Source organism: Culicoides brevitarsis, chromosome 1 (genome assembly GCF_036172545.1).
Source record: "Culicoides brevitarsis isolate CSIRO-B50_1 chromosome 1, AGI_CSIRO_Cbre_v1, whole genome shotgun sequence".
Lineage (NCBI taxonomy): Eukaryota > Metazoa > Arthropoda > Insecta > Diptera > Ceratopogonidae > Culicoides > Culicoides brevitarsis.
Window position 1 is genome coordinate 25,834,266 of NC_087085.1, and position 72,089 is coordinate 25,906,354.

At 29.9% G+C, this 72,089-nt stretch overlaps 1 protein-coding gene across 1 annotated transcript; it reads right to left on the reverse strand.

The window, feature by feature from the left end:
• Window positions 1-2,816: 2,816 nt before the first annotated feature.
• On the reverse strand, window positions 2,817-24,342 carry LOC134837514 (protein eva-1-like). The gene is made up of 11 exons (XM_063852896.1): window positions 24,036-24,342; window positions 15,728-15,847; window positions 13,513-13,646; window positions 10,654-10,792; window positions 7,397-7,546; window positions 7,093-7,220; window positions 6,994-7,009; window positions 6,424-6,678; window positions 5,117-5,391; window positions 4,575-4,860; window positions 2,817-3,157 (listed from the first exon to the last, which is right to left on the reverse strand). Exons 1-11 carry the CDS (start codon window positions 24,340-24,342, stop codon window positions 2,817-2,819), a joined length of 2,151 nt encoding a protein of 716 aa, XP_063708966.1.
• Window positions 24,343-72,089: the final 47,747 nt, after the last annotated feature.

Genomic DNA, 72,089 nt, shown 5'->3' on the forward strand with positions numbered 1-72,089 from the left:
TTGTGAGCATATTTTATCCCTACAGTATCCTAACTATTTTATTTATTCAATTCAATTCAAATATTCATTCATTTTTTTCCATTCCATTTCGTTACATACAAAAAATTGTTCTACTTTTGTACAACTTTTTTTTTTGCTTCTTCCGATTTCCATTTAGGTATACTATATATCATTACTTTATTCATGTATTTTTTTCTCGCAAATTTCTTTGTTTGGACTGTTTGTGAGACTGATTTCATTATTATTTCATTTTATGTACAAAAAACATATTCCTTACGTTTTTTTTTATATTTTTTCAATCAAGATGCTAATCGCGTTTAATGTCATCAGTCTTTTACACAACGACAAAAACGAATAAATATACATATAAATTAGATGAGTTTTTGTTCCTTTATATCCGCGTGTTTGTCGTCGATATGTGTGTGTGTGTGTGTTTGTGTAATATGATGAGAAAAATTGAGAAAAATCAATTGAATGTGAAAATGATTCGGTAAAATGTAATAAAATATATCTATAAAATACGTGTGCGTGTTTTTAATATACATGAGCGGAGTACATGCATATATTGATGGGTGGAGGAACACGACACATATAAATTAATCTTCAAAAAGATTCTGTATCTCTGTGTCTCGAGTGAGCTCAAACAAAAAGCAGGCAGTAAAAGATATCTATTAAATGTGTTTTTCATTAAAATGAGATCTCTTGGCAACTCAATGAAAAGAATTCTTTTCCTTTTTTTTCGTATGTTTTAACATACTTTTCATGAAAGCTCCCGTTTTAATTAGATTGAACGATGATTAGAGAGTTTTTCTGCTGTATGCTTTGAACAAAGTCAATGAATAAAACCAATTAGTGGAATTTTTGTGTGAAAAGTGATGGGAACTGTTTATCGATGATAATTTGATTTTAATTCAAGAAGAGGAAACTTATCATTGCTACTCATTTGCTTGATGAAATTGTATCTTCTGTTCACGTCAATTTACAGTTTGATGTTACCTTTTAACATTTACATGTTATAGAGCTTGCAGGCTTTGCAATTAAGCTGATATACATTTCAATGTAAATTTAGGTTCCCAGTTTAAGACCAAAATTTAAGACCTAAAAGTTTAAAACATTTTTTTTTAAATTTTTATTCGTTTTAAAAAACCAAAAAAAAAATATTTTTAAAATTTCTCAATAAAAACTTTCAAAACATTTTAAAAAGGGAAAAATCAGGTTTTTAATAAAAAGCAATTTCGCTCCACTGGGTTGTTGATATTACATCAATAACAGTAATTCAAGGTAATTTTGCAAATAAATTAACAAAACTCCGAGCCTTTTTCGGAGAAATTCAAAAATTTATGCATGAAAAGTTTATTAAATTCCCCAAGTCCGGCCACACAGCATGAGAGAAAATTGAATTAACTGGAGATCAGTCAAAAATTTGTGTCAAAATTTATGACAACCGACACGCATGATAGAACGGGACTCGGAAACGAATCTTTCTAATTGGAAACAAAGTTTGTGTATTGCTAAAAACTTAATCCAATAACTAAAAACTTTTGCTAGAATGAGAGATTGATGAAAAGAAAATAATACTTGGTCACGTTCGTTTTGCCTTATTTAGTTGTTGTTTTTGTTGTTGTTGTGAAAGTTGTTGCATTTACGTACTAAAAAGTGAGAATGATTTACTGGAAAAGAAGAAGGTAACATTTCTGTGCAAAACTTTTTCTTATACTTCAAAACAACCCTCTGGTTAATAAACGTCTCCATCAGTTAAGGAAATTTTGTGTTTTACGTTTCTGCGAAATTTACAAAGTTTGGACGTTCTCTTACCGGAAGAGAGATGAGGACAAAATGCAAAAGTTTAATTCATCATTCGTTACAAAACTTTCTGCATAGACAACAATTTTACAATTATAAAATTTTAACAGGAACATTTGTTGCTCTTTTTTATTTTACTTTTTCAACGTAGGTAATAAAATATGATAAAAAATAACAGAATAACGAACAGTAAACTCTTTTGAAATTGTAATTGAGCGAGTTTTTATTCAATTTATTCCTTGTTTAACGATAAATATTTGTTCATTCCAACGTTTAATTTACAAATTTTACAATTTAATAAAAACCACATCGATCGATTTTGATATTTCATCAAAAATATGAGATTTGCTAATATTTTTGTGTTAATTAACCTAAAAAAATAAATTTAAAATCCTGAAATGATTTTCTGAGATTTTTAACAGTTTTAGTGGTTTAACCCTAAGTCCACTAAAAATGTTGAAAATCTCAGAAACTCATTCTAGGATTTTTAATTTAATTTTTTTGGCACAAAAATTTAAAAAAAAATCATGCCACATTTTTTTGATGAAATGCTGAAATCGAACGATGTGAAACCGATTGTCACTAGTACAAAAATTGTGAAAAACCTTCCTTTTTATCTTAATATTAATTTTTATTTTATAATACAAAATATCAATATTTTAGTTTCTTGCTCACCAAAAATTCCGTTATCACTTTAAAAACATTGTAGTTTTCACATCAAGTTCCGTGTGGGATTAAAGTTTGTCTGTGTAATTGCAAAACATTTCAATAAAACCTGTTTTTATGTGATGCTGTTTGCGATTATATGGCTTGGCTCGGTGATCTATTTTCCAATTGACAGTCACGTCGTGCCGTCGCCGTTACACACAAAACAATAAAATAACAATTTATTTATCGATTCCTATTATTCTTACATTGGTACAATATTTATATGTTTACACAGAGACCGAATGTATGTCGAAGTATTATTATTATTATTATTTGGTTGAATTACACGACGATGGTGATTGTGGTCATCCGTAAAAATATTGCATCTGTTGTCGATCACTACTGCTATTACTATTATTACTGAATATTTTTTGTTGTTGTTGTTGTTGTGGATTTTCATTGGGATGACCTTCGGTCATGTTTGATGTCGTGACAGATGTCGCGCTATTTGATGTAATTGGTTTGTCAATTGAGGACGTGGGTAACGTTGTTGTTGCCGTTGCTGCCGGGATACTTGTTGGCGGCATGGCAGATAGCTCCGAGGCGGGACGCATCATGTGGTGTGACTGGAGCGTGCCTGAATTTATGTAAAAATGCGGCGGCAATGGACCCACTAGATGATGCGGAAGTGTCGATACACCAATATCTATTAAAATTGTTGAACGAATACGTGAATAAATTGTTTTTGTCGTGACATGTCGAGCGAGCAGAGACTCCATTACTCCAATTACTCGACAATTTTTCGAGTGTTTTAAATATTCGAGTACTCGATCTCGAGAGTTGCATAAAAACGTTTCTCATTATTATCTCAAATATTGATATTTTGGTAAGTAGTATTGACCTTTTGAAATAATAAAATAAAAATCTAAAAAATATTAGGTACTTCATAAAGGAATGATACAAATTGGGAAAGTAAAAAATCAAATCACCAAATAAAAATTATTAGCCTTAATTACATTTACCCATAAAATAAAATGATATTTAGGTAATTAATAAATAAAGTAATAATTAATACTCAATTCATAAATAATATTATTTTAATAATCGATAATGCGACTAACATTAATTACATATTTGATTTTTCGTCGCGTCATCATTTTCGGGAGGGGAGATAAAAATATATATTTTAAAATTTTGTTTGTTATTTTTTTAATTTTTTTTTATTTTTTCCAATTTTTTTTATCTTTGGTCACGTTATTTTTTGTGATAATTAAAAAAATACTCAGTTTATTTTTTTTTTTTCAAAATTTTGATTGTAAAATTTCAATTTTGATTCAATTATGAAAAATTACCCGAGTATCGAGTCCTGAAAAATAATCGAGCAATCGGATTTTGCCTACATTAGTTTGGAGTCTCTTGCTGATCGACATAATAATGGGCCGGAAAGAGAGGGAGAAAGCAAGTGTAACAATGATATTGTAATTTGTTTTGTTAATTTGTGGTATTCAAACGTCGTTCGCGGAATCATTTGTGGCAATGTTCAAATTGAAATTAAATTAGCGAAAAAATAAACCGTAATTGTTTGAGCACATTTAGGAAGTAATGAGCTTTTAATAACACGAATATTCTGATTTTCCCCTCTTTCGTGTGGTTGGTACTTAAATTTTGTCAACACATTAAAAAAAAAAGTAGAATTGAAATGTCCCGCGACTTTCGAGTTGCACGCGTTGAAATACCAGGCGACCACCCGCTGCTCTTTTCTGGTTGCCATAAGTACAAACAAGTTTGTTAATTAGAATTTAATCGAAAATTTTCATCTTTGTCGCTGGTAGAAAACGAGATTGAAGATTAACATTTTTCGTGCAAGGAAAATTTGATCAATCATATAGATAGGCGCCACGTTTCCCCAATTTGTGAGAAGGCTGCAGGTAAAATGTATCGGACGCGCGCAATCAGACGCTCAATCACTTATTTGGCATGTCGCTGTCCTAATAAATTATTCGAATGTGTCAAGTGGTTGGTCATTCAATCAATTAAGTTAAGATTAGCAGTTGGATTTTGGCGTGTCATTTGTGTTTTTTTTGCTGTTTCAAGATAAAACAAAAAAAAAGTTGTTTACTTACTTGGAATTGCAGCAGCACTCCCGACAATTGGATGTTTTTGCTGCTGCTGCTGCGATGGTGCTGACAATATACTCGATGGTGCTTGCGAGTAATGTGGATTAGCAATTATTTTTCCCGTTGATGCAGACACAAAATAATACGGAGTCTGTGACACATTTGATTGATTATACAATGAGCTCGCAATGGGAGGCTGCTGCTGAAGTGCCGTTGTCGGTTGCTGGTGTGGCGGTGGTGGTGTCGAGCATGATGAAGCATTATACAGAACATAATCTTGATGATGAAATTGCTGGAATTTAATTAGAATTTATGATATCGCTCCGAGTGTGTGTGCCGGTAAAAAAAATATATATGAATGTGCATGCGAGAGACGGAGATAGAAAAAAAAACTTTTTCATCAACTAACGAGAATTGCTTAATGAAAATTTGTTGATGATGCGAAATGAACGTGTGAAAGCCACTTTGAGTGATGTGTATTAAACTTTTTTTTTCTGTGCGCTCTTAAAATAATATTTATTTCACACAAAATTTTAAAAAGCACCCACCTCATTTCGTACGATAGTTGGCATGTAGGATGTCTCCAGCTCTTGTGCGGGAAATTTTGTTTCGGCTTCCAAGCATGTCACGTCACCCGATACCCGGCTGCTAGACAGGGCGGTTTCACCTGTTGTCGATGCCGGAATTTTCCCACCGTTGCTGCCCTCGGAGTCGTCATTGTGGCGGCGATTGATGATGAATCGCGTTATGATGACAAGCAGGCACAACAAGATGCCCGTCGAGACAGACAAAATGAGGTACAGAAAGAAACGCTCTTGGTTCTCTGTGTGATTAATTACACCCAAAAAATATAAAGAAGAAAGGAATGAAAGATAAACAAGGTAAATTAATTGCTATTCAAGTTTTTTCTTCTACTTAATTAAGTTTTTTTTTTTAAATTTAAATTGAACGAAAATAGTGAAAAGAATTTTTTACTCATTAATTTTTAGTTTGCTTGTTTCCTCGTTAGGAACGTAAAATGCTTAAGGGTCTTATTAACTTGAATGAAAGAAAGTTTATATGTGAAAATTACACGTGAGGCCGCTACAAAGTTGTTTCGAAATTTTTGTTCTAATTTTTTATGAATGGCGCAAATAAAAATTTATTAATATTTTTTGATGTTTCGAAGTTGCCTTAAATTGATTTGAATTGTTAAAAAAATTAAAAAAAAAATAAAAATAACTTTTAAAAAATTTAAATGATCTTCAACGACAAATGGGCACATCAACGACAAAAGGGCACATCAACGACAAAAGGGCACATCTAATTATTTTTATAAAAAATTAATTTTAAACCTTAAAAAATAAATTGAATTAAAATAAAAATTAAATTAAATAATAAAAAAATTTTAAAAATCATAAAACTTTAAAAAATTTTTTTCAAAAATTTTAAAAAATAATTTCAGTAATTTAGTGATAAAAACTTTAGTGAAGAACATTTTTGTTCAATTCCTAATTTCGGTAGAAAAAATATCTCGAAATTGAAAATTTTTAAAAATTACTTGACATTTTTTTAAAAAGTTAAAATAATTGTAAATTTTCATGAATTATTATTTTTTTTATTTTGTTTTTTTGTGAAAAGGAACAAGGCAAAAATTCAGAAACACTTTGGAGTGGCCTAATTTGCTATATATAAAAGAAAAAAAAGAACATAAACTTTTTGTGTGTGAAACAATAAAGGAATTTAAGTTTATGAAGTTCCCATTAAAATTTTTAAAGTCTCTTTTAATTAGTTCTTGATTATAATTTTTGCTTTTCATAATTATTCAAATTTTTATGACATCCCAGTAAAGCTGTTTGCACATGTAAATACGTACCCTCAAGTGTCTCTTCGTTTGTTTTCTGTTTCGGTTGTTGTGCTATTAAAATGGCATTGGATGGCCGATGTGCCAATGTATCATTCACAGTTGCTGTTGCTGTATGGGACGGAGGAGCTTGTAATTTCGGTGCTTCATTGCCGACATACACTTGATCGTCATTGTAAAATTCATCCTGTTCATTTTCCACATCCGAATGCATTTGTTCATCTGCCTCGGAAACGTTAAATTGGTTTTGAAGCACTTTACGAGGAACTGAAAAATTACACAAAAATTCATGTTCGTTAGTCGTTTGCAGATATTGAGAAAAAAAAAGAGAGAGATAGAGAGAGATGGAAAAACATTTTAAAAAACACTTAATCTGCACTTAGGATTTTTAATAAATTATTTTCTTTCAACACAATATTTTACTAGACGTCATTGCGTTTGTGCGCAAAAGATTCTTCGTCTTTTTGTTCTAGCAAGGGAATGAGAAGACTAGCTATTAAGACAAGCAACGTTTTATTATTTACAGATTTTCGGCTTTTAGCTTGTTTGTAGATAATTTAAAATATAAAAATGTATTCTTACCACAAGTGTACACAACCTAGAGGGGGAAATGAGAATTCCGAGAAAGAAAATAAAATTGTTGATTACAAAATTCGTTGATGCCATGCGAATAGTACGTACCTTCAAATAGTTCAAAGAGCCCGGACTACATGGCTTTCCAAACAGTTGTGAGTCTGCCTTGATATTGCACTTGCGTTTCCCGTGACACTTATCCATAGCAACCTCTGTGCTGCGTGTTGCGAGACATGCTACGAAAAAAAAGAACGAAGAGATAAATAAAAAACTGTTTTTTTTTCTCTGCCTCGAAGCCGAAGAAACGCCAATAATTTCGATACTTTGTATGCGAAACAATCGCATATGGTACTACCGTCGTTACTTGTTCTGAGAAAAAAACCCGAGTATAATCTAAATATGACCTACTTACTTTCTTCTCTTATTCCGGCAGGGTTAGCACACTGCAGCGTCTCGTGCTCCGTACGCCCATAGCTGGCACTGTAGAGGGCAATTCGGGAGTATGGGTTGCATATTAATTGTACAACATCATTTTCACAAGCAACTTTTTTGCGGAATTCGTCTAAAAAAAAGATGAAGAAAAAACAGATTGTAAAGAATACCAGAAGCAAGAAGAAAAACCGTAGAGAGAAATTGCTTTTCATGTAAAATCTCTTGCAAAATATACAATAAAACAGAACACGCAAAACTAAAGTTTAGACAAAAGTGAATTATGTTGTTAACCTCTTTCGCTAAAAAGTTGAAAGTTGTGTAAAACAAGGCATTTTGATGTTTTTTCGGTGTATTCGTTTACAAAATTTGATATTCATGAAAATTAATCTAACTATTTTTCAAGTTTTATTAATTTTATTTTTGCATTTTCCCTAAAAACTTTTGATGCATTATAAATAAGTATTTTGTAATGCAAAAAGTGCACATAAATTACTCCTACAGAACAATGAAGTTTACCTGAAAAAAGATCGAGCGATAAGTAATTTCAACTACAAAATGTCCTTATTGTGTCTTTCAACTATTGCATAAAAGTTTTAGTTTGAATGACAAATTCCTGCCATTATGTAAAATATTGTAATAATAAAACATTTTTTTTTGCTGTTGTGGAAGTTCGAGGAAGTTGCTCTTTTATTACAGCAAAGAATTTCTCAAAGATAGTTAAAAACAAAAAAATCTTTTCAATTTTTTTTTCTTTGTAAAATTTCAAAAAATATTTATATAAACTTGTCTTTTGCAAAAATTCCACGATTTTTTCCGCGTGTCGATTTCGTTAACTGAGTGTTCATTTTGACCACGTGCTTAAAATTTAGTGACGTGACTCATCCATTACTTATATATTAAAATCTCTTTTGGATTTTTTTTATTGACAGGACACTTTTGAGATCGCGGTGGAAGCCGATTAATATCCTACTTTTAATTTTTCCACTTAATTCTTATTTTTTTGAACCACGTGGTTTTTCTTATTTTTTTTAGTTCAAAACTCCGTTTAAAAAAAATTCTGATTTATTTATTTTTCTAAGCGTGATCCGAGAATTACTCAAATTATTTTTTCTAAGATGTTTTAAAACCACGTGACTTAGAACATTATTTTCTTCAATAACAGATTAAAAGCTATTTTTTCTTTTGGAAGGCGAAAAAATGAAGTGCTACCTGAATAGTTAAATGAACTTAAACTTTAGAACATCATTTATTTTAAAAATTAAAAGCTTATTAAGTAATAGCCACTTTAAAATTCAATTAGTAACAATTTATAAAATTCTTGTTAAAAAAAAGTTATATCAAAACAAATTCGAAAAACATAATAATTTTAGCTAAAATAATTGAAAAACGTAGAACTGAAATAAATTTCCAAGTATCAATTAAAATATTATTTTGACGATTCCATTGAAATAATCAATTTCGTCGCAAAAAGTATAATCATTAATAACACGTGTAATAAAATATTTATAATGAATCATTAGTAAAAAATTGCGACTTTTTGATAAAAAAAAAATTGCATGTTTTTCGTTCTTATGTCCGTGTATTACCAAAAAATTATGAAACAACGTCATAAATTCAATAAAATATGGTTAAGCACTTCGTTTCATGGCAACTTTCGTGTATTTAAATTTTGATGGTAAGCTAGTAATTAATATTTTGCAAACCATAAAAAAGTGGATGACTTATAAAAAAACGTATTAAATATCCCTCGAGTATGCAGAATTAACTTTTAACATTCACATCTGTCTGAAAAAACTCATTAACTCGATGTTTGCTTAAGCATATGTAAGAATCACAAGCATAAAATGAAAACTTTTAATGATAACAAATTTTCATCGAAATGATCAACGAACGCAAATATTTACAATACGGGCATAAGTTACACACGCATAAAAGGCTATATATTTTAGTCTTTATATGATACTTTTTTTAAATTCTCACATGAGTTCATAAACAATAACAACAAAAAACGGAGCAACAACTTTTTATATGTTTGAAAAAAGGTAAATAACTTCCTATGGTGAATATAGTGGCGTTCTTGCAGATTTCCACATATTTTATGATATACTGATATTAACAAAAAAGGGCAAAAAAAGAAAGAGAGCTGGGACGTTATTTAACCACTTTATAATTTTAATTTATGTTCATGGGAATAATTTTTATCCTGTTTATAACATTTCTCACTGGCATAACGAGGTATGTTTGTGGTGTTGCTTTATGGATATTAACTCCTGTTAATGGTGTAAAACATGCCTCTGATTTTTTTATTTATTTTTTTTCATATTATTAATTAATTAGTTATTATGTGATGATTAAAAATTTTTCACAATCATTATTTTTTTAAACTTTAATATTTACATTGTTTGAAATTTAAACAAAAGTTTTTTTTATCAATTTGATTAAAAAACTGTTATCAATTTTTTTAAACAAAAACTAACAATAAAGCATAGAAAAAAACATATTTCAAGCTATAAAATTGATTTAACCCACTTTTATTGTAAACAAGATAAAAATAAAAAATCCTTTGATGATATTATGATGAATGGAAAATGTTTTCAGTAAATAATGTAGTGTGGTTGTGCAATAAAAAAAGGGTAGAATTTTATGATTATTATTGTATCTGGTGTGCTAATACATATCATTCTCTTGTTATATGTGAATGATGAAGGAAGAAAAAGCATGCCAGAGATATAAAAATAAAATATTTAAAACGACCAGGTATTCATATTTTATGTATGAGCAAACTTTATATATTTACATGACAACGAGTCTGAATCACAAAAAAAAGGTAGAAAAATCTGTTCAAGTCATAATTTAATAATGATTGCATTTTGTCGTTACTTCGCCTGTCGGTTCTTAAGTTGCGAAGAGAAAAAAAGGAAAAAAATGGATAAAAAAATGTAAATAAATTTTTCCTCTGGTTCGCTTATACTATATTTAGTACAGAAGAGAACCATTTTATAAAATAATTTCCTCCTACTGAGAGATTGGCACATTTTAGACTTGAGCACGTAAATTTGCTCATTACTCATGCCTTAATAATAATATAATATTTTTTTTCTGCGTATATGCTTATTAAATGACGACGACAACTTTTACTCGGAGCAAACCGTGACTGTCATGCATACAAATAATAATTAAAAGCAAGAACCCAAAAAAAAGTTATTAAATAATTTATAACGGCGCGCATATACTTACATGGACGACATTTGTACACGATTTCTATGTAGCGTTCCTTGCCTGGGCACGGATCTCCTCCGAATGTCCTTGGTGGTGCATTAAAACGGCAATGTTGCTTCTTTTGACACGACTCAACGACAGTTTGTAGCAACGAGTACTGCAAGTAAAAACAACAACGTCGACAACGATGAAAATTATGTTATTACGAAAACATGAAGTGTGTAATTACTAAAATACTTTTCGCTCTGTATTTCGAGGAAAACTATACTTTTATTATGTGATGTGCGGGAAGCAGATGGCTGTTTTAATTTTGTTTTTTCATAGAATTCGTGTATACCTTGTTAGTTAAGTAACTGTGCGCACAAATTATTTTCATGACAAAGACGAGCGGAAACGAAAGACGAGAGCTTTTTATTATTAAAATAAATATTTTGCTCAGAATTCCTTCTTCATTTAGTATTCATTCAAAGAGTAATCATAATTCAAAATCAAACATTAACAAAAGACTTCATCTTTTTACTTTTTTTATTGTTATTACTTTCAATTCATTCGAACTTTTATTATACAATTTCATGCTGCTTAATTTTTTTTTTCGTTATATTTTTTATCATCATTCGCCGTCCGCCCCTTTTTTTCTGTAGGAACAATGCCCGATTTTTTTTACTGACCATCATCCTCCTCATCATGATCAATAAAATACACACAAGCATCGGAAATCATTGGGCAATGAAAATAAAAGTAATGAAGAAAGAACAAGAAAGTTGACACAAAGGATAATAATGGGAAAGAAAAAAGTCGAACGAAGGAAGGAAAAGGAGGAAAAGAAAATTGTTGGTGAGTTCATTTATTTCTTACTATTTTTTTTTGTCTCTCTGTATAAAATAAATTTTTCTAAGATCGATAGGAGTTGTCAAAGAAAGGCGACATTTTTAGAGCTCGGGGCACGAAACAAATATTTGTTTACATTTTTTTTTGGGTCAAAGTCTTTAATTTCAATAACATACTTGACTGCTTCAGTCACAATAAATCTTGCCATGAGAGATAATCAAGTCAAACATGACAAGAAACAGCTCATGGAAATTCGTGCCTTTTGTACACTCAAGCATGTCAAAGTGGTTTACACATGTCTCCAGTGCCTGGGAGGTGCGGGAATAACCAAAATTGTTGAAAATTGGATTTGGTGAGTATCGTTGAAAAATTGAAATGAAGTTTTAAGAATTTTTTAAAAGTATCGAAAAATGAAAAATAATGAGTTTTGCTAAATTTAACATGGTATATTTTACTAATCTTAAGTGAATTTTTTTTTCAGATTTTTTAAAATTTTAAAGATTAATAAACTCAGATTTTTTCTCAAAAAGTCCTATAGCACCGAATTTCTAAATTCTGCTTATATGATGACAAGCGATTCAGGGAGCCCTCAAACCTAGTTAACGGATGGCCCACTTTTCGGAATTTACCGTTCCAGATATCAAATGCCTTATCACATTAGCAAACAGATGCTTCTACGGTTTTAAACGACAATTAAGTTCACATTAGCTAACAAAAGCCACAAAATGCACCATCTACAAAACTCTCATACGAAAAACCCTCTCATAATCATGAATCATGGTCGATGACAAAATCTGATAAGAAACTGCTACATGCCTTCGAGAGGAAAATTCTTCGTTCTTTGAATTATTGACATTTTTGAGCTTCCATGTCAAATTTTTTTTGAATATGTTTTTCATTCAAATTTTCTCAAAATCTTTTGTGACAAATTTGACTTTTCCCGCAGCTCTCTGTGAGTAACTCCATTTACGTGTCTACCTTCTGTAAGTTCTGACAAAGTGTTTGTTGCTTCTCGTCTCGCAAATAAACGCCCTCTTCACGCGATTATGGCTGCGCGAAAAATGTCACACAAAGTGCATAATAATGATAAGCATGAACGAGACAAAATGACATGGTCGATGTATCAAAAAAGACATTAGTATGGGCAAGCACACACACTCATTTCTCGGTGCTCTGCTTTATTTAGTGCTTTTTGATGATATATCATTAATCAAATGATGTGACATTTGATATTCTCTTTCCTCCCCTTTCGCTTCTCCAAGAAGAAGCTAATGTTTGTATACAAACATTTTTCTTCATTCATTTTTTTTTGTATTTCGGTGTCTCGCTCGTACAAGCAGGCTTTATTACGAGCAGATACACTTGAATGTCTGTCTCGTAAATGCTATCATTTAATAAAAGAGCGAGGAAAAATGTTGAACGAAAGCATTTTGCTTCTATGGTCCCAAAGAGACGTTTCCGGAAATCTGAAGAAGAACACGTGAGGGAAATCTTTCAATTTTGCTCGTTCGCTCGATAAATAATAAAGACACTTTATAAAAGATTGACGTCACACGCAAATATGTAGAATGCTTTCGTGCTTCGTGAGAGCAAAATTCAGTAGTTGGTAGACCTTGAAAAGTTTCAGTTTTAATAGATTGTGACGTTGTCTGAGATAAAGTCGACGACATACCACCAACCTAATTATTAGCGTTACTCCAAACGTGATAGCGGTTTCACCTGAGCTAGACAACATTTGACGAAGGCTAAACTTATTAAATTACAGCCAAAAAGTTTTCCTCATTGTTTGTGGTTTCTTCGTCGTCGTCGTCATCGCTTTTATCCGAATTTCATCTAATCTATCAAATAAAGCAAGAGCGTTGATAGAAGCGATCCCTAATTTCGTCGGGTATTTTGCTTTGGCAATGAAACTTTCAGGCATGTCATAACCATTAAATGTAATCTCATCCTGTTTACACTTTTATACAATATTAAATTAATTACAGTTTATCTCGTACGATAGATCAAAAAAAAAACAATGAATAAAAAAGGGAAAACTTTTCTTGTTACCTGGATTGCACGTGGCCAATTACAACTTTCCGGTGGTTTAATTTCAACTTCTGCATTGCTGTGAACCACGTTCGACAGAGTGCTGTCCGTTATGGATCCTGTTGTTGATGGACATTCGATTTCCTTTTGCTCATCTATATTGGGATACAGAAAAAAAGGGAACGATAACTTAATTTTACTTCAAAAAGGATCGTTTTTGTGGGTAATTTTCATCTTATCACATAAAAAAATTACTTCCGTTTCAATCGTAGATAAAGGATAAAGGTATCTAGAAATTTACTAGAGCCTTAAACGAACGTATTTGTTCGTCAACGTGTATTTGTCAATAACAGATTATAGGTTTCAAACTATTATCTATTCAATAGAGTTGGCAATTTTAAATTCATGTCTAGTTACAGATATTATATTGCTTTGATTGATAGTAAATTATCTAAATACATAGTATATTTAATTAACAGTTATTGATAAAGGCTTTGTATATTTACTTTTAGAGATAGAAATAATGATTCAAGTACTTATGTACAAGGATGATGTTTTACAACTAAAATAATGAAATTCAAGAAGCTCTCGTTAGCTTACTAAATATTGATAAATATAATTCTATAAATATCTATTTCTAATGAAGTTTATATAGCAACAAAACAATTTTCTTGGCATGAATATGAGTCTTGAAAAGTCTTCTTATATGCAGATATTAATCAATCCCTAGAAGGCAATAAAATTTAAAAGCTATCCTGTATGATGTAAAAACAATAAGTTAAAAGGTTTCCTGAGTTCATTAAAATTAAACTTGAGAAACTATCGATGAAGATCCAATTTCTTCTTATTTATTAATATAGTTTTACAATTCCTATTGAAAGTAGTTTTACTTTAATATTTTTATATTCAGATATCAAATCAAAATATGTTACTATTAAAATTTTAATTAGCTCATTATGATAGGACAACATCCATTTACGATGTAAGATAAACTAGGACATTTTTTGACCTCCACAAATTTAATATAACTTAGGTCGGATTTTAATGATGGCCCTCTTTTCGACGAAAAATTGCTTCCCCTGTCTTAAAGAAATATTTGTTTAAAAACAAATTCAAATTCAAATAGAAATTTTTGAAAAATTTTATAACTTTACTTTAAAATAAAAATAGATCAAAAAATCATGAAGCGCTTGAATATAAGGTGTTTTCTATTGTGAATTGAAGCAAAAAAAATTAGGGGAAGATGGGGTAATTTCAAACATGGGGCACCTTCAAACACCCCTATTATCTCTGTGTTCCGGTACATTTTCGTCGATCGGATCGGAAATTCCGTGACCCTTACCCTCCTCTAAATTCCGACCCCGTTAATGGATGGCACCTGGAAGCCTGTCTTTCTGTCTATACATTTATATACACTGTTTAAAATTGTTGTCGGACACCCAAAAAGGCAACGAGACAGACAAAATGGAAAACTTACACCTAGTAAATAGTATCCAGACAAAAATGAGGCATTACGGTAATACTACTAGGAATAATTAAGAGGAGCAAAGCACACGTATTGAAACTCAAACGACTTTTTAAAAAAAAATCAAATTTGAGTAATTTTTCTTTCAAAAATTTGAGAGCCTCATTTTTAAGATATGCAGGCTTTTGAAAAGATTACACTATCCCAATGGGTGTAAAATCTGAAATCTGCTAGTGATTCCCATTGGGTGTAAAATCTGAAATCTGCTAGTGATTTTCATTTTTAGTGTACCTATAATAATTATTTTAATTCTAATACAAACAAATACAGTGTAAATATACCTTATTTTACAATAATGTAAAAATTACATTGTTTTGTGCGGATACAAAATTAATTAACAATGTACAACGAAACGTATAATGAAGAGCCCCTTGGCCATTTATGGGAAATTAATTAATTATAATTATATTACATTATTAAAATTAGTGTTAATATGCGTCGATTGGTACAATCTCTCATTAACATCAACAAATATAAAACAAAGGAGAACATTTGATTACCCCGAGTATTTTTCGACAGCTTTTATCACAATGTAATTCCAAGAAAATGCCGTTTGAAGATGTCTATAATGTAATATTTAATCTTCTTTGCAAAACAAGACAAATAAACTGTCTTTTTTGTGGAAAATAATCCTTTATTTTAATTTTTCCTCGCTTGTAAGATTTATTTAGCAAACAGAAATTTGGTAAAAAAACAAAATCTTATACTTACCGATGTTATTGTACTGTGCAATGTCTATGGAGATGCTGGTACCTCGAGGACAATTCAGTGTAATGAATGCTCTTTCACAACCGGTTCGTCTAAATTGTCGCAATGTTTCCGACAATAATGCTGTAAAAACACACATACAAATAAAAAAAAAACACATTAAAGAGGATTAAAAATATTTTTCTCTTTCATATTTTAAAGCCTTTTAAATGGCATTAAATATTTAAATTATATCTCTGGACCGTTCAACGAGCAAAAATAATAGAAAATTATTTCGGTATGATTATTAAAAATTCAAAATGTAATGAAAATGTGCAAATATCGACTTAAAAAAAATATTCGAGTTAAATCAACAGTAAATAATTTTATGGAGATAATTAAAATACGAGCTGACGTCTGTTTGGGGTTTGCAAACTATTTCTAGGGGCACGAACACGGAAATAACAACCAGCGCAAATGTTATTAATTAAAATGCAAAACAATGAGAAATTTTAGACATGTCCGCTGTTGAGTTTCTAATAATTAAAATATTCGTTTTTCAGAATATCTCACTTGGCCATTAAAAGCGAATAGGGACTGATTTTCTGTCAGCTCATTGTTTGAAATTCAACTACTATATTTATGTCATTTTGCCACTCTTTTGAACTGGTATTTAATTTCAATGAACTTTTTGACATTTTAAGCCATAACGTCTATTTTATTAAATAAAATGGATGTCAATTACATTAGATAGCGTTGATTACTGGAAAATTCAGTTTGTAGTAATTTTCAACTATTTTACGTCAAATAGGTCAACCACTCGATGTCTAAAAACGGCGCCAATTAGTAATTCACAACGAAAAAGGTCGACATTTCTCGATTAAAATTCTGTTTTGTTTTTTGTCAATCTCTTATCATCTTGCCTCAATACAATTGTGCCAAAATTTTGAATCAAAGTATCGTGCTTCACTTTGAAAAATTCATGTATCGCAACCTAAAATATCTGCGACACACAATGAACATTTTTTAAAGGATCTACATTTTTTTTTTTTTTTTCAAATATTGAAATCTAAATTTTCTTTAAAAGTATGATAAAAAAATTTGCATGAGTTTTTCTGGAAAATATTAAATATTTTTTTATTATAAGAATTTTTAAATTCTTTAATTTTGGGAAAATAAATAAAAATCCAAAAAACAACATTTTGCTTTAAAAATAAACCTTTTAAAATTTACTTTAAAAATTTTGATTGAAGAATATTAACAAATAATTTGTTGTTTGTTTTTATCAACTTTTTTTTTTAAATAATTTTAATACAAATTTTAGTTTTTTTTTATAACTTTATAAAAATTGAAAAAAAGAAATTTTTGATAGCCGTAATTTTTAATTTTTCATGTCTCGCAGATATTTTGACTTTTGAGATATGCAATTTTTATAGAATACAAAATCACGAGAAACACAATATGAAAAAGGACAGCAACCACTACACTACTAGAGTCAAATTAAATTGAATTTCATTTTGGAAAAAGTGAACAAAAGAGTTGTATTTTTAAACAACAGACAAATTAATTAAATTCACAGGCAGCGCAGTACATCTTATGTTCGGATTGCATGATGTTTCCTTTAACTCTTACCAACTTTGTCTTACATAAGGCATGAAATGAAACGTGGCAGTGTGTGTGTGTAATTAAAAGAAAGAAAGTAAAGCGTCGGGAAATCTGGTTGTCGGAAAAAGGGGGTTTCGCTCTACCAAATTAATGTATGTGTCAAGCGAGAAAGAAAGACGGAATTTCGTTAAACAAACATAAAATACACACAAATATACATTCACTCACTTCGAGCGAGTAAGACAAAAATATGTCAGCTCTCAGCTAAAATAATTGAATAAAAATAAATGAGACTACTTAGTTTGCGGTAGAATGAAAATTAGGTGCCTTTTATTGTTATGACGTACAAGTGACTTGACTTGACGGCTGCGTTCGCAACAACATAGCCAAGAAAAAAAATGAGGAGGAATATTTTGTGAATTAATCAGTAAATGGAGTAAAATAAAAAGAGATTTCCATTTTTATTTGAAATTAAAGAAATGGAAACTAAATAATAATAATATTTAAATGGAACACGTGCGTTTTGTGGTCTTTTACCGTCAACCGATCGACAAACAGTCGAAATTTCTGTCAAAACTCATCATAAATGTGGCATGCAAAACATGAAAAATGTATTTTATATTATTTCAGTAAACATTGGGAGTGACGATCCCTCGATTTGATTGTGCTTCGTTGCTTTTATCTCTCGTGAGGTACACTACTTTTTGAAGAAAAACCCTTGTCAAATCAAATACACGTCATATACACACAGCACAAGCAGTTTTTATTTACCTTTGGGATCATCATAATATCAATATATTTAACTCTGGCAAGCAAAAAAAGGCGTTTCTCCGATAAAAGTAAAAAAGACTCTAGGAGGATTTGACGTCCTTTGTGTCGTTGCTCGTTTGGCAAACTTTTGTTCGTGTGTTATCGGTTTTTGAGAAAAGGACAAGCAACAAAAAAAAACAAGAGTGACAACAACGACAAAAAAAATTTAATATAAACAAAAATTTTTGGCTCTTGTAACCCGTTTTCTTATCGTTTCTTGTATCCATCCCTCTTCACACACTCAAACCAATTTCGAAACTGTATCAATATTTAAACTATAGTCAAAAAAAAAACTTTAAAGATATTTAAAGACTATTTCTCAAAAGAAAAACAATAAAAGAGGAGAATATTGATATGATCCTTTAGCTATTTCTACTGTTTATCTATTATTTATTTATTTGTGTGTGTGTCTTATATTTTCATTTGATTCGAAAGTTTTTTTTTGTTTTATTTTAGTTCATAGCACGCAGACGAAAAAAGCATCGAAAACACACCAAAAAACAAAACAAAACATCGGAATGAAATTGCGAACGATGAAAAAAGTTTTTCCGCTTCTGTCGCATACACACACAAAAATAATAGAAGAAGAGAAGTAAGCAAACAGACACACACACACTTTTAAAATGATATTTATCAATGTTTGTTTAACGACGATCATCATAAAATACTTTTCAGATTTTGCTGTATTGAAGTCATTTTTTTATTATCTTCAAAAGTTTGCAGCAAAAAATGATGAAGAAAACTTGAGGAAACAGACATATCATCGTTACATAAGCAAAGAAATGAATGTTTACGAAAGTACATTTTGATAACGATTATATGAGTCCTCTTGGAAAAAGTGTTTGTCCAAAAATAAAATAAAATTACGTTACATATTATTATTTTTTTTCAAGAAGAAAAAAATAGTAAATATGTTACGGTGTTCCATTGAGGAATTAAAAAAACTAAATTAATTAGATTTTTTTCTTCAGATTTTTCATTAATTATCAAGTTTTACAAGGTTCAAAGTAAATTTATGACATTCGATTTTTTTTAATTAGCTTATTTTTTATTTAGAGAGAATTTTTTTTTCACTTAAAGTCAAATATTTCGTAGGTAAGATTTTTCGTCGAAAAAAAATATATTAAATTATTTTTTTTAAGTTAAAAAAATTATCTGTATTTGATTTTTTTTTTAATAAATTATTTAAATATTTTTTATTTTATTGATTTATTTGAAACAAAATGATTTTTTTTTATTTTAACATTTACCTAATTGACCAAGAAAAAAATGTTATTTTTAGATGAACAAAAAAAAAAATTCCTTTAAAAAATAGGAAAATGTCAACTTAAAAAAACTTTTTTTGCTCCCCAATTTATTTTTATTTAAATTTAGGACATTATTATTAAGTTTCATGAACAAAAAAAATATCTTTAAAGAGACGATGAAATGACGATAATAATACCAATTAATGGTTTGGAACGAGATTTTGACAATTTTATTAACGTAATTCCGTGAAACAAGATGAAAGACTGTTTTTTACAATTTCCTGGAGGGATCTACATCTCAATTTTTTACATTTTTTTTCGTACTCATCTTTCCTCCGTTTCTCTATATCTTTTAAACGGATGACACAATTTGATGAATTGCACGTAGAAAATTGAAAAGATTTTTGATATTTTTTTTTGCGTGAGAGTATCGCTTTGCTTTTTGTTTGTCTTCAATGAAGCTTTGCATTCCTCCATGATGAATTGCTTCACGACGAGGCGCAAAAAAAAAAGTTTTCCAATATCTTCACTAACACAATCGTTTTCGCATAAACACTTGACATTTTATCGACTTTGTCATACCCGAGCGCACACTAGACACAACTCATCCGAGAAACAAAAAAAAAACTCGAAAAATAATCGAACAAAAAATTGGTATTCACTTGGCAAGAAGAACGATCTTCTTTTGTTTCATTTTTTTTTACAAGATTATAATCGAACCCTTTTTAATTTTGTTTCCTTTTTTTTTGAGAAGAGAAATTAAATTATCTCAAGTGTCGCGTGTGGACACGCCTGGTTGCTCGTTTTCTATGGGATTTCCGTTTCGAATAACAAATGTTCAAAAGTCACCTATTTCCCGGAAAAAAAAGTTGTTGTTACGCTTCCTAACACAATTTGTGTTACTATAGTCGTGGAAGTTGGAGGTGACTAAATTTTTGATTGAGTAAACAAAGTTTGTGATCGAAACGTGACAAAAATCAAATCAAGTTGCTGAATACATTAAAATGTTGTTTTATTAGTAAATTGAAAAACAATCTTTCGGGAAATATGCGTGTCACTCGAGAAAAGGTGCGTGTTGATGATGGGTGTTTACTATTAATAGGATTACATGCCAAAAAACGGAGGTATTTTAATCGTTTTTGGAATTTGGTGAAATCCCCTGGAAACGGTTGCCGAGACACAATTAATTAGCACCGCAAACTCGAGGCAAAAGTTTCAAAATGCCATAATCCGAATTTAAAATGAAAAATTCATCAACCGTTTAGGAATCCTTTTAATCCTATGCTATTGCTCTGTAGGATTGCTAGTTAGCGCGCTGAATACGAAAAAAAACGACAACGAAAACACCATCACTTGTTGTTTGTTTAATTACCCAATTATTTACATAATAAATCTCCGAGAGCTGCTGCTTCCTCGTTCTTCATGCTGTGTCGTTGTGGTCTGTCGACTTGTTTGTTTTTTCAGCTGTATCATAAATATGAACTTTTACTATAAATAGTTGGAGGTATTTATAACAAACACCATTATTTTTGTCTATTCTTTCATACGTCCCTTCCTCTGTGCCGACGAAAATTTATGTCACGAACGAAAGGAAAATAAACTCGACAATAATAAATTCCTTAATCCGCTCTGCTTTTTAATCCGAGAAATTTAATTATATATTTTTTAATATTTTTTTAATAAATAAATCTCTCAATTTTTCGGGGAATGTTTTATTGCGAGAAAAAGGACCAAAATGGTCGTCTGGCAGAACATGACATTAATTAAAAGTTGTAACCCAGAGAAAAAAATGATTTTTCTCTTGACAAAAGGATTACACATTTTTCGATTGCTTTTTTGTCAGTCATATGCAGCAACAACGGTCAATGTATGGAAAAACCCATTATTTTTCGTGATAATGTGTCACAACTCATCGTCATCTATCAGCCGTGCAAGACACGAAATTAAATTATCATCATTGTGACAGTTGCAAAGTAAACAGAGAATATGCGTACAGTTTTAAAATATTCACCCAAATTACACAAGTCGACGTGTTTGTGTGTGACAAAAGTGTAAATTTGCACACGATATTAATATTAATAAGAAGAGAAGAGTAATTTAATGTACACATGAAGCTTAACTAGATTTCTTGTTTGTTTCGCCAACGCATGGATATTATCCTAACAAGCCGCTACAGTCAGAATTCAAAAAAGGTGGACAAAGTTGAACATTTTTTTTGAGGGTTGAATTAAAAGTACTTATTTATACGATTTTAGAGAGGTCTTGAAGTATCTGAAAATGAACAAGCTCAAGTTAAACGTGAATAAGACAAAATGTAAAGTGATCGGAGTTGAAAGAGATGATAACGTATTGAATTTTGAAAACTGTGATATTGAAATCATGAAAGAGACAAATCGATGACAAATTGAATTTGAAAAAGAATGCAGAACATGTACAGAAAAAAATGTTTAATTGCTCGAATCATTGTAAGATGAATCTGATATCAACAACAACAACCAAGAACAATTTGAAGAAATAATTTTCATAGCTCGAAGATCAGTAAATCCTTATCCTGGTATAGTCAAAAATTAGAATCTGTGATCAAGGCTTTTAAAACTGTGAATAAAGTGTGATGAATGGTGTTTATATGACCCAAATGTGACAAGTTTCTGAGAAATTTTTATGAATTTCGGTATTCATCAGCTGGGACTCATCACATTTGGGTCATCTTAACACCATTCTTCGCAGTTTTTAAAAGCCTCGTTCACCGAATTTGAATTTCGACTGTACCGCTAGATGTAATAGATTTACTGATCTTCAACTATGTAGCCGATAGACGAAGACAACAATGTCCCATATGGTTTACAATTTATACATAACTTTACGCTGTTAATATTATCTGTCTTGTTTATATCTCGCACAGCAGCATTACAAAGGAGCTGTTGATGAAGGTTATGTTCCGCACAAATAGCTAACACCTCACACACAAACACACGTACAGACATATACGCAAAAATTCCATTAAATTCTAGTAGAAGATCCAGCTGGAATGCCTGAGTAGTTATTTCAAAAAGGTAATGTGATTACGTGCGTTCGTGTGCGAGACGAGAACGTTGCGGTGTTGATCTACGAAATCCGGTGGGGAAGAGGAAATACAAATGATAAGCTGTAGTGTTCAGTATATATGGGATGAGAATGAGATGAAAGATTTCCATAAAGATAGCTCGGGAAAAAAATATCTCAAACAAGTCGTATTTTTAGATGTAAAATAAATAAAATGAGGATATCTTTGATCATTCATAAAACGAATTACGTGTTAGTTGAGGTCGGATTTAAATTTAATATTTTTTTTGTGTGGTTGTTGTTGGTGGCGGTGAGAAAGATAAATAGAAATTGTTCGGATACATTTTTATCAAAGTAGGGAAAAATGCCGTAAATTTTAAGAGAAATACGATAAATTTTTATACACGTGAACGGCATGACGATCAACAGGAAATTTGAGATACCGAGAGTGGAGACCATCAATTATACGGAATGTCACCTTGAACAGTGATTTTCTCTACTTATCGAATTACGATGGAATTATTCAAATATTTTTTTTTAAATAAAAAAAACTTTAAACTTTATTTAAAAATAAAAATAACGCGTTTCGAAAAAAAATTTCATGAACAAAATTAATTAAGCTTTTTAACCGTTCACACATCACCTCATTAAAATGAAAAATAATTGGTCTTTAGTCTCCATTTACGAAAAATAAAAAGAGGTGCAAAATCGATTTAAAATTATGGCATGATTAAATACCATAAATTCCATTCATGTCGCCGTTTTAATCAAAAACGACATTTATGGGATAAAACTACTCGCCATTACACTTTTTGCGTTTTTTTTTAATATGCATCACATCACTTTTATACGAAAAAAAGGCTTTGCATTCCAGAATTTTTTTTTGTGTGCCGGAGATGGTGTTATTTTATGACATAACACTCCATTTTATACGTGACGCGTCGCTGTGTGTGTGGTTCCAGCCGAGCGTGTCGATGGCATGCATGCCTCGCAATGAATGGCACAAGAAAGGTGTGTGACAAAACTTAAATCGAGCGAAAAGCAATCAATATAAAATGTGTGGATGTTAGGTGTTAAAGCCGACGAGGATAAATGTAACACAAACAAGAAAGTAGCTGTAACTGCAGATGAAGGCAGGAAATTCACTTCAAAAGTGGGTCAGAGTTCCGTTTGTCTGCGTACGATGCAGATTAAATGCAAAAATATTTAAAATAAAAAAAAACGAGAGACTGCAAAGTGTCCAACCACAAAAACAGAAGAAAAACGAGAATTAAAACCATTCGTTAAAACCATTAGCTTGACCGCATTTTAATGTGTTTAGCTTGAATTTTTTTTCTAATTTTCCACTAGTCTATACGCTACTAAGGAGACTCTAATTTTCCACGAATTTTCATTTTTCACGCAAAAAACAACCATTTAAAATTTTCCGATGGTTATTTTTTTTAAGTATTGAATTCGTCTTTTGCTAATTCAATATTAAGGGATTGAATTAGCAAATGGCAAAATGACGCGACACCCAGACAGACAAAGTCCCGAGCACAAAACCAAATTTTAAAATAAATTATTTAGAAATGCAGTAAAAAAAAAGTTAAAATTACAAGAGAGTTATTATTAGAGATAACGTTTACCTAATGGATCGACTCGTATCTCAAAGTAGTCGTCTGCTGCCGCATGTACAGTAGTTGATGTGGAAATAATTGATAAAATCAATAGTAATGTAATTTTATTATTATTACAACTACCACTATTAGTGTTACTATTTGTACTAGGAGGATATTTGTTATTATTTGCTGATGATGCAGTATCGACAGCGGCGGCCAGCACTCCGGATTTCACTCTATTTTCATCATCGTCATGTGATGATGTACCCGTTATTCGATTATTGTTGGTGTAATAATAATGAAAACATTGATTCATCCACTTGGTTAAACTCATTTCACTCAATTCACTTTATTAGATTGCCTTTCACTGCTACTTTGTGCGATGCGGTTGAAATAGTTGCTTCACTTTACGACTACTATTATTATAATACTTGACTAAAATAAAATTTTTCAACTGATGAATGATGACTTTTATCATTTTTTTCATCTCATGATTTTTTTTTTATTTTTTCTACGACCCTGTTTTCGCTCGTAGCTCAACTAGTACGAGCATTTTTTCGCCATCCATGCAATTTATAACATCCATCTGAATTTTATATGCGCACGATATCATCAAGAGAGAAAAATTTCATCACAATTTAACATCGCATGAATGTTTGTTTAGCTCTAATAAAATTTATAACCATAAATTCACTATATAGTAGCGATCTATACATTGAAATGTTTGTCTAAAAAATTTGCCGATAATAAATTGTGTCGGTAGATATGCGAAGGAAAAAAAAATGAACGGAAACTGTAAATATTCCACTTCATTGAAAGCCAAATCAGGCTGCGGCATTCACTGGAATCTACTATCATAATATTTGTGTGTGAATATCATTAATATTATTATTTTATTACTGTGTCGTTCTATGTCGCCAATAAAAATATCATCCAAGAGACTAGTGAAAAAATGCACACGAAAAAAAATAAAAAAAGCTTAATGACATTAATTATGAATATTTTATTTGCAAATTTGAGTCAATATTATGGCGAAATTGCTGATTTATTGAAATAAATTGTGTTAGTTTTTTGTTGACAGAAAAACATTCGCCAAATTAAGAGATAAACTTTAATGTTTTTTTTTTCATACAAATGAGACAGAAATTTTAGAAAAACAATAATTTTATGGACTGCAACGGGCTAAAAAAAACATTTTTTTTGTAAAAAAATTCAATGAAAGCCAACCAGAAATTGATAATCCCTGAGGCAAAAAACAGTAAAATTTAATGACGTAATCCGATCAGAAAAAAAGAAAAATATTTATTTATTTTTTACAATGAAAAAAAAAAGATTATTTTTGCTGGAATGAACATAAAAGCGATACATTTTCAATAAAATGTACGGTAAAAGAGCATTAATGACAAATGTTTGTGAATGCTTTCGAAACTTTTCCACACCAAACAAAAACCTTTAGAATTTAATGTCGTCGCCTGCACTTTGCTGCTCTTAATTTATTTATTTATTTTCTTCTTCTTTGATTTAATTCAATGGGGGTGGCTTTTAAATTAAGTTATAAAATAAAAAGGAAAACACTTTAACTCAGACTGCTCCGTAGACAACAAGAAACTTGATGACATTTTGGGTAAAATGAATTAATGATAATTGGCTAATGGTTGAATGAGCGCAGTCGAGAAAAAAAATTGAATAAAAAACGTAATAAATGGCAAGTAATTAATTATCATTATGTTGAAAGGTTCCTTCTCAAAATAAAAAAAAAACTTAACATCAAAAAAAAAGTAGTACAACTTCCGTGGTGTTATAAAAAATGACAAATTAAAAAGAGGGCCTTAGAAAAACGACCCGCTTTTGATCGATGAGACAGCATAAATGTGATTTAAAGCGAACATTTAATAATAATAATAATAAGATTTCTCGTTTATTTCTTGCACAGCAACACCATCAAGGACGAACATGTATCTTTATGAAAAACATTTTATTGAAAATATGTTATTTTTTTATTAGAGGAACCAATAAATCACTCGCAACATAAAATGGGTTAGGCTCTGGTTTGGCAATTGGCAGAACATGAACACGACACAATTTCTATTTCCCGCAATTTATTTTCGAGTTGCGAACATTATTATTATTATTCGTCGAAATTTTCAGCAAAAATGTATTTTTTTTTTGTTTAAAATATTTAATGATTTTTTTTTTTATTTTAGGCTTTTAAAAAGCGAATGTCGTCATCAAATTTCATATTTATTCATCTTTTCAAGGAGAAACAGCAGATTAATTGATGTCAATCATCAAGCCATGCGTTTGACATTGATATCGCACATTTGTTGGCGACATGACATTTTGAGCTCTTTTCTAACATCATGTTACATTTTATTATTTATTATCATGTACAAACTTTTTAGACAAATATTTGAGCGTTTTTCCAACTTTTGTTCAATTTTATTAAATTTCATACATTTCTCCCCGGAGCGAGGACAATACATTTATTTTTAATAATAATATTTTTATTGATAAATGCACTTCACATTCACTTACGAGACAATATTTTCTTGTCTTGTATTTTTTTTTTATTTTTCTTTATTTATTGTATTATAACTTTTTTCTTGTTATCGTCTGCGTGAGTGTGTCTGAAAGACGAAATTCACTAAATAAATAATTCTCTGCTACAATATTTTTTTCTCTTCGTTTAATATCTCGCAAAACATATTTTTGCAATTGCTCCTTGTTTTCTTTCACTTATCTTGTTTGTTGTCTCGTATTATTTTATTTACTCTCCAACAACAAAATACTAATAATAATAGCAATATACGTCACATCCCATGTGTTTGAAGGAGCTTCGCATGTCGTCGTTTATTTTGAATTATTTATTGATGATGCAGCTCCTTTTCAAAAGACTTTTATAATTTATTTTGCTTTGCCTTTTAAAACTTGCGAAACCCTTTTTCTTTATTTCACATGCTTGTCATGCATTTAAAATATTCTTTTTGTGCTTTTTTTTCTTTGTGTGTTAGTGGAACACATGAAAATATCTCACTTTCTTCTCTCTATAACGGCATAATATAATCCATTTTGTCATTCCGAACGTGCAATTCATGCATTTGTACGGCGCGCAAGACAATGTAATTATGCAATTTTGCTAAACTCTTTCTTTTGCTCCTTTTTAAACTGCTTCACAGTAAGAGCTTTCTTTCCGAATTATGTCAAACACATTACACGCGCAACTATGAACTGATCCAGAATACATCTTGTTGTTCATCCTAAAGTTGTTGGTCCACAGAAAGGGAGGCAAATATGTTTGTGTTTAAGTTTTTTGGGCACACATTCTCTCGCATGCACTGCGAAGGGATGCTCGTACACAAATTGAGCATAAAATTGAGAGCGAAAGCCGAAGAAGAAGATGTACAAGAATATTATACAACTCAATTCGGATGTATCACAATGGAATAACATCATTTGCCACCCCAAGCAGTCGGTAGACGACGTTCTTTCGTGTGTTGGCGTTGTAATGAAGGGAGGAGAAATTGCGGGAACATTACTGTGTAAAGTAGGGGAATGGAAAATTTTTGAGTGGCTTTGCGATGTTTTATGTTTTGTTCGCATAAATTTAAATTTTGTAGCACGTTGATCGTTACAAGTGGAGACGACTTGTTGTTTATTACAGTTTTCATATCATTAAAATTTTGGTGTAAAAATTATACAGAAAATTACCGTGATGTAAATAATTTATATGGAAATCCGTTATGAAATTAAATTAATTTTAGATTTAAAAGAAAATATATTTTTTTTAATTTTTGAATAACTTTAGATATTTTGAGAATTTTTAAATCATTTTTAAAATAATATTTAATCAATTATAAATTATTTTGAATACCTAAATTAAATATTTTTGATTAAAAAATATAAAAATATTCATTAAATTTGATTAATTAAAAATATTAATTAAATTATAATTTCATTTAATTTTTTATTCAAAAAATTATATTACGGTACTTGTTGAACCAATATCGTTAAAAATTTACAGAGCTCCTGTAAAGCAATAATAATAAAATTTAAACCACAATTAAAAATTTTCAATAATATTACATATTCTTTTTTATTTCATACAACAAAGAGAATTGAATGCCAATGAACAGATTTTCAGTATTAAAAAAAAATTTAATCCATCGATCAATTAATTATTGAACAACACTTCATTATTTTTTCATGCATTAATTTTCAATGATTTCCAGTTAATTTGGTGTCATTTATCTGTATCTCAGGATTAAAGTAATTTCAACATATTTTTAATTAACTGAAAGTTTTTTTTATGGTTAATTTACAAAAAAAAAGTAGGTTACCAAGCAATAAATATTAAAAGTGAACTAAAAGCCGTGTCAAGTGTTTTATTTTCAAATAATTTGTTAGTTATTATCATTAGCATAAAAACAGAACGATCTTTATAAATAACTTGATGACCCTGCATAACCCACCGTATAAAATAATTAGTTGCGGTAACGATATATTTGGCCTGATGGCATCATAAAATAATAAATTCATAATTCTCGTAGCATAAATTAATGCTTTTCATAAATTCATTGCAAATTTTCTGCTTTGTTATGTCCGTTAGTGCCAACTGAGAGGCGTCCCATATTTATTTTGAACATATAATAATAAATATTTGTCTGACAAATGAAAATGTGATTTTTGACATGTTTCGTCTGTGTGCTTAGTGAGTGCTAAAAAACCTTATTATCACTCGACAATAGCACTAAAACTAAAAGCGGCGACGCGGAATGTCATGACACAGGCAGAAAAACCAAAAGAGAATTCCGATAATGAAAAGTTCTAACTTTTTTTTTGTTGTTTCGAAATAAATGGAATTTTTCATCAATAGCTCATCGGTGGCACAGCTGACAGAGGAAAAAATGTCATCAATGCACACAAATACAAAAAAAGAGACTAATATTGACCTTTTTCTGATGCGATTTTCTGGCAAAAGGGGGACACAAATAAGAGCAAATATTATTATGTGGGAATAATGCACATGTACAAACCATTAATTTTACTTCGATTTGCTATCATCATCATGCTTTTTAGCTTTGCATATTTTAATGAATGAATGCAAAAAAATTTTTTTAGTATGCTTTAGGCAATTTTAGTGCATGGTGCCAAGAATACAATCTCCAAGCAGTTGTCTGCATAATTCTTTTTTTTTTGAACTGCACAAGAGTGTATCAGAAAAATTTTGCATAATCTGTCACAATATAAAAGAGAGTATTTCAGTGCAGTGCCATCACTGCAAAAAATCCATGTTTCGCAAACTAAAATATTTTGTGAGACATAAAAATTTTCAAGATTAGGTTTTAACCAACAAAAAGATTGTAAAATGGAGCAACATTTTTAGAATGTTCATTAGGACGAATTTTCAGTTTGTGTATTGGGTCAAAATTTTAGAATATGCATTGGGGTGAAATATCCATGGCCCTTAGCATATTCTGAAATTGGCCCCAATTTTTTCTAATGCACATTTTAAATTTTTTGCCACAATATACAATATTTTTGTTGGTTCGTACCAAATTTTCATATCTCGCAGATATTTTGGCTTGCGAAAAATATTTTTTTGTAGTTCGGCAGGCAGGAAGTTCGTCCGCTGTATCTCATTCGACTTTTTTTGTTTTAATTTATTTTTCATTGTCTATAAACTTTATTTCTTTTCTTCTTTTATTTTTTCCATAAATACATAATTCAAAAAAATATATTCAGTGTTTTATTATTAATTCGTCTCTTGGTACGGAAAAATTCGAGAGGGACTCAGCTTTCAACGATAAAATCTCGAGGGCCATCAAAAAGTTGACAAAGTCGACCACCGTTTAAAGTTAAAATCGTCGCTCTTTAATTATATTCATTGCACAATGAGTCACTTCATCACTCTTTGGGTACTTTTTGCTTTTTTATTCCCTCTCGCTTTCGTCTTGTTATACGTATTCATTATAAAGTCAGTCTTGAGGAAAATTTCTCGTAATTTGTCTACAGATATCATCATCATCACCATCAAGATAATTATGATGTTTTCTTTTGCTGCCTTCCACCGTGTGCACCGTGGATGAATGAATGATGAAGCAACCTTCACTGTACATTTGTTCGTGCATTGTTTCACGAAAAGAAATAAAACGAGAAAAAAAAGAAGAATTGACACGACGAATGGTAAGACATACGAGCTACGACAACGACGTTATCCCTTTATCCTTTTACATTTCACCACATTTTGTGGTATTAGGTTTCTTTTGTTCCCATTTAGTGTCAAGAACTGAGCGACGTTTTGCCTTTGTTCACGACAAGCGACAAATAAACTCAAAAATAAACAACATTCTGTACACAAAATGTAGTTGGAGAGCAAAATGACTAACTTTGCCAAATTATTGTACAAGCACTTGCAATTATGTGTTTCAACTTTGGGTCCATAGCGTATATGGTGTAACAGAGCCAAGCCCAGACAAAACTCGAGAAAACCGACAAAACTAATTTGGTTAAATATTAAATTACAGAATTCGTCTTGACAGCACGAAGATATTGACTTTTCCTCTTTTTTTTTTACTTCGAAGTTGTTTTTTTCTCAGGCGTTGTTAAACTTTGTCTTTTGCTTGCCGACAAATTTTTTGGGATGTTAGTGAATGAAAGACAGGTAAGCTGTTTAAATAATCGATTTACGGTTATTTTTATATATCTTTGCCGTAAATAATGGACGAGGAAACTTTTATTTTCGAATCATGTAATAGAGTTAATTTTAGCATTGAATTAACTTTGCTTCGTTAAATCTGTTGGATTCTTGAAAAAAAAAATGCTAACTTGATGTTTTTTTTATCACATTTCGAAAAAAAAAATATTCTACCGGTGGGCCAGTTGGTAAAAAAATAAAATAAAATTGATAAAGAAATGAAAAAAATCCAAAAAATCAAAAAGTTCAAAAAATTTTTTTAATTCTTTAAAAAAATTAAAAAAAAAACCACGTGGTTAATTTTTTTAAAATATTTGATAAAAAACTTGAAATAAACCACGTGGTTAATTTTTTTTCATTCAGTAAAAATTTTAAAAATTCACCTGGCTTGGAAAATTTTAAAATTTAATTTAATTAAAATTAAAAACTTGTTTACGAAATGCGGTACAATCGTTGATCGTTCACTGAGCGACAACCTTTCATATAAATTTCTCATATGTCTTAAAGATTTCTCAATGGTTATTTCAAAAGTTCCTCAGAGAAATGAAACAATAATGGCTTTAGCTTCTATTAAGCTTCCGGCAATAAATTGCGCGTGATTAAATGGAACATCGTTAAAATTCAACCCAAAATAGATCAAAATTGGTGCTGCTCATGATGTTTATAAATATTTACATTCAGCTTAAGTCTATTTGATTTTTTTCTTGTATGCCAAAAATTTGTGTTGCTGTAAGAGTAAACAACATACATTTCGTAAATTAAAATTGCTTTGTGTGTGCGAGTATTGTTGCCTTTTGCTATAATACTTAATTTTATATTACTTGCACGTTTGCAGTTTACAACTTCTCTTGGGACTATTTTGGGATGAAATTTTGCTCCACTTTTATTTTTCTCTCGTTGCTCGTTGTACTTGAACTAGAAACGTAAATGTTTATCTTAATATGATTATGTTCTCTATTTTCCAGCAGCAAAATAAAAAAAAAATGTAACTTTTTAAATTGACTCGAGGGAGAAGCAAATGTCTAGAGGTCGTCGTGAGGCATCAACGTCGAAGGTTGATGAGATAAATAAATATAAAAGGATTTTCAACAGAAAACGGTTTACATTTCAAATGAAAGTAAAATAGTTTTATCTAAATTGAAGCTATTACGGATGATAGTGCACCAATTATTTCACCAATTGGCAATCCAATGTGTTGACTTTTCCAAAAAGCAATTATTGTCATTGTGAAAAATTCCGTCGAATTTAGGGTTACATACGTTTGACATTCGTTTTGTTTAGCGATCACGTTTAGTTAACACATGAACCGAAGTTTGCGAAACCATTCATGAATGAAAATTAATGGTGTCTGATTGATTTTCCGGGAAATTTATACAAAAGCGAAGTCGTGTGCTCACTGACAGGCGGATTTTAGATATGCACGTTGCGTATTTGGAGTAACAATTCGTGCGTAAAAATAACAATTATAACTGAATCAGTAGAGTGTATGATATGTATTTCAAATGGTCAATATATGTCGATTGTGAAAAGTAAATTGATCGATTGAAATTGAACCAATTCGTTAAAAAATAAAGGAACGTGAGGTAGCTCCGGCACGACCTTCAAAGAGATTGAAAACATTAATCATACAGCAAAAAATTTTATAAATGAATTGATGAAAATTTTGTTTCATATATTTCGTTAAATAGATCAAAATTTATCGACATTCTTTGCAAAATACAAAATTTCTGTTGAAAATGAGAGGAAGACAAAGTTTCTAACCTAAATAGTTTCATCGAATATACGCCATTATAAATATTTCTTGTGGCTATTTCTGGCACCAGTTTGCATTCCTTCCTCATTTTCTTATCTTCTTAGTACTTGTCAAGTATTTTAGTCCACAAAATCAATGAATAACATTAAAGGAATAACTCACAGAGATTTCAATGAGAATCACTCAAGTATGCGTTGTGGTTTATCATTTTGGTAATTTTTGAGATAATGAAGTCTCTTACAAGAACTCAGTGGGACGAAATTGCTTGATTTTAATTATGAGAACTCGAAAGACTCTCAAATACTAATCTTGACTATTCCCCTTGTTCGGGAGCTACACATCTAAATGTTTTGCTACACAAAAGAATGTTGTCCATTTTAAAGCCAAACTAAAGAAAATCTTGACTAACGACCAGGCGCGTAACGTCATAGGGTGCTGCGGGGGGCATTTTTTTCATTCGGTAAAATAAATAAAATTTTAAAATATTTCTTATGAAAATTAGAAAAGCTATGGCTGTTTTGTAATCTAAGTGCGTCCGTTTTTTCCTAATAATGATATCATTAAAATAATGCTTCTTAAAAGGGGAGCAAATCTTGAACATCAAAGAAATTGTTGTCCATTATATTTAAAATGCCATCATCGCCATGAAATATCATTATAAGCTGCAATGAACGGAATTGTTGTTGTATTATGATATCATTTCTGTTACGCTTTCAACGCATTAAATAAGTACAACAATAACATCAGTGTTCCTCCAACATACCCGAGTAATTATTAGACTGAGCTCCCTTTTATTTATAATTCTCTATGTGAAAGCATTCAATGGAGCCATGCGTGTGTCGGTCAAAGTGGAGTACTGCTGATGATGTCAGAGGCACAAAGCTTGTTGTACATGCCAAAATTTATTCATTGTTCTGCACTCCACTGTTAGCTATCATTATTATTATTTTAACATTTACTAAACGACTTTATTGGTTGTGTTAAAATACATCGACTGTACCCTCATTTGTTATACGAGATTATGTAGGAAACATTTTATTATTATTATTATGGTAAGAATTAAATTGTGATATATTGTGTCATCATAATGATCTCGAGCCACCCATATTATCAGAGTATCTGATGAATTGCATTCATTAAATTTCTAATGATGTCCAATTTTACATAAATTTGGCGAATAAAAAACCTCAATCAAAAAAATGACAAATTGAGGTAAAACTGTTAATTGATAAAAAACAAGCAAAAAAAAAATCCTGAAGGAATTTATTTTTATCAATTTCTTAGTTAATGATGACAAAGTAATTTATCAATTCAACAACAAACGCTTATTCACGTCACAAGTTCCCAATCAACTAACTTTATTATTTATTTATGCAGATTGAGTTAGTCCCACATACACAGGTATTCTCGACAATGACAATCGGCGACGCATCACCTGATAAACCAAGCAAGCGACTCCAACCCGCAACGCTGTATGGAAAACATTTTCTAAAATAAATTATTGCCATGGTTCACCATAATAAACTTAATTTTGTGTCTTTTTAAGATATTCCAGTCATTCATCTTCCTTTTTTTTGTTGGTGTGCGTGTGTGTGACATTCATCGTCGTCGTCGTCGTAATCAAACACACGAAAAAGCGCGGAAAAAGAAAAAAAAGCGAAGAAATAATAAAATAATATAAGGGAACGCCGCCATATGATGAACCATTATTATCATTATTATTATTCTAGCGGGAGAATAAAAGGAGGAAACGAAAATCAATAATCATCGTAATAAAATTAAAGCACCTTAATCTGTATTATTACATCCGCGAAGTTACTTTGCTCGATATATTGAAAAGCCATTACACACGAAAAAAAAAACATTTTATGGGCGATTTTTATTCACGACTGGTTCGGTGACGCGACAATTTTCTAAAGGGAAATCAAACGAATGAAAGAGAAAATTGCCGAAGAATGGATCTATTGTCCGCTTGTTGTACTCCGAAATGAAAATGTACAATAAATAATTGGAAGGAAACTCTAAAGTCTCGAATTCGTTGAATTGGAGGAATAAAAGAAAAGAAGAATTACGACAGAAAAGAAAAGTTTCTTGCGTATCAGCGTGACATGGTTATCGGGTTTCAATGAATAAGTTTTTTTTTTATTTTAAACTCAATTTTACATTGAAGAAGTCAAAAGGACATTTTTAATCGATGTTTAACAAAAAATTCTAAAATTTTTATTTTATTTTATGAAGGCGTTTAAATTTCTTTGGTAATTTCATTAAATTTATCATAAAAATATTTGGTGCATACAAAAAATTTTCAAAAAATCATAAATAAAAAATGACTAAACTTGATTTGATTCGTATATTAAAATTAAGATGAAAACAAATAAGGTCACGTGACCAACCTTTTTCACAAAGGTTCGATATTTTATATAATTTTAATTGAAATTAATTTGATAAAAATTGGTTATTATTTTTAACGTTAATAATATAAATTAAAAAAGTCAAAATAAAAAAAAATTACATTAAAAAAAAAAAAAAATCAAAGATGCAATTTCCTCCTCCAAAGTTCAATTTATAGTTTTTATTAATCTTTTATTTCATCCGGAAATTTCCTCGACGATTTGCTCCTAACAATGATATATTGAAGCAGTTAAGCGACACGAAAAAAGCAGTTGGAAAATTTGCACAGAATTTTGGAAAGCGATGGGCGATGTGTAAATTTCTTACAATTCGGTACGTTTCGAAATTGCTAAAGGAGATTCAATATTACAATTTTTGGACAAAGTTTTCAATGCCTTTGCGGAAAAGGTATCATCAAAGAATGTATATCTAATTTATCCGCTTCTGTTTATACACACAAAAAAGGCGTTGTCGCAATTTGAAATTTTTATTTCATTTTAATTCGAAAAGAATAAATTCCTTCGTAAGTTTTTTTATTCATTTAGTAAAATTTGAAGTAAAAACATTTTTTTTTGCAAAAATTTGTCAAATATTATAAAAAATAACTAAATAAAAAAAATAAAATAAAAAACACAAATTAAAAAAAGATAAATTAATTGAATTTTGAAAGATTCTTAAACTTCAGCTTTATTCAAGTTTGAAATTAAGTCTTGTTAAATCTTGTTTTTTTGTCGTAACTTAAAAGTTTTCGGTATTTGAAAAAGAAATTAATATTTTTTTTTCAAATAATTTATCATATCTTAAAAATAAATTGTCATGCTGCGAAAAACATTTTTGGAACATTGCGCGTTACATGTATGATTTTTTTTTAGCAAAAACCAAAAAAAAACTGATGAGTATTGATTTCTCAAAAAAATATTAAAAATGCTCACAAAGTAATTTATCACAAAGAAACCAAACTTTTATTAATCTTTGACTCAAACTCAATCAAACACAATTTTTCTGATGACGATTCCTCGTAACAAAAGAAAAAAAATGATAAAATTATTATCACCTCCAGTTTTACGACACGAAAAAAGCACAAACCAACACGCACAGAAAAAACATGTGTAATACACAAGGTACGTGCATGAAACAGGTAATCTCATTATTATATTACCTTTTTGGACAATACAATGGCGCGCGCGAAAGGTATCATCAAAGAAATCTATAAAAATTTATCGGCGCTTCTGTTATTATTATATTCGTTTTTGAGAGGGGAATTTCATGGTCATAATAAGGCGATTAAAAATATATTTCTCTCGCATCGCTAACGTGTCGACAAAGTATTAATAAAATAAAAGACGACGAGGAAAATTTGAACAAACATCTTTTCGTCTTCTTCTAGTTCGCCATCAGTTTAGTGGTAGTGATAATAAAGTAGAAGAACAGAAAAAAATGTAATTTCATTGTAATGGCTTCATAAAAGATGGTGAGAGATATGAAAGATATGAAAAAAAATAGAATAATAATATAAAAATGAAGCGAAAAGCAAATGTTAGACGATGAGGAGGAGGAAGTAAAACTCCTTTTCTAAGGCTAAATTAACGAATGGGAAATGATTGTTTTTCTTTTATGATCGTACGTTCAAGTGTATGCCGCACTCCGAATGGCTCTACTTTAGAAAATTAATTTCCTGATGAATTTTCAATCTATATATTTTCTTTTATAATTTTATGTTTTTCCTCGTGTAAGACCCACACAGAGAAGATTATAAATGAAAATTGAATAGACGTATTTGTCTTGAATTAAAATTACTGGTGCTTCGTAGACAAACATCGTACAGAATATTGCTTAAAGTACTTTTTCCAAATATAATAATAGTGCAAACATCCTTTTTTGTTCTTCTGCTAGTGCAAACTACTTTAAATCGTATACATAAATTTTCTCTCCCGTGGAAAATTATACCGACAACAGGAAGAGAGTTTCCATAATTGTGCAATTTTTCTCTTTTTCTCCGTTTCCTCTCGCTCTCGCTGCTGCTTTTTTATACATTTCACGTAGAAAATTCATTGAAATATAACGTGATGATGCAAAATGCTCTCAGTATCATCCTGATATCAATATGACACGAAATGCAACCATCTGAGATTCGTATGAAAAATTAATTTTAAAGCTCCTTTTTGTGAAGCTATTTTTAGAAATATTTTTTAAAAATCACAGAAGGTATTTTTTTCATTTATCAGACATGTTTTTATGGAAATATTAGTTTAAAACTTTTGTTCAAAAGAAAATCCTTAATTAAATAGTCATAAAGCTTATTAAAAATTCCTCAAGCAACTACTTTAGATGAAAGGAAAAAATATTTGTCTGACCAGTTTATAAAAGTTCTCATAGTAACACGGTCAAACGAAACACAATCAGCGTTTATGGTATAATTTGTGGCAATGGACTGGATGTGGTAGTTATGTGGAATAAAATGTTTTGCTTTGTTTGTCTCGCTGCGTGGGTGACTTTCAACCTTGTGACATCGCATGAGTTGCTCTTTTAGTTTTTATGTGCCTTGTGGAAGGAAAAGTGATTAATTTTTATCAATTAAGTTAGTTGATTAATTATCAATTTTATTCATTTATATTTTTTTGAAAGTTTTTACTCAAATTTAAACTTAAATAAAAGTAAAATAATTTTAACATTATAGGGCTTTCATCTAATATAATTTTTTTTAAATTAAATTAATTGAAAATTAGCTATTAATTTAGTTTAAAAATTAAAACAATTACATTTTTACCAAATTTTATGAAAAATAAAAAAATAGAATAAAATCATTAACATTAAAATAAAATAAAAAAAATATTAAATTAATTTAAGAATAATTAAAAATATTATTTTAAGATTCTAATTTTTTCAATTTTAAATAAAAATATAGTTTTTTTGTTTTAATAAATATTTAATTTAGTTAGTAAATTTTGTTTTTTAACTTTAAGAACCTTAAATTAAAATTAGAATATTTAAGTTTTTCTTTTATTTCTGACATTTACTAACATAATTCTAATAATAGTTAAGTAAAATAATTGAAGTAAAAATTTTTACTCTAGGTAATACCATTTTTTTGAAAAATAAACTAAAAATGATAAAATCTGTTAAATTATCGTGAATGGCGTTGATTAATAGAGCCCCCTGGGTAAGTTAATTGAAAGTGAAAAAAAAGAATATGTTTTATCTTTACTGCAGCTTTCTATTTTATACTAGTTTTCTCGTATTTTTTTTTCATGTTGCACAGAGAGATGCATATATTGTCTCGCTACTCAAGTGGCAATATAAAACATTTGCATGCAGCACTCTTTCAATTAACTTTTATTTTTTAATAGTGTGCAGGCATTGGAGCATTTTTCTTCCCAAGAGACATTCTTTAATTTTCGCAGAGACACCGTTTCGCATAAATTATAACGTTTAACGAGAGAGATTTTTGTTTGCCGCTTTCTGCTGCTGTCCACTTGTAATCCTTTTCTGCTTTTTGATTTGCTGTGCACGTACAAAACTACACAGAACACGCCAAAAGGGATCTTTCTCTGTCTCTTTCAGCAACGCACAACAACAACAACGATAATAACACCAAATTTGCTTTTAATGCTTTGTGTACCTTTTATTGTTTGCTATGATCATCAACATCATCATCATCACCCAAATATATATATTTCTGTACGCAATTATTGGCATAACACACAAAACACATAAATATTATATAAACCCCTTCTTGTGGAAGAGTATGCGTGCCGATTTGAACTCGTCACACAGACACGGAGCAATTTCTTGTTCGTGTTCGGTTATAAGTGGTTCATTTATAGTCAAAAAGAGAAACTGTGTTCTCTGTGTTCGCTGGCAAAAAGGAAGAAAGGCAAAGCAGTGATTTAAATCCCATTAGTAAACCAAACCAAAAAACATTTCTCTGATGCCGAAAATATACAACATAATTTATAGAGAATAATGGACTCTCGTTGTTCCCTGAATCTAACTCTGCATAGATGTTTATCTATATCTGTATTTGATTGTGTCAACTGCTTAAACCAGTGTGATTGTTGTTATCGTAAGAAACGGAGATCACTCGTTGTTTGCATACCTCTACGTATTCTTTGTACAAAAATCATGTTTCGCTCAATAATATCTCAGAAAATATTTACGGGGCACATGCGATATTAAAAAAAAGAAAAATTTTAAGATCAAAATATTTTAAAATTTTATTTTTAAATATTCTTTGATGATTTTTTAATGATTCTTTGATGAAAAATTGATTAAAAATAATTAATTTTTTTAAAAACTGATATTTATCCTAGTTTTTTATAGTTTGAAATTAAATTTTGTCTCAAAAATATTTTAAATAATTTTTATATTTTTTTAATATTTTTATTTGCTTACGTTTTTGAACATTGAACAACAATTTTCAAAAAGTATTAAATTAAATAAAAAGTTTGAATTATTCACAAATTTAACTCAAGATTGAAGAAAATTTTTTTTTTTAATTAAAATTTGTTTAATTTTTTGTGTAATAAGAAAATTTTTCAATTTTCTAAAAGCAAATTCTGTTAATTTTTTTGTCTTTCTTTAAAAAATTAAAGGATGATCAAAATTGAAAAAAAAAATTTGTATCGAAATTTTCTTCTATTTGAAAAACATTTTGGCTTAAAAATTAAAATTTTTTAAAAAAATTTTCTGTTTTAATAATTTTATTTTGAGTTTTAAATTTTTTTGCGATGTCGCGAATTTGTAAGCTTGCGAGACATCAATTTTTCACAACATTTCCACAAAACAAATTTCGTCATGCCACAAAACTTATTGAAGACACTCGAAGAAGAAATCCACCTGAAAGGTGAAAAATGTCGATGATTCGGTAAAATTTTCTCACATTGTCTATTTGGTTTGTTTGGTTTTCATCTGGAAAAGTTTGTATGTACAAAAAACACACGAAAGCCGACCCTTAAATACGTTCATTGATGAAGAAAATTCGATTTTGAATACAAATAAATGAATTGATAGCGGTACGACATTCTATTCCGCATACGCACCACCGAAAATGTAAAATAAATAAAGGAACACGAGAGCTTTCGACAAAAAAGAGGCAAACCAATGTAGAACGAAGGTTATGTCATTTAATTGGCATTTAATGAATGTTTTGTGCGTGAAACAGTTTTGGTCACAATCAAAGTGATTGTCCAGTCCGGTTGGCATGGCGTATATGCCGAAAACGTAAGCCTAAGTAAACGTCCAAGAACACGTGTAGAGATGAAAAACAAATATTTATCCACTATAAAAGGGGTTTATCGATGAATTTTCCGCCTCACCGAGTTCCTGCATAAAAATTTCTTTCCTTGTTCAAAAGGAAAACAACAAAACACGGGAAAATAACTGTAACAATCCAAAAATGTAAATGCCATGTTACGTATTGTTTTACTTTTAATCTGTATTTGTCTGTGCGCTCTCTCTCTCTCTTATTTTGCTTGGTTTACGGTTATTTGATTTATTGCTCATGTTGCTGTGTGTATGTCTCCATGGCATGTATTTTACCTTAACTTACTACCAACATGACTTATGAACCTCAGTTGGTCGTAATTTAGATGGGATTTTCACAGAGATAATACCATCAAATTTTCAAAATACACACACACACAATGATATCTAATTTCTACTTCCTGTGCCCGTGATACCCATAGCGAAGAGGATACTGGGTGTAAATAGCAAGAAAATGATATAGAATATAAAATGAATTATTAAAAGCATGATAATGTAGAATGCGAACACGACAAATATCGAGCAAAAGGGTCACAGGACACAAAATTGACCTTTTACACTATAAAACATTCGGCTATATTGGTTTTTCATAAAGAGGGAATGGTACGGAAGTGTTGAATTTTACAGATTCACAGCGCCGCACAGAGTGGATGAACTCGCCTGCTTTTTGGGATCAAATCCACTGTAAAAGAGATCATAAATTCTATTTTACCTTTATTACAACATTTTATCTTTCTCAAAAAGTGTGTTTAGTGTGGCGGATGATACAAAGATACACATGTCATTATTTTATTAAATATTACAGTCGTTAAACCTTCAGATATTATTTTACAACTACACATGTTTACATGCCACATTTAAACGTTTCTTCTTCTCCTTCGTTTTCGTGGTGTGGTCGGGGCAAAATCTGAGCAAAATGTGTTGACACAAGGAGGCAATAATAAATCAAATTAGTATTGAAATATTTCTTCTTCGACTCGAAGAAGTAGCGGCAGCCATGGAAAATGGATGTTTAAGTGGCAAAACCAATATTAATTTAAGTCATAAAACTTTCATGTCGACTAATTGAGAGATAAACTTAGGCTTTATTTATTAGATACATAAAATTTTAAACAAATTCATTTCGGTGTTAAAGGTGGTTGTTGACTTAAATTTATTTGATTTAAAGGATAAACAGCTGCTTCGATTGGATTGTCGCTCGTTTGATGATAAAAAATCAACTGTGCGAGTTTTGACTCATGTGCCATGTTTTCTTGTTCGCTTTTATAAAATTTACATAGAAAATTTTTTCAACAGTTGAATATTTTAAAGCCTTAATTTTTTTTTCCAAGGTCGCAAACTTTTTTTATGTCAAAAGTCAAATTTAATTAATTTTCAACGTTATACATTTTGATTAAAAATCAATTCCATAAATATGACTTGCTGCCTATTTCTGCATAATTTAAATAATAATTTCAAATCTTTTTTTCTCGAAATTGAGAAAAAAAAATTTTTTGCAATTTTTTAAAAAATCCAAAAACAAATAATTTTAAATTATTTTTTAAAATTAAATTAAAAAAAAAAATAAATAAAATTAAATTATTTTAAGTCAAAGATTCTTTTAATTTTACTAAAGCCTTAAATTTGTCGTAAAAAAAGTCGTAAATTTGTTTAGCCCGGAAAAAATTGGAATATTAAGAAAACTGAATTTTTGCTCAATTTTCTTTTCAATGGAGCTCAATTTAAGACTTAAGCGAAAAATAACTAATAAAATAAGTTGATTTAATCATATGACTAAAAACCATTAGATTAAGGTCAATAATAAAAGTATTTTTTTGAGAAACCATATTTTTTTGTAAAACAATTTTTAAATTTATTTTTTTTTTCAGTTTTGACTTTTAAAATTAACTACTTTTGACTTAATTTTACTTGAAAAATCGACCCTGGATTGTTTATTTTAAATTGCCAATGCGATTTAAATTTTTACAGACAGACGCTTAAAAAAATCATCAGCAAAAACTGCATTTTCTTAAGAAAGAAAAAAGTGTGAAAATTTCCATGTAACATCTGCGCTACACAGCTTAACTATATATAAATCCAATCTTTCGAAAAAAGAAAAAAAAATTATTGATACGTCGAACAACTCCCTTCCACTTGTTCGATTTTCAATGGATCTGTCATTTTCTTGAATAAACGAATGAAAAAGTACATTTTACACAAGAGCAGCAAAAGAAAAGACAGCGATTTTATTGAAAATATATAGATGGAATTGAACCTTAGATTATTATTCATCTTTGTAGATACTCACGACATTCGTGGCGTGCATAGGAAAAATAATGCGAAACATTGATGGATTGTCGAGACATAAATCATTTTCGTGCCAAATATAGCCAATTTTTAGGCTGTTTTAAATTTTATTAGAGAATTATACTTTTTTTTACGTTGAAAGCGACATAATCTCACGCATTCTCGGAAAAATTTAAAAGCTGTCACGAGCACTGCTTGTCGACGATTGTTACAAGCACTAGCTAAAGTGTCGAAATAAATTTGAAATTTGATAATAGGATTCGTGGAATGACGTCTGGCTCGTACTTTTTTTTTTTTTGATGATGAATTTTTCACATGTAGACCAGACGCTCCCCTGTGAAACGAAAAAATTTATATTAAACCAAAATTAATTATTTTACAAAATGTTTCTGAGCAAAATGTAATTAATTTCAATTAAGTTGAGTGAAAAGCAAAATTGATTTCAATGTTTCGTTTGAACACGAGTGAAATGGTCATCAAATTGAGTTATTATATTTTTCACCAATTTTTTTTTGATACGGCATCAATTTTTTTATTGTTCAGCACAAATGATATTTTTTCTTTAATTATTTTTAACAAGATTTCTGTGTTTTTTTTTTGCTGGCGTTAGCTATATCCAATTACTAGACGACATTCATTCCATTTGGATGCAAAAAGTCTCGAGTTGTTTTGTTCGTTGACCTTGTTGTGCTTGCAATAACGATAAACATACAGAAAATATTATACTGTCTATATGGGAATAGAGGAAAATTATAATAAATAATCACAAAATATGATCACGTCGAGTGCACATAAAGAAGAAAAGTCAAGTCGCATTTGTTTTCCTTATTTATTTATTTTTTGTTCTGCTTTGAGAACCTGCTTTTTGTGTTCTCGTCATTCATCCATCTATAAATCGTCTTATATCGCGTCTGCAATATTTTTTTTTCGTGAAACGATAAAAAAAATTGGGTCTGCTCATCAAATATTCCGCACAAATAAATTTTCTTGTTGTTACTTTTTGACACGGTGCGGTGCGGTGTTAAAATAATAGAAAAAACGCGATATTTTTTTAACCGCACAACAGAATCTGGTAAAAATCTCTAACTTAATCAACTAACTTTGCCAACGTACGCTCGTTTTTTTTTTATTTTCTGGCAAAATAAAAATGATTATGGAATATTAAACACTCAATCTCCATTATTGCAGACCAAAGAAGCTTTCGGAATATATTTTTTGTTGAGTCGGGCTTATTGTAGAGATATGGATCATAAATATAAAAGCTAACATTTTTTCCCTGCTTATTTTTTGCCATTCTTTCCCTCTCCGATATTTAAAGGAAACAAAAGGGGGCAACAAATGCACATTAGTTAGATGAAAATTTCTATTTGCGTTTATTTTATGGAGCAACAACAACAAAAAAAAACTTGCCTTTTGTTAAAACAGCCACATAAATCAGCAACGAGGCACATAGACATGTGAGCACGCGTGTTTGTGGCTAGGATTCAGATGAAGTTTTTAATACAAATGATAAACACCACCAGAATGGAGAAAAATTTTCAATAAGTATTCTTCGTACATTTAAAATAATAGCCAAAGTTCTGTAAAGTTGAGAGTTCAATTATTATTTTTATTGATGATGCTGATGTCGGATAAGGTTACGGTCAGTTTTCAATTTTCTTCATGTTGATCCGAAAAAAAGGGCATTCAGATTAAGTTGCTGCTACCTTCATCATCAGTCAGACAAGACATCAATCGTAATGAATCTAATTTTTCTTCCTTTTCACGTTTATTTATTCGTTTTATCATCGTCGTCATCATTGTCTGACACTTCTATCGCGCGTGTCATTTTTTCTTCTTTTCGTCTTGGAAATTGCCCACGATACTCTCGTGCTTCTTGAAGATCAAAGATAATTTTTTTGTAAATGTTGAATGAAACACCATAAATCATAATTTTGAGACGTTTTGCAAGAAAATTTTTATTTTCTATTAAAGTCTGTTGCTTTTTTTCTCTAAGGCGATTTAAAATTTATTTATTTCAATTTTTGACACCCCCTCCTATTTTGTCTAAAAATTAAATAAAATAAAACATAAAGTAGGAAAATTAAAAAAAATGATAATTTTTTGTTGAAACATCTATTTTTAGTTAAAATTATAAAAATAAAAACAAATTTAAAAATTTTTTTAAGAAAATTTAAAATAAATATTTTTTAATTTTGAGTTCAGATAATAAATCAATTGAAATTATTAAATGTAAATAATCATTGTTGAACGTCAAAAATTATAATAAAAATAATAAATAAACAATAAATCTATTATTGATGGAATAAAAAACAAAAATATTCCCATATTAATATTTCTATTTTAAATTAATATTTTTTTCCCTGAAATTTAAAATGCGCTATGATCACTTATAAGAATATTTATCATTATTTTATTTGTATTTCCTTCCCATTTTTTCGTTTATCGTTCGGTCTAACAACATGAATTAATAGAAAATATTTAGAGACTATATCTTATTATTATTGAAAATTCTCTCGCACAGCTGGAAGCACACACGATAAAGAAACTTGTTTTAAAAAACATTTTTTTTTAGAAAATCTCCTATTTTCTATCAGTTTCCTTGTTCTTTTGGTGCAAACTGTTGCTGTTTGTTTGAACGAACAGAGAAACTGATAAAAAATTTGTTGAAAGAAACTCACGAACAAAATGAATTTATTAAAATAATAATGAAAAAAGTAGGTATCATGCGATTTTCTGTGAACAGGGTGCAACTGTTTTTTCCTTTTTTAAATTAAACGGATTTAAATTGAATTCAAATGGAAACTTTCCCAACTTTACTTTTTTTTTTAAAAAAATATTATTAAAAAATACTCTTCTCGTTTTTTTTATTTTAAATTAAAAAGGAAGGAAAGTCTTTCTAGACAATCACCATCATAATCATAATTTACATTAGAATTTAAGCTGCCCCGAAAATTGTTTTCGAAAAAGATCTAACTGATAAAACTATAATCATCTTCGGACATTACGCAGATTTAATCGAACGAATTTATCTTGTTAAGCAAACAGACAAGCATGAGAGAGTGAGAGGAAAAAAAGCTACTTCCCAAGGCATTATTTATCTTATTATCCTAAACGGTCATTGTATAACAGTACATTTATGTATATCTCTCTCTAAATATAAAGAGGACATCATTATTGGCTCGACATGTCTTGTGCACTACAATCGCCCGTACAATCTATAGATGCAAGATTATAATAAATAGATTTTATGTGACGGTCAATGGACACCAAAAGTTATAACAAATTGGATATCATTATACATGCTAAATAGATAAAAAAAAAATAAAATGAAATAAAAGCGGTCGAAGGGGTCTATTTTCAGGCATGAGTGCGTTTCTATTGAAAAATTGTCGAATCATCGCTGGCGGGACGCGCTGGTAACAAACAAAAATTGTGAAAATATTGCAAAGGACGAGAGCAACGTACGAAACATAAAGTATTTACAGTCGCCGTCATCGTCCTCGACGTCGTCGGTCATCCATAAAACAAGAGTTAAGGCAAAACTTTTCCCATATCCATCAAAAAAAAGCATGCTTCTGACAATGGAGAAACAAACAAACACACAAAATCATACATAAAAATGGTAATTTACCCGAATCCTGACATAAACTACGAAACATATGATGATATGTTGTAGCAAAAATGATGTCTAAGTATTTTTCTCATTTTTGTTTCTTTTGTTGTTTTTCCGCCTTATTTCGTACTTCAAATGTCTCACAACAGGCAGACGTACGAGAGACAGCTAATGCGAAACATTTCTTCTAGCAAATAAAGCATTTATATCATGAATATGTTTCCGCTTTTCCAATTTTTATATTTATCGTCACAATTTAGTATTAACAGCAATTCTCAAATGCGAAATTCACATACAACAACGACAACTACAACGCTGCGTACAGATTTTGGTTTTAAGCAACATTTTATTTGTCTCTTTTATTTCTTTTTCACCAGTTTTATGGCGTGTGTAGCGAAAAGTAGTGGTAATATTTATGCCGCCACCACCTACAACAGAGAAAATAGTTTAGTGATGCAATAAATTAAGGCGGAAGGAACTTAATATTTTGTATAGGTGTATGTTGTTCCATATTTTCTCTCATAGCTAACAGTATCTTTAAGAGTGGATGGAGGTGATTTTTTTTCTATTTTGATCATTATACTGATTGGGGAAAATTAAGTTAAAGAGATTTATCTGTGTATTTTGTTTCCTGGAAAGATAACTGGGTTGGAAAGAACATCTTTGGATAGGAAATCAATATTTGTCGTGAATTAGTTATTCGAAAACATACCGAAAGAAGCCTAATATATAAGCAAAAACTAATGGAGAACAAAAATTAAATTGTTCTTTAATATTCTACACACAAAATAAAAAACTACTAAGTAGGCGTATAGTCAAAAACAATGAGGAACAATATGGCACAACTTGGATGCTTCCGAGTAATATTACTAAGCATAAGGTAAAAAATAATAAGAAATCACTAAGGTAACTTCAAAAATAAAAAAAAATCTAGTTGAATTCGACTAGAAATCAATTTAATTTATTACTTTTAAATTTTTCTAGGTGAAGTTCAATTGGAAGAAAAAATCATTTCTTTGTGCAGTTAGACTAGGAAATATTTTTGATTAAAGATTTTTTTTGATTTTTATTCAAGTAGGAAAATATTGTCATTTAGTGGAAAAGCAGTTTTTGATTTTATTGAAATGAATTTGCAGATCAACTAGCAAGAAAGGAGCATCAAATACATATAGCGGCACTGAACCGGGCATCAACATTGTATTGCAGACTGTGAAATCGGAAATTTTTCAATGGTTAGTTGAAAAATTTTCAAAAACATCTACATTTGAAAATAGTTGCACTTTACGGATCTGAAACATCGCCAACGACCAAAAGCAATGAACATCAGCTACTCTCTTTTAAACGCAAGGCTCTCAGAACAATACTGAGGGCTAAGCGAGAAGAGGGGGGATAAAGACGTAGATACAACTTTGAATTACAGCGATTGGGGAACTGAATAAAGTGGGCAAGTGAAAGTCAAAATACTTTAATGGGCTGATCAATTAAGCATTTAGCCAGATCACTGTTCAATTGATTAAGAGATTAAGTTCCAAATCTATTAGGCCAAAATACAAATTTCTGCGCTAAAAATATTAACGAGATGTTGGGTGACAACACTGTTCAGATTTAAAAGGCAGATGTTGGGTGACCCAAAGTAAGATGGATCGATTGCGTTTAAGTAGATGTAAAAGCATAGTATGGACTCCTCGCTGATACTCCTCGTGAACAAATCCTCGCGCCAAGTGGTTTTTCATTTTGTGTGTACATTTGAAAATAACAAACCCCCTCCGGTTAACAGCTTGTCAAAAAAATTTGATTCAATAAACGAAATTCAAGACATTGTATACATTTGCCTTGCATCTCTAAGGAGCAACAAAAATGCTTGGAATGTAATTTAAAAAAAAAACTCAAAGCACTTATTTGCAGACGATATTTTTGTTTGTTTATATGCCATGCACTTTAATTAAGAAAATATAATGCTCCAACATTCTTCCAATTCTTACTTCAATGTACCCAATCAGCAAAAATTTTCTTTCAATTTAAACAACAACTATTCCTTGAAATTGTTATGAGAAAAAAAAACTAAATTATTTTTATTATCATCTGTATGAACTGCAGAATTCTCGCTCGCACAGGAAAAAAATTGTAAGAGGACACTAATAGAATTGTATTTTTTTATTGATTTAGTGTCCCGGCTTTACAGTTTTTTTTTCTTGCTTTTTTCATGTCATATTTACTCTGTAGTTCCTTTTGAGTCTTATTGCAGATATTGTTTCTACTTTACAGTTGATTTCATTTCCGATAAGAAATGTTCTCTCTGTTGTCTTTAAACATTTTTTTTCTTTTTCAGATTTTTTTTTGTTTCATAACAAATAAATAGAGAGAAAAGAAAAACTATGAAATAAACGGAGAACAGCAAGGTGATTGTCTCCAAGGGAATATTTTCATCTTTTTTTTATTTTTTTTCCATTACATGAAACATTATAACGTCCATTGAATTTCAGAGTAAACGACGTTAAAATATAGATCTAAATCTTGTTAGAAAGATGTGAGACATAATCTTTATTTCCTGTGTGTGTGATTGTGTAGAACAAGAACAAAGCATCGCGCATTGTTCGTCTTTTTTTAGTTAAATATTTTATCGTGATTACTGGTCCTGCTATACTTTTGGGAGAATCTTCTACTTCTTTTGCTGATGCGACGCATAGACAAGGGGCATAATACCCAACAACAAAAGAAGGAAAAAAATCACTCAAATGTAATTTATCCAATTTTGATTATTATGCGAATTTTTTTTTATTTTCGAGAAACTTTCTTTTTTTTTCAACTTTTTTTTAGTCTTCGGAGAATAATTTACTTAATGTTATTCGATGTTTGGTCCTTTCGACGAAAAATAAGTCGCGTAAGGCAAATAAAAGTTGCTTACTTTTCCAATTTTTGAGAAAAATATTTCTGCCGCACGTACTTTCACGCACTCATCAATGTGACGCATGACACGACGAAATAAAAAAGAAGAAGGCGAAAAAAAGAAAAAATTCATAACCGAATTTGAATATTTTAGGAGACGTCTGTCAATATGTTAATAGTCATAAATGAACAGCATTTCACGTTGTCAAGAATCTTTCAAAACAACAGGAATTTCATTGAATTAGGTCACTTTTCGCATCGTTTTGATTGAAACAAATTGAACGCGTCTCCGTTAACGACAAACATAGACAAACGAAATTTATACATGACATATGCAAAATGTTCGCTTAGGGCGAAAGTTCAATCAATTCGCGTATCTCTCATTTGGTGTGTTCACTAGACAAATATTGATACGGGAAAAAATCTCCGGAGGGTCGTTAAAATTACATCTGAATCGTTATCGGGATCGTCTCATCGTGACATTCTCAACATGTCACGACAAAACTATGATAATAAAATAATAATACGTCGTGACATGAACGGCGACAAGACAATCATATTTATGATGTTTCGCGCGCACTATGAGTAAGTATATTTGCTTATTGTCATCATCGGATGTGCGTAGAGGCGGCATGACAAGACACAGAGACAAAATATGACGAGAAATGTCTCACAAAATAATTATAACTTTTCCAATTATTTACGTGTGGGAACCAGGAACTGTTTCTTGCAAATTTGTCGTGTGCTCAAATATATTGTTTATTCGGCTGTGGTGCAAAAAAAAGATAAGCTACAAGATACGACGACAAGATCAGTTGGGTGCTGACACAAATTTGATATTTTATGAAGATTAAAAGTTGTTTCGTCTTATCTTTTGTCGAGTTTTTTTATAACATCATGTCGCATATAATAAGAAGACATAAAGTAATCTAACACGATTCACATTTTATGATCGATGGGAGTATTTATTGCGTATAATGAAAACTGTCTATCGCAGAACATTGATTAGATTGATGTAGTTTGGTTTTTTTTTGTTTGTTTTATTGGTTTCATTTCTCTCCATTAATGAGAGATAACTAGTGTAATGAGTGAAATGCGGAAAATCCTTTAGCTTCATGTTAAATGTAGAGAAATCTGATGCCAATGATGATTATGATGTTTTTCCACTAAGCCACATCAAAGAAAGCATTCGATTTCATTGAATATTGGCTTGTGGTTGGAACTTTGACATTGCATATATGATATTACTTTCCAGGAAATATTTAAATGTGAAACAAGAATTTCTACAAAAATTTTATTATTTTTCACCGAATTTAACGAAACTTCTGAGGTTTTAATCGCTTTTGAATGAAGATTGAATATGATGAGTTGCACAATTAATTTTCGACTACGTTTCTGGTGCAAATTATGTTTTTTCAATTTTCATAGAATTTTAAAGCTCATTAGAGTAAATAATATTCTAAGAAATTTTTCAGTTGTTGTTACGAAAAAAAATATATATTAATTTTCAAGCTTATGTTGGACTAAAATTTAAAACATTTAATTATTGAAATTTTTTTGTTTTAAATTTTTCGAAAAAATTTTTCTAGAGGAATGAAAATTTGAGTAAATTTAATGATTGCAGTCAAAAATCTCTATATTTTCGATGGATAAATAAATATATTTAATTGTAATAATCGTATAATTAATAGAATTTGAGCTGAAAAGTAGAATTTTTTCAAAAGTAGAAAAAGTTGTTCACTTTTCTTACCTCCTAACTTCTTCTCTTTCTACCATTCCCATATATAAAATATAAATTTAAAAATATTCATAAAGAAAAATCTTACCTCCTAACTTGTCCAAGTTAAGTAAAAAATCTAGTGGAACTCTATTATAATTTTTGATAAAAATTTTTCCTGATGAAAAATATTTAAATTTGAAAAAATCACTAAGAAAAAATGTCAATTTATCCGTATACCGCATATTTTTTCTCATTTTTAACTCAATTTGGCCGAAAAACTGCAAATGTGCGATTTAGCATATTCGCCCGTCAAATTAAGTCAAACCATATAAACGATATCTTGTCTGGTAGTTTAGTTCAAACATCAAGTCTAAAGTTCATTTTCTCTGCCAAGTAATCCTCTTGTGCAGATAAAAAAGAAGTTTGACCTGGTCGTCCTTGTATCAGGATGACAGGTGATTAAATTGAATTTTTACGATACGAAGAAGAATGAACTACAACCCGTTCTGCGTTTCCAACGAAAAAAAATTTTTTTTTCTTTCAACCAGACAATAGACGAGAAAAAGTTACCCACGAAAATAAATCAAAAGGATTATGGCTTTTTTTCGTACATAATTGAAAACTTATCTTCTTTCCGTTTCAACTTTCGTTCCGTGTTAGTTGGCAAAATTTGTTCAACAAAATGTTACAATTTCCCCAAACTAAAACACACACACACACACACATCTTTCGGAGATTCGAAATGAAAGGCGACACATAAAATATTTGAATCCTTGTAAAATAGTATGAAATGAGAGAATAATTCTCCAGCAACCCATTAAATTATAAATCCTTATCGCCCGAAAAGAGGCAAAATCGTTAAGTACACTTCTACTGATTCTTTTTTGAAGCAGTCATCTAGTAATAATAACAGCATTATTTCGACCGACTTTTTGGTCAATTTTGGTTTATTAAGCTCGCTTTTTTGCTACTTTGTTTTTGGCAAATCCTCTTATAGCATTTTCACTAAAAACATTACTAATTTTGTATGAACAAAAAGTAACCAAACTACACCACGTTTCATATTAAATTATTAAGAGCATCAAATATTTAAATTTTGGTAGAATTTTTTTATCCGTGCAACACCATCCGCACCGTCAGTAAATATGGTACTTACAAACAAATATCACGCAACAACAAACAACAATGCGAGATAGGTCACACAAAAAAATATCTATTTCGTCAATGAGTACCATAAAAAAGGATTATCTGTATCATTTTATCGGGAAAGTTTTTTAGCTTATTTTTTCTCGGCTCGGGATATTATGACTTTTGTACGTATTTGGCTTATGAACTAATACTTTTGGCAATAGACACGTCTTTCTTTTCGTGTGGTGGGTTATACAGATAAAAAGAGACACTGTAGTGGTTTTACTAAGTAAGTATTTATTGTGAGATGGCCATTATCAAGCCGCACGTCATTTGATACTCGTCGGATGGAAATATAATATCGTAGAAGTGAAAGATATAGAGAAAAAGGCACATTTCCGTTACTTTGATTGTTTAATGTCTCTTTCTCACAGATTTGGAACACTTTGGTTTTATTTTTCATTCCGTCGTTCTTCGGTCGGGTTGTTGTTTGGCTAATATGGGCTTTTATTATCATTATATCACCACCAACATCCAAACCAAACAAATTTGAAATTGTAACCCGTAAAAAAGTAACGTAATACCGGATTCGTTATTTTTTACAGCATTTAATTTTTGTTTTTGTAAAAAAAATGGGGTGTGTCCGTTCCGTTTGTCCGTCCGTCGGTACCGATGGTCTTTTTGCCATTTGCTATTTCAAACTCTTTTTGTTGAAACTTTAAAGGCAAATTCTTAAAAATTTCGAATTTCTTGAAAAATCTGTCCAAAAACTCCAAAAACTTCGAAAATTTATTGGAAAATCTCAGAGAAACATGAATTTTCGTAAAAAACTCGAGAATTCGCAGAAAACTTCAAACATATTCAGAAAATTCGTTAAAAATCAGAAACATTTTAAATTTTCGTAAGAAATGTGAAAAGTGAATTCATGAGAAACTTCAGAAATTTTAAACATTAGAAAATCTTCGGAAAAACTCCAAAAATTCATGGAATTTGTGGAAAATTTCGGAAAATTCGTGAAATTGAAAAAATTATTATGAACTGAACACATTAAAATGCCTTCAAGTCATTCGTTTCAACGAATGCTTTTAACTCTCGTTTTCTATTTAATCCGAAAATCTATTTTTTCCGACTGCGTGTCCAAATAAACGAACGAACGACCGAAATGTGAGAGCAACGAGATGTTTTTGATGGGAAATGTTCGTCTGTACGAATATTTATTAATAATGGAACCATTGAAACTTTTTGACGTTTACAACTTTTGTTTGTGTACACAAATAATAGATGGAGAAAGTAACATCCGCTCGTCATTTTTGGCGATAGATAAATGCTTAGAGATAAGAGAACGGAAGAAAAGAGGGGGATGCTAGTTATTAACAGCAGACAAAAGGACCGTCAGCACCTGTTTTTAATTACACATCAAAGGACATTTTAATTGCATGCCTGTTTTGTCACAATAAGCTTTGCCTTTCAGCAAAATCCTCGCAAAATTGTATAAAAAAATAAACAAATGAAATACGAACCTGATAATAAACCAAAAAAAAAAAATAACAACAACAATGATGATGACCGGGTGACAACTCGACAAAAATATAACATAATAAAAACGCCAACAACTGATTGAATGTGTCACGAACGGAAGAAAAAAATTTGTAAAAAATATCAACTTTCAACCATAACCATCAATTTTATGATGTTATGATGTTTATGTTTGTGTGCATCAAAACAACGGTTCAGAGAAAAATCGCTGCCGGCCAGAGACAAAAAAAAATGTACGAAAAAAAAGTTTGTCAATTATTGTTCGCTTACCTAAATTATCACCAGCAGTCACAAGTTGGACCAATAATCCATTGAGTAATATCAGTGCGAAGATCATTTTTATTATCATTATCGTTGTTTTTTTTATTACCGTTACGAGTCACAACTTTATTTATTTATCTTTTGGTTGTTTTTGTTCTAGATGTTTTTCCCTTTATTTTTTCTAAGAACTGTTGAAACGAGCTTTAATATAAATTACGAAACTTTATTAACACAAACTTTAATTTCCAATCTATGTTTATCACTTTATTACAAAAGTTTTATTACATGGCCATTGATCTGTGTGAACATTTCACTTTTCGTGATTTCAATATAGATATTTCGAGCGTAAATGCCCAATGAAATTCCAAATTGAGTAACAAAAATAAGTGAAATTGACGATAATTAGAGTAAATTAACCAAAAATTAGCAAAAACCGTTTCATTTATTTGATATTTGCCTGAGTTTTATTAATTTAAATGCGGAATGCATGTCTGTATATTCAATTAAATTTAAAATGGGGACGCCTGGTATTTTGCAAATAATTTTCAAATAATAAATTTTTAGCAGAATTTGATATTTAATAATAAATATTTTGATACAGTTGAAATTTACAGTAAATAAAATTTGATTGTAAATAAAACAAGAGATGAGAAAATAATTAATATAAATAAAAAATATTTTGTATTAATTTTCAAAAAAAAAATCTAATTTAAAAAAAAATATTTTATCTTAATAATGAAGTTTTTTTCAGCCCAATTATTATTCATAGTATGAAGTGAATTTCCGGGAAACATTAAACATCACTTGACTGGTCACTCTCTTAACTTTTGTCAAATTCCTGTGAAATTCGTCTTCTTTTGAAATGACCTTGTACGGTCATACTGTAAAATGAAGTGTCGTGTTACGAAATAATTGGAAATTCATGACATAATGAATGTCAGAAATGTCATGTATCAACATCAAAGTTTGTGTTAATAAGCCTCCACTCTCAATATCCATTACCTGATGCTCATTCCGTATTTATTTATGTTTATGGTTTATCGAACACTTTACTGCTTTTGTCACTTATCGTTTCGGGTTAAAAACACTTTTTATGAGCATGATACACCAATTTATTAAAATTAATATAATCTACACAAAATCTTATTAATTTTCTTATATATTTCTCGCCTTTCCTGCGTTTTTCTTCTTTTATAATTTTTTGTTCACTTTGCGCCGCGATGTTCCATCAACACTTTCGTCGTCGTCTTCGCTGTGCGCTTTAAATAAATTAATTTTTTAATTATTCTCTAGGATTACAAATTAATCCATTTATTATATTACAATGCCATTATTTCGCTTGAAGAGTGTTTTTAAGGGAAAAGAAAATGTTTTGCCTATTATAATGTTATTGTAACACTGTCACATCAACCGTTTTGGGACAACATTATGTGAATATTAAAATGTGTTTTTGCATTACATGAAATATAAGACGCCGTAATGGATAAGGGGTTATTATGAGATCTCTTTAATACAATCAATGTAGACGTTTGATGGTACCCTCACATACGTACATATTACGTACGTACAGTTTATGCAAAAATTTATCAAATTTTTCTTTCACTTCATGTACTTTCGCTTTGGCGTTTTGTTGTTATCTCAATTGATATTCGGTTGTGTCTTCATATTTCTCCTTTTTTATAGCACACAAAATATTTTTTCGGCATGGAATGTGGAATATTCCTTATTTTTTGTTGTTGTGTCGAAGACGAAGGTTAATACATATTTTCATCATATTGCCATAGAAATTATTTCCGTCTCACACATGCGAATAAAATGAATAGTTGGGATTTAAACGTTAATGCCTCGCTGTCGTGTATTTCACGATAAAAATTTATAACAAAACATCTCTTTTTTTCGGCGTTTCTTATCTTTCCCCCAAAAGGAAACTCTTTATGTTAAAGATGAACATCATCACTCTTCGCTCAATGTAGTACGTATAGTTATTTATCACTTTATAATCATGTATATTTTGTATTATTTTTCATCTTTTATGGCGCACTTCAATAGATCGCGCATATCGCGACCAATATTTTTCTTTGTTAGACCACAAAAAGAAATCACATATTTTTTGTAAATTTATTTTGATGTATTACTCTCGTTCGCTGCTCCTTTCACATTGCTTTCTTGAATGTAACTGATAACTAAAGCGAATTCAAAAGTGTTTTATACCATTCGAGATGTTGATGCTGCTTCTCTCTCTCGCTTTTCTACGTATCGCATGTGTACAAGCCGAAGGATATAAAGGAGAGAGAGGCGATGCGCATCTAACAGCTGCCTGTTGTATATGTCGAGTTGTATGTTGCCGCTACCATTCATGTTGTTGTTATGTTTCAGTGTTGAAATACTCAGAAACGTTCTATTTTGACAAAAATCTGAAGCTGCGATCAAATGAAGTTAACCGATACTTGGAAATTGATCATTGTTGGTGATGCGTGTTACACATTTCACAGTGAAAAAGTTCATTGAAATGTACTAGATGCAGTTAAAAGGTAATTGATTCCCATATGATGTTTCACAACAGTTCGAAGAAATGTTAGAATAAACCAGAATAGAATAGAAATTACAGGGAAATTGTCAGTTTTTGCGCTTGATGCTCATTTTTAAATCTAAAAAAATGTGGGGCAAAATAATAATAAAAATTACATCGAAAATGACCTTAAAACTATTTTTTTTTGTTTTTGGTATTGATAAAATATAGGTATTTTTTTTAATTTTTGATTTCGTTAAATTTTTGTGTCTAATTTGGAAGTTTAATATGTTTTTTTTTTATATTTTTTGAAAAAATAATGAAGTTAGGCATTTTGCAAAAATTTTTGACAGATATATTTTTTATTATTTTTTCTGGAACAAATTTTGAAAATTTTCTTAATGTATCGTAAAGTAGTCTTTCCGTTTTTTTTCTTGTTTGGATTATTTTTGGGTATTTCAAAATTTTAAAACAATCTTAAAAGATTGAAGATTCTTTAAGAAATAGGGTCAAAAATTGTCAAATTTTTTCAAAAAAAAAAAAATCAAAAATTTTTGCAAAATAACTTCATTATTTTTTTTTAAATATTTAAAAAAAAACTAAAAAATCGAATCTTACGTAAAAATTTGTAACCAAAAAAAAAATATTGATCAGCGTTCAAAAATTGTTTTAACTTTTCCATTTAAAAAAATGTATTTTAAAACATTTTTTATTTTGCCCCATTTTAGATAAATCTGAACTTTTTTCTCACCGAAAAACAACTATTTTTGACATTTTTTTACCATGTTCATATTAAATTTTACGATATCTTAAAAAAGTCTTAAACTTTCAAATTTTGACCCTATTTCTTCAATGCTATTTAAAGCTATGTTTTTTAATGGTTTAATTTTTTTTCAGAAAATGACCAAATAATATTAAAAATATGTTTTTACAACAAAAAATTGTTGTGGAATTTTCAGTAGAGTATTTTGAATTGTTTCACAAGTAAATATTTTCCCTTTCAACGAAATTTGCAAAAGTAACTATCTTCGACGACTTAACTATCCTCGCAATGTAAAATAATTTTATTGCAACAAAAAAAAAATGTAAGTCTGGTAGATTGGTTGGTCAAACATAATAAAATGTAATATAATCCTTTGCTTCACTCTGTCCATAATTGAAATTTTTATTAAAATAATTGAATTTCCTCGCCCAACAACTTCAGTAATGGACAAATGTGTTGCTTCCGATAAAACTAAATTAAATAAAAAATTGTATTTATCTGAGCAGAAATCCTGCTCAATGATTATTGAACGTGTGCAGAGATTTTTACATGCGTGAATTTAAAAATGATCAGAACTCGGTCGTGTCACGTCATGTCACGTCAAGCGTAAAACAGGTAACCTAACTCTGTTTTTGACAAAATGATTTAATTTCATCATCAGAAACACGTGCTCCACGCTTTTCATCTTCCTCGAGAAAACCAGATTTAAAAAAAATAAATAAAAGACGAAGAAGAAAAAATTCATTAAAATTTCTTGTTACCTACTTTTGATAAAAGGATAAAGCATTATATAACAAAAACACACGTAAACATTATATGTACGAATGAAAAAGATCAATCTAATGATAAAATACTGCCAAAGCTCTCTTTTCAATAATATATAAATGAATAAAATTTCTGTGCTACAACCGAGAAATATTGCTGCATTGCTTATAATTTTATCAATCTATTAGAATTTATTGTCATGACAGAATCCAATAATACACATAATAATAATGATACAGCTCTCTGAATGAAAAAGCAAAGCTACAAAATTATTATTTTGCATTGAATGCCGAGCGCAAAGAGAGTGCTAGAGAACAAAAACTGTCTGAACTTAACTTTTTAATACGTAAAATATGTCATTGTAGAAATATTATATTTTATTAAATCCCAACATATACACCAGTTTTTGCCTCTGTAGCTGCACCAGTGAGCAGCATTATTGTTATGATTATATATTGTTTCTAAAATCCTACTGAATATTATTAATATCGCTTCGAAACGTAAATTTTCATGCGATAAAAATGTCTATTGGATCAACAATCGAGCATATTATTTATTTTAAAATTGAAATTATTATCGAGACTGTTTTTGCAGACGGACCTTTTGTGCATCGTTGTTGTGATAAAAATTTGTTTTATTTTTTGTCCGAAAATACATGCAAAATTCGAACGATATATTATTACTAAATTTTATACTTCATTAAGCTTTTAGACTGAGTGTATCTTTCTCAAGTGCTTTTATATTGAATTGAAATTTTTATATTGCTTTTTATTAGTTTTCTTCAGTTCTATAGTGGAGTCAAGTTAGAAATCAAGTCAAGTACTGATAGATATACAGTACCCCGTGGGAAGTTTAAATTTTTTTTTTAAGATCTTTTAAATTTTTTAGCAGTAAATATTTTAAAAAAATAGTCCTTTTCTAAAAAAAATCATAAAATAATTCGAAGTTTTTTAAAATTTTATACCTTATCAGTAAAATAACAATATTTTGTTTATGAAAGTAGGCACCTTTTTTTTTGAAGTTTCTATGGAAGGTATCTCATACAAAATTTTTAAATTTTCGGAGGAAAAAAAAAATATATGTAAACCTATAAGAATTTTTGGAATTTTCAGAAAACTTAATTTTAAAATTTTCATAGGTACCGAGATTTGGCTCCTCATTTTCAGGTAAAAATGTGTTTTTCAGACGCTTTTGGTGCTCTCAATGCTTCCAAAAATATACAACTCTTATAGGTTTACACCTATATTTTGGCTGAAAACCTCCGAAAATTTTGTATGTAAAAATTCCTTGTATTAGATACCTGAAATAAACGACCTGCGAAGTCATAGAAACTTCATATGCGATGTGCCTCGGACTCCGACGTGCTACAGACCTTTTTTAAAGACAAAAATCAGCTATATTTTGCATGTCGGTCAGTGTAATTGTGTTTCTTAACGCTAAATATTGAAGAAACAAAAATACATTTTTAAAGAACAAACTATATTTTGCAAGATTGAAATTTAATTCAAATTTAGATGCCGAAAAAAGCAAAAATTTTCAAAAACATTTATTTTAAAATAAGTTAATTTTTTCTGTTTTTATGTAAAAATAAAAAAAATAATAAAATTATCAACAACTAAAATCAAGTAAAAGCCATGGGGAGTAAAAAAAAAGAGGAAAAAAGCTCCCACTGGGTAAACTATTGTTTTTGTTGTTTTTTCGTGCAAGCTTTTGTAGTGAATTTAGTTTTGGAATTCCTCACTTTTTGATCTTTCATATTTAAATTTTATTTTTGTCCCAACGGATAGCACGTTCCCATTCATCATCAACTGATGAGCCAAAAATTCGTCCTTTATGACACACTCGAGCAAATTATTCATATATCACACCTCTGAACAATGAGCGCACTCACACACAATTTGAATTGCTTTTTCTCTACTTTTCACATCCATTATTTTTGCATGGCATGAGGATACAATCACATGACAAAAATATGCATATCACAATTTGTCAATGAATAATCTGGATAACAATTTACAGAAAAGAGTCACAATGCAATAAATGCCTATCGACACACACACACATGTGCTGCGATGTTTGTCGCTCTTGCTACCCAGAGAGAGAGAGAAGAACTTGAAAAACGACGAAAAGCGCCAATATTTGCATTTAATGCTACATTTAATTTAAAATATTCCCTATTGTGCAATCTCGACAGCAGCATCAGTAGTAGTTGCAACATCCTGCATGTTGTTTGTGCCACTCTGTGTGTGTCTGCTTTTTGCATTTCACATGAAACTTTGTGAAAGTTCAATTGTGCGATGCCGATGCGATGCAACAAAATCTGAAATTTCATATACGATCATAAAATGAAGTGTGTTGCTCATTTTTTTTTTTATAAATTTATATTTTTTTTATGGAGCAATTGAATCGTACACAAAAAAAAATATGAAAGAAGAATAGATAAAATGGAAAAACTTTTTTTGTGTTACTACAGAACACTTTGTTGTTCTTCGTGGCACTGTGATGCAAAAATGTATGCACAAAAATCGAAGAATTGAATTTTTGTGTTCGTTTAGTATGTGATATCATCTCGGTGTTGTCGTCTTGGCAATATCCAGATATTTATTGTGTCTGAGGACTTTTAAGAAGTTGTGCATACTAAAAATAATGGAGCGAAGCGCATTATCCGTACAATTTATTGTGCACCGGCGTAGCAGTTACTTTATGCTCCAGCAAGACTTTGATAAGACGACGAAAATTGAAACACTTTACATAACAATAAAAGTAACTGCAACTCAATACACTTTTTGAACGGAAAATTTTTCAAAGGAAATAAATTGTTTTCTCATTTTACATTCGTTTGATTGCAAAACATCAAAAAAAAATTCAATCACCCGCAACAACTTTATTGGAAGCTTCCGGAAAATGTTTATTAATTAATATTTTTTTTATATTGAAACTTGATTGAAACACGTTTTTAATGAATTCACGCACAAGGATTCTCTCGTAGAAAGTTTCTGATGGCAACACAACGACACAAAATTGTAATAAATTTTCGCTACGGAAAATCACGAGGGGCACTCAAAACATCGCGATGTGAAAATTGTATATAAGCAACGAGTACATTAAAGAAAATTTAATTTTATGTTAAAATTAGTGTGATAGAGTGTTCTTGAAGTGAAGAAGGATCAAAACAGTACAAACTAACCTCATTTTATTAAAAAATTAATAAACAAGGCATTGCCAGACGCCCATCAGTAAATACATTTTTCTGCAATAAATTGCACTACATTTCCCGATATTAATTGACACAGTTTCTATTTTTAGCGAATCATGTCAATCGCCTTCAATCTTGCTATTAGAGCGGAAACAACGAAACTTATTTAAAGGTTTGAGTAAACTTTATTTTATTTATGGTAGGCCGCTCCATATAAAAGTCAAAAATAAAATTCAATGCCCCATTTAAGAATCCACAAAAATATGAGTGAGAAAAAAAATACTTTTTTAGTCTTTTTTTAGAAGTTTTTAAAAATACGATTTAATAAAAAAAAAAGTTTAACATGAAATCTTCTCTATATAATATATTTAACTTGGAAATGTTTTTAAATCAATATTAAATTAATTTAATTAAATATTTAAAGGATTTTAGTTATTTTTAACACAAATTTACGGCCAAAAATTGTTAAATTTTTTCATTTTGTTTAAAATATATTTTGCTTTGTTTCATTTCAAAAAATTTGGACCTTAAATTTAAAATTTTGAGCTAAATTTTTTAAAAATCTTTTTAGTTTTTCCAAAAAATTTTCTCCAAAAGTTTACTTTCAAATATCATTTATTGAATTTTTGATTTTTTTAAATTGAATTCATAGAATTATGCTTATTTTTTTGCAATAAAATCAAAAACCAAATTTTCAATAAATTTTCAATCAAGAACTAAAATTTAGGGTTTATTTAAACAAAGACCAAAAGAAAAGAGTTTAAAATATCAAAAATAATAGAAAGTGACCTAAAATGAAACCATTTAATTTTTTTGAAATTTTCACTTTTTCTAGCAAAAAAATGTGACACAACCTAAATTATTTCTCGAGAATTTAAGAGCTTCATGATACATGAATTCACTAAAAAAAAGAGCTTTGCCAACAATAATAACTCTATTCACACTTCCACTCGAATCATCAAAGCTATCCGACACGCAGAGAAGCGCGATTAACGCTTCTAAATACCGAGCAGATTCCTTTGCCATCCAATTAGAATAATTGAAGTCGCTTTGTTTGTCAACAATATATAATCATCATCATCATCGTGCTTCTCATCACCGATGTTCACTTTGTCGTCTCTCTTTCGTCTCATTTGTTTATCAATGCGACGCAATAAAAGCAATAAACGCATTGCATTTAATGACGAAGTTGATGAAACATAAACAATACGATTTGTTTTTGCTCCTTATTTTTCCTTCAAGTGGAATTTAATATCACAGTAAACGGATTCTCCTTCTGGATTTTTTTTCCCTTTAGGCGAACTATTTTTTTATGTTATGCAAACATCATAAACAACAGCATAACCTCGAGGCTCGTTCCGGAAACTACGCGTGTAACCTAGTGACACGTGCTTAAAAATTGAGAGAAAAGAGTTGCTTTGAAATTAAATCCCGAGAGGAATGCATAACAATTTAATTATTGTTGAAATACATTCAATTATTTCCTGTTGAAAAAACAAAGTATCAAAAACGAATACACTAGAGACTTTATATTTTTTAAAGCTGTTGACATTTTGCAATCCTATTAATGTATTTATGAAAGAAAAGAGTTGTTGTGAATGATTCACTTTTAAAAATTCTATGATAATTTTTTTTTTTTTTTTTTTTTTTGTAAAAAGTGCCATTTTCATCAAGAACACCTAGATGAGTTGTTTGTTCCCTCGACACTCAAAATATTTTCGGTGCCGGCAATAAATTTTAAACATTCATTATGTATGCAAAATTTTCCGACTTTTTTTTATGGATATGCAATTTTTTGTTTGTTTGATGTGAATAAAAAACGAAAAACAACAACAACAACATTGAAGTCACTCGAGAATATTGCAGTGATATTTAAAATATAATTTAAAAATGTTCATAATTGGAATTAAAAATAAATATTAATGAAGGATGATGGTGAAATGAATGCGTCATTGTCTTCGTTGCTTTAAGAGTTAAATTTCGATGCGATTAACGAGGTAAAATTGAAGAGATAAAACAGATGATATAAGTAAAAAAAAAATTTGAAGGTTTATTTAAAAAAAAAAACTTAATTTTGCAATAATTTTATAATCATTTTAGCAGAATTTTCAAATTTTTAATATAACCTAAAAAATTAAGAATACATAATAATTTTTTAATTTTTTCAAAAAATAAATTTAGAAAAATATTTAATTTATAATTTAAAATGTTGTCCCTTTCTTAAATTAAAAAAAAATAAATACTTCATAAAATATTAACGTTTTAGGATTTTATTAAATAATTTTTTAATTAATTTATTTTTTTTAAATTTTCAATAAATTTTTACAACAGAAATAAAATTTTTAACAAATAATTTTTTTATTGAAATTTTCAAATATTTTTTAAAAATATAATTTCCGCACAAATATTGGATAAAATATTTATTTTTTTTTTATTTTTGCCTCAATTTCCAAAAAAAAATCGAAATTAATTCGAAGTTGCCAGAAATATTCCCTTATTTAAAAATTTAAAGTCTTAAGAATTCTTAAAATTTATGCAAAACCACCGAATTATTGTTATGAATGATGATCATGAACTATTACAACTTTTATTTGTCAAAAATGTCATCATAAAAGATGATGTTGCATAACTTCATCTTTCTCCCTTCAACTTTTATGACTTTTGTTAGTTCTAAAACACATAATTTTGTCTTCAAAAGACAAATACGAAATTTCTAGAAAGTTTTGTCTAACAAACACATCAAAAAGTACGATTATAATATATTTTATCATCTTGATGGCAATATCATGGTATGGCGGATAATAAAGTGCTCCTTATATTTACTAGTGCTCCTACAAAAGACGGAAGGAATGTAGGTGTATGCGAAGGCTTCATGCTTAAGCACGAACCAGAAAAGGCGTCATTTAGTAGTCGTAGAAAAAAAAGAAGTTAAAGAGGAACAAAAAAAAAGAACACGAAAGAGTCCCTTTGTGCATAACTTTTTGGCGCTCGTATGAGAGATAATATTATTGCTGCCTAAGTGCCGGAAGGAGCTGTAAAATTATTCTGTTTTATTACAGTTTTATTTTATTTTAACTTTTTTTCTGGGCGCTCGTTTGTGCTCAACACGAAAAAAAAAATCCAGCAAAAATTTCAACAAAATTTCGACGACAAGCCGACTAGCAACTGTTAGTAGCAGAAAAAGAACGAACATTTAAAAATTATAATTTAGATAGATTTGAATAAAATATTATACGAGATCTTTTATTATATAATTTTTTTTTTCGTTTTCGCTGCTATGGCGACACGACAACAGACATTTTTTATTGCATCGCCTCGGAACAAGAAACACTCAAACATGGCTTTAGGTGTTAATATACATTATTTGCCTACTTCCTACAAACAACTCTTCATAATGTGGCTCAAACATCTTTTATAAATGGACCTACTTAGTTTCAAGTTCATCCTTTTTTTCTTATCTAACAAACCTGAGAGAACATCTTTTCTTTTATTGTTATCCCAACTCTTAAAAAAGATTTTTTTCTTCTTCACAAATCACAAAGAAAATCACGACACGCCATTTTCAGCCACTCGTCTACTCTCGGACACGCGATTGAATAAATAAATTTTAAATGTGGTTTAATTTACATGATTTTTTATCATTCACTCCGTTCACACCTTGTTCTCACACGACAAAAAATACAAAAAATGGTGTGAAGTATACCTAAATAAACTTGATTTTTTGCTTTTTTGACGATACCTTGCAACGCAAATTTCTTCATAAGATATTCATTTCTCTAACTTTATTAAAAAGGAAATTTTAAGCATAAAAAGGGAGACGACCGACGAAGGGATGACACGAAAAAAAAAGTTTCGTTGATGATTATGACAATGATGAAGGAAAAATTGGACGAGAAAAGTTTATTGACGTTCGAAATTAGCATTTGTCGCATTTAACAAGTGAAAAAAAAATTAGAGGTGGTGAAACTGGAAATGAACCATAATGGGTTTAATAGTTCGTAAAGTGTCACAAATTGAGTGGAAAAAACTTTTTTGGCGCGTAAAAAAAGGACAAAACGCCATTGATGAAAAAAATAAGGAAGCAATATCGGAGTTCCGCCTCAAATATCATCTCAATCATATCAGGCAATTACTGAATCTCAAACCAATTATTTTTTCGATTAATTATTATGGTTTATTCGCGTGATATTTACGTAATCACGATTGTCTTGATGAATATTTTTTTTTGCCCCAAAATCTCGTTAATATATAAATCTAATTTTCCAAGCCATCAAACAGAAAATCCTTAATGTTTTTTATTTCGCTCATATATTATTATGATAATTATAACGACGACTTTTACGTGAAAGAAAAAAAAGCACAGCGAAATTAATGGAAAAAACAAAATTTCTTTTGACTGTTAATGCAAAACGAAATTTATTTGTTTTGACAACACTTTTTAATGGAGTAACATATTTGCTTGTTTACGCAATAAGTATCTTAAATTGACATCTCGGTGTCAAGTACACAACTATGTTGCCTGTCACCTGCAAACTTTCCTGCCAATCTACTACTTACAAACATAAAGGACATAAACTTTGCCTCTTTATCCGATTACGGTCAATTTATGTGTAATATCACTGCATCAAGGTACTCACTCACTTTAATCGTTTTATAATTGACACACTCACGCACTTTTGATATCTTTAGTGTTTAATCGTCTTTTGGATGCTGCTACTTGTGCTCGCCATATAAATGTCTTAATTGAATGGGTAATTTATGGAAATTTGTAGATCAAAAGCATGACATGTTCAAACAAGTAATAATCTATATTTCATCAATGAGGTAGATAAATAAACTGTCACACTAATTAATGGAAATAACTTTTATTCTCTAAAGCGGAAAAATGCAGGTGTGCAAAAATCCAGTACGTACGCCAGACAGATACAAAAATATCATCTGGATTTTGAAATACGATTCATTTTATTTCATTGTTCAATGTCGAAATTAAATGCTTTTGATTTTATGCCCTATGAATTGAAAAGGGTTGAAATTAATTACTTTAAAGTTTGATTCATTTAACAAAGTCATTTAGATTCAAATCGGAGAAATTTTCTCGTCTTTGAAAATAAACAAAATCTTAACTTTTTGAGTCAAATGGTTTGTCTATTCCTTTAAAGTAAGGAATTTTACACCCCAAAAGTAATATTTTTCTTGAATTAGCTGAAAGAACTTGTAGGACATTAGTTAGATCCCTATCCCTAAGGAGCACGAACAGATAAACCATTATGCTCAAAAAGCCAGGGTTTTCAAAGACGAAAAAATCATTCCGATTTGAATATGCGATGGTTTCAATCATCATTTTATTAAATTATTTTAATAGCTTTAATCGTTGATCATCTCGATTCCAAAAAATCAGGATGTAAATTTAAGAGTTGAGAGATTAATTTAATCCCAGTCTCAGAAGGGATTAAATTAATCTACCAAGCTATTGATTTACCATTCTGGAAGGATTATTTTTTTTAATCGAGATGGTCAATTTCCCACTCGTCTAAAGTGATTAAAGTCGAAATTCATTCGTTTTTCCCTATAAAGGATAAATTCTACCCCTTTTCAATCCGAAGGGCATAAAATCTGTACAAAAATATCATGACATGGGACTTGTAACTTACAAGCTGATACTGTTGTGACCAGAATTCAATGTGCAAATTCAACGAATTCTGTGTGGTATTTCCGAGTTATATTTTGAATATCAATCCAAGCCAAATAAATGTCAAGAGAGAACATCAAGACAAACACTTTTGCTCAAACACTTGTTCAAACATCGGCAAATAATAACTCGACGAGTATTTGTTCGTCTTGCAGACAAAAAGGCTGGATTGTAAATCAAGTAAAACGACAGAAAAACCTGTTGACACACAACAAATGCATACAAAATAGCTCCATTTCCCATGTAATATTTTCCCTTTTATATGGTGTTTGTCTGCACTTGCTGCACTATCTTGTGCCTTATATTTTTCGCATATAACGTGGGTTCCAAATGCAAAATTGAAATTTTCAATCAGAACATAATTTACAAATTGGTCTCGTGCTGTATGTTTGCAGCTAACCAGCTGTGCACGACAACGACGAGTACAGAGTCACATCTGATGTGGTATTTTTATGTGTTTTCCTTCGTGTTCTTTGCAAAACTTTGTCAAACTACTTGTGCAAATACGACTTTTTTGTTCTTCTTGCTATGATTTTTTGTTATTAAAGAAAAAGGTATCGATAATGTGTGTTAGTGAGAAAAGGAGAGGAGAAAAGTAGATAACTTGGTGAGAAATAGATATTATCGGAAAGCCACGTTCCTTTATATTCTTTTCAATTATAGAGATTTTGTGATGATGACAACAGGTATATATTTGATTAGCAGTATTGAATTGTAATGTGAGTTGGAAATGCAATTTTCTTGCAATATAAATCGTGTATTTGATGATTTATGTTGCTGATCAGATTGTAAATCAGTTGAGGCAATGATAAACGGAGAAACTTTTTGAAGGTTGTGACAGATATAATACTTGTTGAATTGCATTCGATGATAACTTGCGTTAGATTTTACATTTTGATGGATTTTTTATTGAATTCCTGGTCAAGACTACATTTCATTCTCGTGGAAAAAATATTCAAAGGCCAAAAGACATCAATTTTTCGTTTTCAATTGTAAAATGAGCCACTTGTTCTAATAATTAAAAAACCTGGTCATTCATAAAGCTTGTCCGCGAAAAAACCCGTACATTTTCAACTTTGTATATCCAAAGGCCAAAAGACATCATCTTTTCGTTTTCAATTGTAAAATGAGCCACTTGTTCTGATAATTAAAAAACCTGGTCATTCATATTCAATTTTTTCAGCCTTATTTTTGTCATGTTGGTCCAAGTAGAGTGTAAATTTTGTTAGGGTGATCACAAATGGTACATAAAACGATGATAAAAAACGAGAAACACACAGTAATTAATCCAATCCAGTTAAAAAATTTTTTCTGTAATGTGCAACGATAGATAGATAGATATGACAAGGCACCATCGCGGACCCTTGTGATCCTATTTTTTTCACGTTTTACTTTTGAAATAATAGAGTAAGACGCTGTAAAAGTTTCAAGCCAATCGGACTTATAATTTTCGAGATATTTAAGTTTGAAAATGTACGGATTTTTTCGCGGACAAGCTTTATTCAATTTTTTCAGCCTTATTTTTGTCATGTTGGTCCAAGTAGAGTGTAAATTTTGTTAGAGTGATCACAGATGGTACATAAAACGATGATGAAAAAACGAGAAACACACAGTAATTAATACGATCCAGTTAAAAAATATTTTTTCGATTTTTTGTGCGTTTTTCTCTTGAATTTCAAAGATCAAAATTCAAAAATATTTTTTTGTTGAAAAGCTTGAACCCTTGGCTTTCAAGTACAACTTGAATTATTTTAATAGCTGAACTTAAAGTTATTAAAAAATTAGTTTTTCCAAATTTTGAAATGTCCTCCTCTGTGGACAAAACACGGAAAGGGAATGTAGTTGTCAAGGAACCATACAATCAAATTACATACGACTAACTCATTGGGAATTCCTTGAAAATGTGTTGTATCCGTGTATTATATCCAAGATTGTGGAATTTAACACAGTCACTTAAGATAAGTTCAGACCTTTCTGACTCCAATACACAAAACCTACAGGAATCATCCTCTACCAGTTTCATTTTCTTCAGATGATAGCGAAATTTTCCATGTCCATGTGCAACAATAGGTTTTGGTTTTTCCTAGAGTTTTTCTTTGGCAATATAATGTCGTTCATATCACAGGTTGAGTTAAAAATACTGATACCAAATTTATCCTGGCTCTTTTTGTAACAAATGAACGTTGACATCTAAGATTGTAGTAGATCTTTGGGAATTATTGAAATGCATTGTTGATGTGACTAAGGTTTATCAAACTATTATAGATGAAGTTTCTACAGTTTATGGTTCCTTACAGTTGGCATATAAACCAATTGATTCATTGTCCAGCCCATTTATTCTGGGAGAGCTAAACAATGAAAAAAAAAGACCCATTTTTAAAAAACGATTTCAAAGTATGAAGTACAATAGGACTCTTTAGAGACCGCGATGCGAGCCATAATAGACCCTACCCTACCCTGTCCAGCCCGAGTATCTCAAACCAAAAATTATTTTAAGAAATGTTTGATATAAGAAGATTTAGTCTGAACTTTTAAATTGTTATCTCTTTGGTTATCTCTACAAGGTATCTTTAATAAGTCGGTTCCTGAGAAATCCATTCACTATGTCTTTGATTTGATCTGATCTTATCCTGAAAATAAAAGAACAGAACAATAAGAAAAATATTTTATCCACAAAAATCAATATTTCATAATAAAACTCATACTTATTCAACAGAAACTTTCTAGGTCATATTTTTGTAAAAATTTCCATAACATTTATTCGCACTTACTCTCGAGTGATGACACATTCCGGAATTCTCATTCATGTATTAACCAAACTAAGGGAGAAAAATGCAGACTCATGTAAAATGAATTTATTCAAAGAATTTTTCACTTACTGTGGTTACTTGTGACATGTGGCATAAATCTCTGTGTCCTTCAATTGCACTACCTACATGTTTTTTTCCCTCGTTGTTTAGTTTCAGATTTTCTAGAAAAGCAATTACTATGATTAAAGAAAAGTGTCATAGCAACTAGTTTGTAGCAACGCAATCTTTTCTCGTAACAACATCAGCTAAATGAAGTTTTATTGAAGCTTTTCACACGCTCAGAATTTATGGAAAATTATTTCACCCACACAAATCTAAGTGAACATTTTTGTGGCACGACGCGGCATTCCGTCGCATGTAATGTCATGTCATGTGTTAACCGTATCACATAACAATTCGCCCTAATTATATTCTAATATTAGCTATGCTATTGTTTTTACGTGTATGTAATCAAAAATTGTGCATGATATTTATTTTACATTAAATATTCCATTATTGCTCGCTAAAATTGCGTATTTATGTGTGTTTTTGGCGAAAATAATCGTGGTGATGTATAATTAAATAAATCAATAATTCAGTTCCGATTGTTTTGCAACACAGTTCACAGATGAGACAAGGACAGAAATACTCATTTATCAAAAACCCACGATTACATTTCATATACTTCTCTCCTTTTTCTGGATATCTACCGTACATCCGGCTAAACAAACATTTAAAATTTATCGATAAATCGCATCAACAGTAGCTTCACTAACGCTTTTAGAGATACAAAAAAAAAATACAATAAAATATCTAAAAAAAAAAGTTCCAAACAATAAATACCAAACAGGACATTAGGAGAAAAACAAGTTTGCCACATTAAAAGCAAATAATGCTTCCAATGGATATTAAAAGTTGTCCTATATGGGAAAAATAAAACAAACGAACACCACATTGGAAAAAAAAATTCCGCACACTCAGCATCAAAATAGGTAATTTTATGTAATGTGTGTCTGTGTGGTTTGACTTGTGCGGTTGGATGCCATTCGTACAAGCTACACACAAAACACGTTCTAATGTAATAAATAATGTCACATTCGAAATAAATTGTGTATTTAATCTGGTAACTTGCGAAACCTAACCTCCACATTATGCGTTGTCAATACATTTGAGAGGATAAAAAGTTGCTCAACATGGGGAAAAGTTTCCCAAAGAAACAGGTTGAAAGCGTCTCTGTCTAACTAATAAATATTTTCAAATCGATGTCTTTCGATATGCAATTCTTATTTTTTTCTTCTTCCTTTTTTATTTTTTATCTCTTTTTTTGTAAAGGAAGCCATAGCATAAAGTCAGGTAAACAATTTCTTGAATTTTAAAGGATTCCTTGATTTATTTTAGTTCAAGGTTTGTTTGACCTTGAACAAAGTTTCGCATCACATGAGAAAGCAAAATAGAAGAGATACATTCCTGGATACATTAAAGGATAAATCGCATAAGTGCAGTTTTGGAAAAAAAATGAGTTTAAAATTTTAAAATTACGTAAGGCGCCATCCATTTACGGCGTCGGAAGTTTTAGGGGGTGGGGGTCCATGAATTTCCGATAGATTACGAGATAGGGGGAGGGGAGGGAGGATGGATAAAAAGGAAAATACGACGTCGTATAAATTCTCTATAGTTCATAGATTTTTTGTTTCAATTTGTCAAAAATATTTAAGCGCTTCAAACTTTTTTGATCTGTTTTTTTACTTATTGAGTAAACATATACAATTTTTTACAAATTTCCATATAAATTTAAGCTAATTTTTAACAATTTTTTTTTGAAAAAGGGGGCGGTGGGGGATGTTATTTTACTAAAAAGTACGTCGTTAATTAGGGGATGTCTTTAAATTCCGACGGTTTCCGATTATAAATCAAAAAATTTTGATTTTCGACCAAAAATTCCTTTGCAAAAAAAAAAAACATGAAAATCGCCAAAAATCGAAGTAAAGGTGAAATTTTTTGAAAAAAATTTTTTTCACTAGAATTGTTCATTGTCTCGAGTAGATCATTTTTTGCCAAAAAAACATGTGCCCGCAAACCTACCGTTGCTTCAGAAAAGCCAAAAATATCAATTTTCCTCGTGCCACGTCTTGCATCTCAGATTTTTTACTGTGTATGTTCGTCATCTCCTGGTATTCGTTCCAAAAAGAATGTCGTTATGCACATCTCTGTAATCTTTTAAATTGTTTAAGTCTCGATGAACCCATTCTGATATCAAGTATGCAAAAACAGCATGAAAACCTAAAACTTAGTCTCGTTTTATACCAGTTTTTCAAAAAGTCCAGTTATGCGAGTTATCCTTTAAGCCATTCCATTCATTTCCTTCTAATTCGATGATAAATTTCTTCCAATGAATCAAAACCACAAAACTTCATTTACACACATATGGTCGAAAATCGCACATTTACAAAGAAACAAAAATATGGCTCAGCAAAAAAAGATTGATTTTCCTCTATATTTAAAAAGAGTAAAAATATGTCAGTCGATTCGAACAAACACAAAAAATATGTATGAACATTAATCATTTAATGGTTCTTGACAATCCTTTCCTCGTTTTTTTCTTTTTATTTTTTTTTTCTCAAAAAATATTTTTTCTTCGATTATGCGTCTGTCTGTTGAAAACATTTCTTTTTGTAAAATTTTTGATTTTCAAGTTTTCTTGGAAATTTTTTTGAAGGACGTTCAAAAAATAGTAAAAAGGATTATTGTCTATCGTTACGATAATAAATCTTTAGTAATATATTTGTTAGAAGTTGATTAGGGTTAATGCGTGTGTTTATGTGTACGATTGTCGGAGA

What these genes read in the sequence shown, in the direction of transcription:
- LOC134837514 (XM_063852896.1), bottom strand. Translation starts at nt 24,342, where the DNA reads ATGAGTTTAACCAAGTGGATGAATCAATGTTTTCATTATTATTACACC. An exon ending in ATTGGCCACGTGCAATCCAG is followed by an intron (nt 10,793 to 13,512) that starts GTAACAAGAAAA and finishes TTTTACTTGCAG; the next exon opens with TACTCGTTGCTACAAACTGT. An exon ending in CAACTATCGTACGAAATGAG is followed by an intron (nt 4,861 to 5,116) that starts GTGGGTGCTTTT and finishes ATTAAATTCCAG; the next exon opens with CAATTTCATCATCAAGATTA.